Source organism: Sus scrofa, chromosome 13, assembly GCF_054392235.1.
Source record: "Sus scrofa isolate SSC_HxYL_T2T_F1_AM1 chromosome 13, Sscrofa_HxYL_maternal_Yorkshire_Landrace_v2.0, whole genome shotgun sequence".
Classification (NCBI taxonomy): Eukaryota; Metazoa; Chordata; class Mammalia; order Artiodactyla; family Suidae; genus Sus; species Sus scrofa.
In genome coordinates this window covers 189,500,225-189,572,313 of record NC_139395.1, presented here as the reverse complement: position 1 = coordinate 189,572,313, position 72,089 = coordinate 189,500,225, and positions in this window count along the sequence as shown.

The window sequence follows — 72,089 nt, the reverse complement described above, 5'->3', positions numbered from 1 at the left end:
AGGAGGAAGAGGATACATATATTACCAGCTCCTTGTCCTTTGCTTGGGATAACTCTTAAAATGTGCCCTAGGCTGTGTTTAGAGCTACCTAATGGGATTGAGCTACAAGTACTCACCCTAGGCATTTATTCATGTTGCATTCTTGCCTAACACTGTGATGGTAAATTTTACGTGTCAAGTTGGCAGGTCACAGTACACAGACATTTGGTCAAACTCTGTTGGTTGTTGCTCTGGAGGTATTTTTAAGATGAAATTAACATTTACGTCAGTGGTTTCTGAGTAAAGCAGATTATCTTCCATCATGTAGTAGTATCTCCTCCAAAGGCCTTAAAAGAAAGCACCATGAGGTGCCCTGTGAAAGAGGGAATTCTGCCTCCAGACTCTGCTCAGATTCAACTTTAGCACCAACTCTTCCCTGGGTCTCCAGCCTACTAGCCTATCCTACAGTTTGGATTTCAAGCCTCCACAATCATATAAGACCATACTTTAAATCTCTCTTTTTCTTTGGTGCACTACATATGTTGTTTCCCTGTTTACGGGATAATCTGTTTTTTTGGTAGCTGAACATAGTAATAGCAACTACCTAAATTGTTAACTAGTATAATGTAGATCAAAACTGAAGTCACCAGAAAGAGAGTACATTATATTCTCAAGGTTAGAGAGTGCTTCAGTATCTTTTAGAGTTTAACATTCCCAATACATTTGGGACATTAATCTTGGTTCGAGTTTATTAACAAAGTGAATTGCTACTACAATATATACACAATAAAAATATGAGGATGGAGGTGCAATATTTTTCATTGTAAATTAATCTGCTAAAATACTTGGAGAAATTGTATACCTTGGGTTTAAAATAGCTGCAGTTTAATATCATGTTTCAATAGTTTGTTAAAAAATACATATTTTGTCTTAGTATAGTTAAATGTCAACAGACAAACCTCTACTTCATCAACTTCTTATTTATGTGTTAATGTTTTCGAGGTTAAAATATTTTTCCATTGGAAAAAGCATATCAAGAGGAAACTTTTCACAATCAGATATCATAGAATTCTAATGATGCTACATGAAATGGAACACAAATAAATGAAAGGCACTATATATTGTTTAATTTTTATCAAATAAATTGTCCCATGTTATTGGGATATGACAATGCAATCCTAGTCTACTATTTCTATTGCTTCTATACTGATATAATGTAAAACATAAATAACCACAAGAAATATATTATTAATTACAATAATATAAAAATGTAACCAAATAGTACTTTTTTAGAACTCATAAACTTACAATCTAAAATAAATTATTTTCTGAAACATTCATTTAATACAGAATGACTTGAAATATTGAAAAAAAATTCCAACATTTTAAAAGAGAAGATTTGCTATAAAAAACTTTTAAAGCAAAAGAGTCTAACTTAATCACACTTTCAGTCAGAAGGAGGGTTTTTCACTCCTAAACCACTAAAACTTTAATAGTTGCCAGGAATAGTGCATAATATAATAATGCACTATTATATTAAAAATGAAATTGAATACTTAAATATATTATCCATCGTGTTAAGTGTTAAGAATGGTAATCTTTTTAAATAACTGTGTATTTTTTTACATTGAAATGAAGTAAGAGGACACTAATGAAAACGACAAGGCTCATCTAAAGAAACACAGGGGCTTTCAAATCATCAGAACAGTCAGCATAGGGAGCGAAGTCACTGATTTTTGCTCAGTGTAGAAATTCAGTGGGAGAGCAGAGGTTAGGCTGAAGCAGAAAAGAAAGAGAATTATTATTTATGAAGAATTCTCTCTATTGTGCCTCTTCTAATAGACAATATACAAGATCACAGACTATCATCAAAACAACAGTGAGAACTGGTATGATAACACCTGTTCTACATATGAGAAATCAATAGTAAAGATAAACTTAGAAGATGAAACAATACCCAGAATCACATAGCAAGTAAGGATAATAATCAGCAGTCAAACTGAGATCAGTCCCATGCTGAGGCCCTTACTTTTTACTGCCATTCATTCCACCTCTTGTATTGCTCACAAGCTCAGGAGAACACATCCAGAACTTATCTGAATAAGATTGTGTGTGTGCATCCAGGACCATAAGCAGGCATTGAGCCTCATGGGAGTTAAGTTTTCCAACAGTGATTTGGGGTTGCAGTTAAAATACCATCATGATTGATGTGGTTCTGGGCTGTGATCCCGAGTTAGCAAGCAAGCTTCTTACCTATAGCAGAGGTTAAAATTTCTGAATGGAAACTTTAAATTTTTAAAATATTACACTTGAGTAAATAAAAGACATTAAATCAGAAAGGTGTTTATCTAAAACAAAGTACAGGATTTTCATGAGAATCTGATCAAATGCGTTGCAGGACACTTGGTCTTACCCAAAATGTCATAAGATCCACACAAAAAGGTCCTTGGAATTTGGTCCTATTCAACATATCCACATGCATATTTGGTCCTTGCTAAATAGTTTTGGACAGTCCCATATGTCTTATGAATGTTTTGGCTAGGAATGAATACAAGAAGGAGCAAAAATGTTTTTGTCAATATATCAAAATTTTGTTATTAAAACTCTGAACAGGAGTTCCCGTCTTGGCGCAGTGGTTAACAAATCCAACTAGGAACCATGAAGTTGCGGGTTCAATCCCTGGCCTTGCTCAGTGGGTTAAGGATCTGGAGTTGCCATGAGCTGTGGTATAGGTCGCAGATGGGGCTCGGATCCTGCGTTGCTGTAGCTCTGGTGTAGGCCGGCGGCTACAGCTCCAATTTGATCCCTAGCCTGGAAACTTCCATATGTCGCAGGAGCAGCCCTAGAAAAGGCCAAAAGACCAAAAAAACAAACAAAAAAAAAAAAACAAAAAAACAACTCTGAACAGCTTTAAGGTCAACTCAAAACTTCAGTCTTCAATTCTGAAATGCAAAGTTGAGCTTGATAATTTCTTGCTACTTATTTACTATTGCTATGCTTTCTGTTTCTTTTTACTCATTTGGATTTTTCTACCATGTTACATGCTCTGAGATGTTAAAGTAATCTCTCTTTTACCTAATATCACCAAAAATTGAGCAGCAAAATGTCAATTCTTTTAAACAGTGTAAGCTCTTTATTCATTCAGAATATTTGAAACTTTATAGTACAAATTATTAAAAGTTATAATATAAAACATACCAAATTACCCTTTAAAATAATACTTAACAAACTTACAGTGTCATCATCTTTACTTCAAATAATCATTTTAAAGCAGGCAAGATGCTTTAGGAATCCAGCACTAACTCTGCTATTCTGAATTAGCCCATTCTATTAGTGTTTTGAGGACTCCTCCACTGTTTTTCTCTTTCCCTCTTATCTCTCACTTTGTGATTTTCTTTTTGACAGTCATAGCATAATCACATCTCTAATCTCTTATCCACTGGAACCTAACTTAAGGAGAATACAAGTAACTAAGCAACAAGTAATTTTTATACCACTTTCAATGTGACCGAAAAATTTTCCACCTTATTTCATGTTTACATTTTATTCCATTTTTATTTACTATTAATTTTTCTAAGAAGTTCATTATTTTTTCTATTAATTTAATTCTATCTACTAAAGAGAAAATGGACTAGTACTGATTTCTACTTTTTTTGTCTTTTCTGGGGCCGCACCTGCAGCACATGGATGTTCCCAGGCTGCACCACAGCCACAGCAACGCGGGATCCAAGCCACGTCTGCGACATACACCACAGCTCACAGCAGCACCGGATCCTCAACCCACTGAGCAAGGCCAGGGATCAAACCCGAAACCCCATGGTTCCTAGTCGGATTTGTTAACCACTGTGCCACGAGGGGAACTCCCTGACTTCTATTTTAAACACTGACTAGCTGAAATAATACAGCTTAGGCAGTGTCTTGGGGAGACTGAGTAATAATTTAGGATAATGAGGTCCATATCTTTTTACAATAAACAAAATGGTCTTTCATATATGATACCACAAAGGTAAGTTTAATCACTGCATGCATATACTTATACTTACAATTTATTGATACTTACTGTACAAAAATGTTCTTCTTAATGGATCATCTAACTGATCCATTTTCAAATTGTCTTTCAGGTCTTGGCCAAGGTTTTTGAGAATCATGTATTAAAATATGCTGACTTTGATTTAATAATTTAGTTCTTTTAAATTTGAATAGATTTTAGCCATAGCATATTGACCTACCTAATAAGTATATTTCTAAACAATAACATACATTTAAGTAGCATTTTATAATGCCCTAAAATAAGCTTTTGTATAATTATCTTATTTCTTTAAAAGTTAAATATGTGTGGCTGTGTTCTGCTTTTACTGAGGAGAAGAAATCATATTCACATTCAAGGTTTATACATGAATGCCCTTAGCAGCTCTTTTTGTAATAACCACAAATTAAAAACAACCAAAATGTCCATCATCAGGTGTAAGAATAAATAAAATATGGTATAGACAAACAATAAAATGAAGCTTAGCAATAAAGTAAATGAACTACTATACATACTACAACATGTGTGAAATCTCAAACTAGTTATGCTGAGTTTATGGAGAACAGTATGGAGGTACCTTAGACAACTATACATAGTACTACCAGCAGTCCCACTCTTGGGCATACATCCAGACAAAATTTCTTTGAAAAATACACATGCATTCACATGTTCATTGCAGCACTATTCACAATAGCCAAGACACGGAAACAACCCTAATGTCCATCAACAGATGATTGAATTTGGAAGATGTGGTATATTTATGCAATGGAATACTACTCAGCCATAAAAAAGAACAAAATAATGCCATCTGCAGCAACATGGATGGAACTAGAGAGTCTCATCCTGAGTGAAGTAAGTCAGAAAGAGAAAGAAAAATACTATATGATATATCACTTATATCTAGAATCTAATATAGGGCACAAATGAACCTTTCCACAGAAAAGAAAATCATGGACTTAGAGAATAGATTTGTGGTTGCTGGGGGGGGAGCAGAGTGGGATGGAGGAGGTGCTTGGGGTTAACAGATGCAGACTATTGCCTTTGGAATGTATTACTAATGAGATCCTGCTCTGTAGCACTAGGAATTATGACTGGTCACTTATGAGGGAGCATGATAATGTGAGAAAGAAGAATGTACACATGTATGTGTAATTGGGTCACCATGCTGGACAGTAGCAAATTGTCAGAACACTGTAAACCAGCTATAATGGAAAAAATAAAAATCATTATATATATAAAAAAAAGTCAGTCAAAAAATGCCTACCTGCTATGTGATTCTAATTCTGGGAAATGCTACAAAATGCAAACTAACCTAGTGACAAAATAATCTATAGTGATAGAAACCAAATCAGTGGTAGCTTGGGTACAGTTAAGAGGTACAAAATGGAAAAACTACAGAGGGACACAAGGAAAATTTGAGTATTACAGTATATGTTCACTACTGTGATTACAGTGATGATTTTGCAGGTATATAAATACATTAAAATGTCAAACTGTACGCTTTAAGTATGTGCAATTTATGGTATGTCAATTGTATCTCAATAAATGCTGTTAAAATCTTCTTGTTTCATTTCAATCTATCTTCCTGTGAAGTAGGATGAAACTGAAGTTTAGAGAAGTGATATCACTCTTCCATGACTGTGCTTTAAGTATCTATCATTTGGGAATTTAAACATTTTGGTATTTTTATTTAAATATTTGAATATTTCCTCTCAGTTGTATATTTTTCCATGTCAGTATTTTTCCTATAGACAAACACGGTGGATTTAGCACAGCCTTTATCATATTCAAGAATATCCAATACTAAATCTGAACAAGTGTCATGTACCATCTATTTTCTGTTTAAACATTATCTTCAGTATCTCTGATAAGAAAAGAAACAGTTCTCAATCCAATATGCCAAAGATTTATGGATACAATGATATCTAAATACTCCCAGTTTAATTAGTGTCACATAGCTCACCACAAAAATTAAATGAAAGCATTGAGAATACTAGTTATGTATAGCAGCATGGAAACAAACTAACATCAATCAGTCCTCAAGATCTGAAATTCCAATGTAACAAAAATAATAAGACTCGTATTAGTGATTCAGTTAATGTGGCATTTATCTATGAAATACAGAAACAACTCTATCCTCAAAGATAAGGTTAGGAAGAAAAAGAAGTTTACCTTCTTTCTGACAGTTTCAAGATGAAGAATAGTCTTTTCTATACTGATGAGAACCACTTTCACTGTAGGAGTCTGACTCTGTACCCTTTCCCTCTAAATCACTTCACTTCCATTCTACAAAAAGCCAGGGAAATGTGGATTCTGATGAATAGGGCACACAGTGGTACTTTAGAAGAAATTATTTACTTGTACTTAAATAAATTGATGCATATGGGTGTATATCACTGATATAAGTACAAGGACTGTAATTATATATTATGTAATTATTATAAGAACTATAATTTTTTCACATAGTGCCTTAATTTAGAGCTTCAGAAAATAAGAAAATGCTTTAGGAGAAGCTTCCATTTCAGTTAGGCAGAACATTAGTAAGTTCTACTATACAAGGGTAACTACTTTGATACCATGAATGTGCTCTCCAGTTGTGTGTCAGAGAAAAAAAAAAATATAAACACTCAAGTGAAAAATAAAGGCAAATTTACAAATCTAGTTTGCTGTCAAATGTTATTTGAATTTGATAAATTTTTCACCCCTAAAGTATGACTATAAAGGAAAGAAAGGAATGAGTGCTGAACAAAACTACTTCAACATTAGGTGAAGATTATTTTGTACACACAGAAAAGGAAAAAAAATCCAAAAAATAATTTAATTTCTGGAATAAGATAAAAAAAATCTGAAAATAGTTAATATTGGAGCTCAAAACAACAGAGGAAGAGATTGTCCTGAAATATGTACAGATTCCATAGGGAGAAAACAGGATGAAATGAGAGACAGGAGGACGTAAAATTAAATGAAAGAAGATAAATATTCCTTAGTGATATAAGGGAAAACTGCCCCCAAAATAAAATTTAAACAGTAAAATTAAAGTCTACCCTTTTGGACTTGAAACCAAGAAATAAGTATTAAAACAGTCTTACTGAACCAATATATTAAAAATTTTAGAATATGTACTTGAAAGATAAAATAATAAAAATGACAAAAGAAAATATAACATATATGGATTATGAAATGAAGATCAAAACTCAAAATTAAAGATGTTTATAAGGGAAAAATAAAACATTAAAAGAGAAAAAATATTTAGAGACATATCTAAAGAAAACTGCCATGACTGTCCCACATAATACTAGTGAAAGGAGAATGATACATAAATCTGTTATCTCATTTCAATATAAAAATTATAATGATAAAGTTAAAATGATTATTCAAAAAAGGAAACTGCTCTATATAAATAGTAAAATCTGATGTCTCATGTTTCTCCTCTGCAAGATTAAATGGAAAAGATAGAGGAGCAATATTTGGTTTTGAGAGAAATGTTGTGAATCTCAAAATTCTATGTCCAGCCAAAGCATTTTAATTAATGAAGGAAACCAAAAGATAATTTCATATATTAATGATCCATAAAATATATGGAGTTAATTTCATAAAAATGTGCAGCTTACAAGACTAAAACTAAAAAAGACAAAACTATAAAGATAAATAGAAGGGATAAAGCTCAAAAATTTTAATCACCAGCATAACTACAAATATATAAAGCAAATATAGAGTAAACATTAATGATAGAAAATGTGGAAATTACTCATTAATTTATTCAATAAGTATATGAGTAATTAGAGCCATGAACTTTTTTCCAGGTTCTAGTTATACTATACTAGATCAAATACAAGAACTCACGAATTCATAGAATTTAACATTTTAGTATTTTAGTAGAGGAGACAAACAATACATAAGTGTGTGTGTGTGTGTGTGTGTGTGAGAGAGATTCAAAATAGTATTAGGTTTTGCTACATTTGATTCTGAAAAGTATTTCTTCAAGAAATATGCTCCCAAATCAGTAATTTCTGAGTAGTGAATAATATGACAAAGGATAGAAAAGAAAAAAAAATCCTAACCAAAAGCTGCTTCTTTCAAGGGATGGAGTCATCAAGGTTTCCTACAACCAACTGTAGTTTTAAATCTGTAAAGTAAGCAGATGGAGCAATTCAAGATAAGGAGTGTATTCAGTATTTAAGTGAGTCATTGAACTCAGAAACAGTCTTCAGTACTTTATCATTTTTTATTGCAAAAGGCATAAGAGAATATTCTCCTTGTATAATTGCAGCTGCCTAAGACTGACTATCTTCAGATATCCATATAAATTTAAAAGGAGAATAAATAAAAATACCCATAACCCACACCTACAGTGTAACTAGTAGACAGAGAATTTTCTTCTAACTTCTCAATACATGTAACTGGAAAAGTAAATATCCAAACCAACAAAGTCATCTCCAGACCTTCCTGAGCCAAAAGTTAGGAGAAAATATGACGGGGTAGGGGGAGCAGGGGCCTGGCAGAGACAGTAAAAATTACCTACAGAAGATAAATTTTCACTCTAAGTGGGCAAATATTGAAAGTATTTATGAGACTTGTTGAACATAAGCAAATGTTGGTTCACACCCTCAAGACCTTCCCAAATGAAATCTGAAACTGCTCCCCCTCCACAGAGGACAAGAAAAGACCAAAGAAAGAAGCAGGTACTCCAGACTAGAAAGTACCAGTTTTAATCCAAAAGGAACTTATATATGAGGCTTGTCATGTTTCTCCTCTGCAAGATTAAATGGAATAGATAGAGGCAGCAATATGAGTAGATCTCTCCACCTGCCCGTGGATTCTTAAAAGTTTCTAGAGTATTTAACTGGGTTTAGCCACATATTCAGTCCAGATGGTATCAACAACACCCTGACCTCTCAGGACTACATCCTTGAAACACCTCCTAGTGTGGGAATGATGGGTGGAACACACATTCTGAAGACATGGAGGGGGTAATGAGCCCCAGTTGCCCAGGTCCAGCTCAACAGTCAACTGATAGTCACATCCTTTAGGTAAACTCCTCCAACAGTGAAACACACCTAAAAATTAAAAATCAAATGATTGACTGGGAAGCAATTTAGTAGCATATAATAATAATATTTAATGTTACCAATGTTTTTAAATCAAAGAAAAAAAAAGAAAAATTGAGAGCCAATAGTAAACTATATATTCATAGAATGATAATTAGAAATGCATGATCAACATAGAAATAGTCAGTTTCACTAACGGCATAAAAATACATAGGTATATTTCTTATTCACAATGAAAATATCATCCCACTTCTATCAGAATAGCTATCATCAAAAAGACCCAAATAGCAAATATTGGTAAGAATGTGTAAAAAAGGGAACTCTTGTACGTTGGGTTGGTGGGAATATAAATTGGTAGAGCCACTAAAGAAAACAATACAGTGGTTTCTCAAAAAAACAAAAATAGAACTAACACTTATAGTAGCTGTGAGACCTACCATATAGGGGCAAAAGATACATGCCCTCAAAGTTCATAGGAGCATTATCTACAATAGCCAAATATGGTAGCAACTTAAGTGTTCATCAAGAGATGAATGATTAAAGAAATAATACATGTGGGGGGAGGGGGGTACTATACTTGCAGCCATAAAAAAAGAGTGAAATTTTACCATTTGCAACCACATGGAGTATATTATCTTAAAATAAGTTAGAGAAAGACAAACACTATGTTATCAGTTATATATGAAATCTAAAAAAAGAAAAGAATGATTATGATAAAACAGCCTCATAGAGATGGAGAACAAACTAATGATTACCAGTAGGGAGATATATATGTGGAAGGTGCAAGATAGGGTTAGGAGATTAAGAGGTACAAACTACTATGTATAAAATAAAAAAAGCTACAAAGATAAATACAGGAATCTAGTCAATATTTTATAGCAACTTTGAGTATAATTTATATAAATTTTGAATCACTATGTTCTATGCTTGAAACTAACATAATAAATCAACCATATCCCAATTTAAAAAATACATATGTCATAGGAAATTTTAATTTTTAATTTTTATTTATTTATTTTTGTCTTTTTGCCATTTCTTGGGCCGCTCCCGCAGCATGTGGAGGTTCCCAGGCTAGGTGTCGAATCGGAGCTGTAGCTGCCAGCCTACACCAGAGCCACAGCAATGTGGGATCTGAACCGCGTCTGTGACCACACCACAGCTCACAGCAACACCGGATCGTCAACCCACTGAGCAAGGGCAGGGATTGAACCCGCAACCTCATGGTTCCCAGTCGGATTTGGTAACCACTGCGCCACGATGGGAACTCCTAATTTTTAATTTTTAAAATGACAAAGATTAAAGAGATAATATTCAATATTGTATTGACATGTGTATATTGAATATTGAATTTAATAAATGTTAACAGAAGCTATAATGTACCATATGTTAAATGGCTTTGAATAGTCATCATTTTGGGCTAATGGAAATATACTAGGAATAGAAATATATTCTATGGAAAAAAATCATGGATTTGCTTACAGATCTCTGTTGGAAGTTGTTTATTGTAATGTATAATAGGAAAAAATGAAAATGACATAAGGAAATTCTACTGATAAAATTTGGCATAGAGATTTAAATGGTATTTTAAAGAATCTTTTACTTTTATGAGAAAATTCTAATAATGTTCTAAGTGAAAATAGTATTCAAATAACAAGTTGCTAATCCATCCTTGTTGCTTTGTCCCATTTGTAGAAAATAATCTTTTGATTTTTTTAACCCAATTAGAAAACAGTGAAAAACTTTTCTTCATGGAGAGGCAGATGATTATTTGACTGCAAAATTACCTAAGGCACATTTAACATGGAGTTTTTCACTTCAATAACTGAATAATTAAATGTTAATGGGCTAAATTCTCTGATCAAAAGACACAGAGTGGCTGAATGGATACAGAAACAAGATTCATCTAGATGGTGTTCTGAAGAAACTAATTTCAGATCTAAACACAAATACACACTGAAAATAAAAAGATGGAAAAAGGTACCCCAGGTAAATGAAAATCAAAAGAAAATCAGGATATCAAACCTATATAAAATAGACTGTAAAACAAAAACTATAACGAGACAAAGAACATAATGTTATGATCATGGCACTAATACAAGAAGATATAACAACTGTGAATACATATGTACTTAGCATTGAGCACCCAAATCCATAAAGCAAATAGTAACATATATAAATGAAGAAATTGACAATAACAGTAGGGGACTTTAACACCCCACTTACTTACAACAATAGATCATCCAGAAACAAAATCAGTAAGGAAACACTGGCTTTAAATGACATATTAGGGCAAATGGACTAATAGATATACACAGGACATTCCATCCTAAAGCAGAATACAAATTCTTTTCAAGTACACATGGAACATTCTCCAAGATAAATTGCATCCTAAGACAAAAAGCAAGTCTCAGTAAATTTAAGAAAATTGATATGATATAAAGTACCTTTTCTGACCACAACACTAAAAGACTAGAAATCAAATATATGCAATTCCCTTCCGGCACAGTGGGTTACATTTGTTAAAGTGACCATACTACTCAAAGCAATCTACAGATTCAATTCAACTCTTATCAAAATATGAATGGTATTTTTCACATAACTGGAAAAAATAATTTTAAAATCTGTATGAAACACAAAAGACCTCTAATAGCCAAAACCATCTTGAGAAAGAAGAACAAAGCTGAAAGAATCATGCCCTCTGATTTCAAACTACGCTCCAAACTGCAGTTATCAAAACAGCATAGTACTGGTACAAATAATGATATACAGATCAATGGAACAGAATAAAGAGCCCAGAGATGAACCCACATTTATTGGAGCAATTAATCTAGGACAAAGGAGGCAAAAATATACAATGGTGATCCTACAGCCTCTTCAATAAATGGTTCTGGGAAAATAAGATGGCTACATGCAAAAACTGCTTTCTCACAACATGCAGAAAAATAAATTCAAAATGGATTAAATACTTAAATGTAAGACCTGACCACAGAACTTCAGGAAGAAAACATAAGCAGCATTCGCTGACATTCATCTTTGTGTAATTTTTTTTTTTTTTTTTTTTTTTGTCTTTTGTCTTTTTAGGGCTGCACCTGTGGCATACGGAATTCCCAGGCTAGGGGTCGAACTGGAGCCACGGCTGCTGCCCTATGCCACAGGTGTAGCAACGCTGGATCTGAGTTACATCTGTGACCCACACCACAGCTCACAGCAATGCCAGATCCTTAACCTACTGAGCAAAGCCAGGGATCGAACCCGCAACCTCATGATTCCTAGTTGGATTCATTTCCGCTGCACCATGATGGGAACTCCCTCATCTTTGTATAATTTTTTTAATATCTCTCCTCAGGCAAGAGAAATGAAAGCAAAACTAAATAAATGGGCTACATCAAATGAAAAAAAATTTTGCACAGAGAATAGTATCAAAGCTAAAAGGCCACCTCCTGAATGGGAGAAGATATTTGTAAATGATGTATCTAAGGAGTAATATCTAAAATGGACAAAGAATTCATATAACCCAACATCAGAAGAACAAACAACCTGATTAAAAAATGAGCAGAGGATCTAAATAGTCTTATTTTCCAAAGATGACATACAGATGGACAAAAGGTATGTGAAAATATGTTCAACATTACTAAAAACCAGGGAAATATAAATTAAAAACCACAGTGAGATATCACCTCACACCTGTAACAATGGCTATTATCAAAAAGACAATAAATAACAATTCTTGGTGAGAGTGTGAAGAAAAGGAAACCATCATGCAATAATGATGGGAATGTAAATTGGTGCAGCCACTATAGAAAAAAGTATGGAGAATCCTCAAAAATTGAAAATGGAACTATCATATGATCTATCAATCTCTCACTGGGTACTTATCTGAACAAAACAAAAACACTAATTAGAAAAGATATATGTATACCTATGTTCATTGAAGCATTATATAAAATAGCCAAAGATATGGAACAACCTAAGTGTTCCCAAATAGATAAATGGATAAAGAACATGCTATATATATATGCATTAGAGTACTATCCGACTATAAAAAAGAGTGAAATTTTGCCATTTACAACTATATGGATGGACCTGGAGTGTACTAGGCTAGGAGAATAAGTCAGAGAGAGAATACAAATCCTGTATGATTTCACTTATATATGGAATCTAAAAACCACTACAAATAAACAAACATAATAAAGTATAAACAGAATTACAGATCAAGAGAACCAGTGGCCAGAGAAGGATGTGGAGGAAAGAAAAAATAGCTATGGGAAATTAAGAGGTAAAAATTTCTAGTTGCAGGAGTTCCCGTCGTGGCGCAGTGGTTAACGAATCCAACTAGGAACCATGAGGTTGCGGGTTCAGTCCCTGCCCTTGCTCAGTGGGTTAACGATCTGGCGTTGCCATGAGCTGTGCTGTAGGTTGCAGACGCGGCTCGGATCCTGCGTTGCTGTGGCTCTGGCGTAGGCCGGGGGCTACGGCTCCAATTAGACCCCTAGCCTGGGAACCTCCATATGCCGCGGGAGCAGCCTAAGAAATAGCAAAAAGACAAAAAAAAAAAAAAAAAAAATTCTAGTTGCAGAATAAGTGAGTCATGGCTATTAAATGTACAGTGTGAGGAATATAGTCAGTAACTAAGAAATATTTTTGTACGGTAACAGATTTTAACTAGACTTTCCTTGGTGACTATTTTGAAATGTATAGGAAAAAAAATCAATAAGTTATGTAACAGGAACTAACATAGTATTATAGGTCAATCATACTTTAAAAACAAACTAACAAACATACAAAAACACTCATTAAAAAATTAGATATTTGGCTACCAAAGGTAGGGGGTGGGGCAAGGGGAATTGGATGAAGACAGACACAAGGTACTTACAAACTTCAAGTTATAAGATAAATAAAATACTAGGGATGTAATATATAACATGATAAGTATAATTAGCACTGATGTGTATTATACATAAAAGTTGTTAACGGAGTAAATCCTAAGAGTTTGCATTACAAAATTTTTTTCTTCTATTTAATTTTATTTCTAATGAAATGATGGCTTTTCACTGAATTTATTGTGATCATCCTTTCATGATATTTGTAAGTCAAATCATTATTCTGTATACCTTAGACTTATACAGTGTTGTATGTCAATTATGTCTCAAAAAAACCTGAAGAAAAGAATCACAGCTTTAATACTTTTACTCTGAAAATTAACTTTGTTATAGCCAAAAAGTATTCAAACAAAATTTAAATATTCCTTCTCATTCCTACCCAATATTCACTGATAAAACTGAGAATAATAAAAGCTATTTAGAAACTATTTGTATAAAAACAGAGGAAGTACGAGCCTTTTACTGTCTTTACTAAGGTAATAAATAATGTCAATCAGGAATAGATATTGAAATCAATTAGAAAGTATTTACCTCAAGAATGAATGCTTTATTTATTTCTGGGCTGCCCCTGTGGTACACAGAAATTCCTATACCAGGGATTGAACCTATGCCACAGCCATGACCCGAGCCACAGTTGTGACAATGCTGAATCCTTAATCCACTGAACCACAAGGGAACTCCCAGGAACAAGTGCTTTAAATGGTACACTTTTGTGTGTTTCAAAAATAAAAACAATTTTATATTTTGTTACTGCTATAAAATGACAGTATATTAAGCTTTGGTCTTTGATCATTTTTACACTAGTCAGGTTTAAACTTATACTGGATTTGTTGGTACCTTACATAAGGGAATATGGAGTAGCTGTGGTTTTTTTTAATGATTTATTTTTTCCATTATAGTTGGTTTACAGTGTTCTGTCAATTTTCTACTGTACAGTTAAGTGACCCAGTCTTATATATATACATACATATAGACACACACATTCTTTTTTTTTTTAATAAAGGTTGCTACTTCTTTGTTTCCTTTCTGAGTATTTTCTTGAAAATATAATAGGCCTGAAAAGAAGCACAACTTTTTGATTTACACTGTAAAGCCACGAGCCTCCTAGTTCTTGGGCCTATGAACATATGACTCCAAAAATTAACTGAAGAATTTCTCATGACCTTAGAGGAAAGTATCACAAGTTGCATCCATTTGTCTCTCAAGGAAAAGAGAAATTTTAGTTGTTTTTCTATCTGCTTTATTGAATAGATATGCATGAAATTCTGTCCAAACTTTGTAGTCTCTTGAGAATATTTTCATACATGTATTCTGACTACATTACTCAATAATAAATTGTTTTCTCTCTCTTACATATTGGTATATGGTATATAGGGGGTCTTTTTTGGCAAAATTTTATGTTTATTCACAAATTAGTGGCAGATCTAAGTTTTTATTTTGTATTTCTGCTTAAGAAATAGTGTACCTCTGACAAAATACTTCTAAAATAACTCTTATTTGGCTTTACAATTTATTGCTTGAGTACCATTAGTCAGAATTTTAAAAACTTTTATTACTTAACTATCAAAAGAGACTAAGGAAATACTAAGCAGTAACCAAATGTAGGTGTAAGAAAGATTTAAATTATATAGCTAAGGGAGAAGATTTATTTTTAAGGAGTATTTTTTTCATCTTTTAATGAATATGTATGGTATTCACCTATAGCTTAACTCCTATGAGTGTAGATGATTTCTGAGTGAAAAAATGAGAAAGATCATATCATGCACACATTTTGATTACTCATTTTTTAATATAGTTCAGAAATAGGGGAGTACAAGTGGTCAAATTTCTCTATTTGCTATGGAGATTTCCTAAAAAAAATAGCATAAGTCACTAGATACAGATAGATAGGTAGGTAAGTAGATAGGTAGGTAGGTAGGTAGATAGGTAGGAAGAAAGGAAAATAAAGTACTTTAAAAAACTGTACATTGATTATAGCAGACTCTTCTGGGTTGTTGATTCTGATTATATGGGAGCTCTGTGACTTTCATTGCCTTTTAGCTATTTTACAACTTTATAAGTTGTAAAAAACTGATAGCAATGTAAAATAATTCTTGTCTACAGACAGGCAAATAAATTCTGTTAGGCAAAGGTTCAATCGATTTTCCTCTCTCATAGTGGAAAAAGCCAGTTTTGTGTCAGTTGATCATTCATTTCAATATTCCTGATTTATAACTGTGTCTGTTGTTTGGATTTTTCTTTGAACCAACTATAACATCTGCCCAGCCTACTCATTAATTATTAGCTCAGCAAAATTTTAGCATATGTTTATTTTGTAACTGTAAGATAGTCATTTTGCCCTTTTAAAAATAATTAAAATGACGAAAAAAGAAAAAGTAAGGAAGGAGGGAGGGAGAAATTTATATTTACAAAAATAACTTTATTAACCCTCTTAAAAACTGATATCTGAAAAGAAGTCAATAAAAATAAAGAATTTTACTTATTTTTGTTCTTTTTAATTGGCATTTCTACTCCCTTATCTTCCTTCAAATAGTAGACTATACCCACATTTTGGTATTAAACACAACAGAGACTGACAGAAAAAGAGAAAGAGAAGAAATAAAGACATAAGGTAGAATGGTATATTATCCCATCTCCTTTCTTCTTACCTATTTCTGTAAACTTGTTTTCATAATGCCATATTTTTCTGCACCTTTTCATGATTTTCATATGGCAGCAATATTCACCAAAATTCTTGAACCAAAATTATGGAAAGAAAATTTCAGCTAAATGTTTCTTTTCTTTTGTAGGAGACTTACGTCAGTGAAATTCCTCAATTAAACCCTCTCAGAGCTTCAGATCTCAGATGTACACAAGAAGTCAAATTACTAACTGATTTTTAGGTTCACTTCCATTTTAAAATCTCCATGACTTACAGAAAGAAACAAATTCCATATGATATCACTTAAATGTAGAATCTAAAATACGGCACAAATGAGCCTATCTACAAAACAGAAACATATTCACAGATAAAGAGAACCGACTTGTGGTTGCCAAGGTGGAGGGGGTAGGGAGTGGGATGGACTGGGAGTTTAGGGTTAGTAGATGCAAACTATTATACATAGAATCGATACGAGTTCTCAACATGGCACAGCAGAAACGAATCCAACTAGGAACCATGAGGTTGAGGGTTCAATCCCTGGCCTTGCTCGGTGGGCTAAGGATCCGGTGTTGCCATGAGCTGTGGTGCAGGTCGCAGATGGAGCTCACATCTGGCATTGCTGTGGCTGTAGCATAGACCAGCAACTGTAGCTCCAATTAGACCCCTAGCCTGGGAACCTCCATATGCTACAGGTGTGGCCCTAAAAAGCAAAAAGACCAAAAATATATATATAATGGATTAACAACAAGGTCCTACTCTATAACACAGGGAACTATATCCAAACTTCTGGGATAGACCATGACAGAAAAGAATATACAATATATATATAATATAAAGAATAAAAATAAAAAATGCATATATATATATATATATAACTTTGCTGTAGTTATATATTTACAACATTGTAAATCAACCATACTTTAATAAAAAGTAAATACATAAATAAATTAATTAAATAAATAAAATAAAATCTCCATGACTTAGAATCACCAAGTAAAGGACAGGGGATTAAAAACCACATATAATCATTTAATATCATACCTCTTCTATATTTCACTGTTTCATTTTGTATGTTTTATACAGTTTCTTACAAGAAAAGTTACTTAACAGGCCAATTTTAAAATCATAAGACCTTTTAGTTCCGTACTTCCTACAATGTTTATTTCACCCTCATGTCATATTTTTTCCCACCTATACCAATGAGCAGTGAGTGAGGTATCACAAGAATTCAATATGTATTTATTCCAATCTTGCCTCCTAAATTCTAGTCTCAACACATCAGCTAGAGTTATCCTTTAAAAATTTAGATCTGTAAAGTTAAATCATGCCACTTCTGTACTTAAAACTATTCATGGATGTTCCATTCCCCTGAGAATAAAAATGAATGCTTTTATTACATGACTAGAATGTGACCTATAACACCATAGAAAATCTACTACCACTTGTGCTATATTCCCCTTCATTCATTCTCCTTGCACATTGTTGCTTTGTGTCCCTTGTATTGATTGCTCCCCTAGAAATATAAATGGCTAACTTCTTCACTTTCTTAAAAATATTACTCAGTCTTCACCTATCCCTAACAACTTTTTTTAAAGCTTAACTACCCCCTGAACCCCTGCCAAATTCCTTACCCTTCTCTAGCCCTTTTCTTCTCAGCACTTAACACCTTATAGTATACTATACACTACACTTCTTTGGGGGTTGTTTATTATCTGTTACTTCCCATAGAATGTAAGCTACATAAAGAATTAAACTTTTTTTTCTTTTTTTCTTTTTTTTTTTTTTAAGGGCCACACCCAGGGCGTATGGAAGTTCCCAGGCTAGAGGTCTCAGAGCTGTAGACACTGGCCCAAGCCAGAGCCACAGCAACGCACCATCCCAGCTGCATCTGCAGGCTACACTGCAGCTCACAGCAACACCAGATCCTTAACCCACTGAGCAAGGCCATTGATTGAACCGTGTCCTCAATGGATTCTGGTCGGGTTCATAATCCATTGAGCCACAACAGGAACTCCCATAAAGAACTAAATTTTGTCTCTTGAGTTCACTGATATATCTCAGGCACTTAAACAGTGCCTAGCCAAAAATAGATGGTCAACAATATATATTTGTTGAATGACTTTTAAAAATAAATTACTTAATTACTTAATCTTTCTCATTTAATCTTTTTCTAGCCTCAAAATAAATTATTTAATTGTGTCCATTTAATATAGCTATAGATGACAGCAATTAAAAAAAATGTTTACAGGAGATGCTATGGACTAAATAAACCTAACTTCCAATGTGACAGCATTAGGAGATGGAGCCTTTGGGCAGTAATTATGTTATGAGGCTGGATTAGTGTTCTGATAAAGAGAGATCTCTTACTCCTTCCGCCAAATGAGAAGGGAGAAAACGGCTGTCTAAGTGCAGGACATGAACTGTTACCAGATACCAAATTTGTCAGCACCTTGATCTTAAACTTCTCAGTGCCCAAACTGTAAGAAATACATTTCCTTTGTTAATAAGCCATCCAGTTTACGGCATTCTGTTATAGTAGAGTAAATGGACTAAGACAGGAGGTTATTTCAAAATTTTAAAAACATACTCCTAAATCACTGACATAAATGCTAGAATCAACTTATTCAATAAAGATAGTTTAAAAATATAAAAATTTCTTTGTGCCATATGTTATGTTAGACACTAAAGACAACAAAAGAAAGACATGTTCCTGCCCTCCAGGATTTCTAAACTTCTTAATCAAATAGATAAGTCAAAAAATATTAAAGAGAACATAAAGAAGAAACAAATGAAAATGAAGAAAAGGTTGAAGTTGGTTCCACCAAGCCTTTAGATTTTGAGCTGGAATGCTGATGCTGCAAAGTGAGCCCCTTTAAAAATCCACAGGCAGTAAATACTGTAGTCCCAAAAAAGTATGAGAGCAGAAGAACAGGTTATATGGAAGAAATTTCATTAGCCCTAATATCTCAGGGGACTGTTTCACAGTTTTATATTTGTAAGAACAGCCCTTGTTCAGAACTGAAAAGTTCCTTTATTATAAGCTTATCTATCTTGTATAATAGGATACTGATATCATATATTCCCCTTTACCTCTCCTGTGCCCAGTGAATGTGTATGTCTCCAGTTACTTGTCACACTTGCCATTTTCACCTTAAATGGCACTTATGAAGATCTTGCTATTGCTTTATAAAACTTTCTGCATTACTCTTTGTTTCCCCAACAGTTAATGATCTAAACTTTTATCAAAAGAAAACTCTTTCATCAAGCTATTCCAAAAATTTAAAGCAGTCAATCCACTAATATTTTTTTAAGCATTCATGCTGCTTTCACTGTTATAATAGGTACTGTTATGACTTCTAGATTATGTTAATGGAGAAACTCTCCAAAGTCGAACACTCACAAAGCATACCATTGTTCCACCCGCAGCAACCCATGCATTTACTCATGGCAATAAATTCAATCACATTACTTCAGTTATGGCAGATTTACACTCACTTGCTATCAGTCAGTACATTGACTTTAAAATTTGGCTCAGAGTTTTTCATTACCTCTATGGAACTTTCCTTTCTCTCCTATCAGAATTGGCCTCCATTTATACGTGCCCTCAGTCCTTACTCTCTAATAATAAATCTCAAATTCATCAACCCCCTTGTCAGGTCTCTTATCCATGGGCAACAGAGCATTCACCTGCTATGCCCCCAGGCTGTGGAATTCCCTGAAGTGAACACTCTTCTCCAAATCCCCTGAGCCTTAATCCCTTTCTGAGTCTCACTTATTAAAATTTGCTTTAAATATTTGATCTGCCACTGACACATGCTGTAGGCTTTACTGTTATAAGAATATATATACATAAGGAGAAGAAAAGTATTTTTATTGTCCTTACCATTTGTGAAGAGAACAAAATTATCCTCTGCTTCTTGGTTGGTATTTTATATTTTTCATTATTATTTCCCTTTTCTCCTTCATTACTAGAAGAACAATAACCCAGAAGGCTTTGGCCACTAACCAGGGCTTAGAGTTAAAGATTTCATGTTATGGGCTTATAAATAAATTGGTCACAATATCATTAATTACCTCACACCCTAGAGATTGGTATAGATTTTTTAGAAGACAACACTGAGTTAGAAGAAAAACAGCTCATTCCTTAAAGTTACCCTCCTCCATTGCCTGTCCTACACAGCAGCTTTCTCTTCTATTTTTATTTTAATTAATAAACATTCTGACTTTTGTCAAAAGAAAACAGAAAAGTACATTTAGTGGTACTAAAAGATATGATTTTTGTACTGTTATGGTGATATAAACAATAACATCAGACTTTGGAGCATGGATAGTCCCGTTCCAAAGTAGTCTGTTCACAGGATCTGCCAATATTAAAAGAATGCTTATTTTTGCATTTGCTTTGACACATAGCCCAGAACTATGCACACAGTGCCATTTCAAAAATGTTTTTAGAACACTGAATCTAATATTTTATCTCAGTTCTTTAAATTCTATTTCCATTTCCCTTTGAAAAGGATCTGGTTTTCTATCTGTTTCTCTATTCGTTAGAGTACACAGTTTTTCTGTCACCCTTGTCTCTTCTACAGCTGTTGATCAGCCTATTGATTAGAACCCAGAGGCTAGCTGACAGCGAGGAAAGGGCATTATATTCTGGCACAATTTCCCTCTAAGTGCTTAATGTTCTTTAAACCACTCATTCAATTAGATGGCACAAGCTATTACACACAAGTGCCCCACCATGGAAAATTATAAGCTCATATCTGAGAGATACAGAGAAAGAAAGGCAAAGAGTGAGCTAATAGGACATTGTCTGTATGTTTGGTAAATCCTGTGGAGTTTAGGGCTCAAGGTTAATATCAGAGTGCCAGGCTATGGAATTTAAACAGCAGGTAGATTTCAATAGCACAGAATATGAGAGAGAACACAGTACAGCTTGATATATTATTCTGTTATTTGAAATGGGTACTGTGTAAAATTCAGCATTTTCTCTGAAACATTTTGAAGATGACTTACGCCATTGAAAATAATGGCAAAGTTAGAACTTTTTAAAGGTTAAAGTAACATTACTAAAGTGGGTGACCTGATTGAATTTTACTAACTGGTAGAGTTTGGAAGGTTCTGATATGCTTACAGATAGAGAAAAGAAGTCACTTCTTTTTCCATGAGAAAAGGAAGACAAAAATTAACCTCATAAGATATAAAATTTAATATATGAGATTATTAGTTGTTATTAACATAGAAAGACTAGATTTTACATGAGAATAAAAACTATAGTGCTTCTGCTAGCTAGTGGGAGCCTTTTCACTGAAATTACACAATGCTGCTAAAACACAATGAAGGCTTGTTTTAGCCACTATTCACTCCCATCTCTGATGTCTTTGTGCTCTGCATCAATGTACAAGAGTACCTGACCACTTGATAAATGTTCTTACAATGGATATGAAAACACAAGCAGAATAGAGAATCAGTTTCATTATCTATCCTGGAAAACTCTGAAGTTTATAACTATTATTTTAACTTACATAACAACAGCTCATATATAAAGCAAAATCAATAAATGCGCAGCATAGTACTACATCTTTGCCTCATCTCAATTAATTTTCAAACTAACTTTATGATGTAAGTTTATTTTCTCCATTTTACAATGAGAAAACTCAAAATGAGACATTAAGCAATTTTACTGGTTAGGAAGTGGAGACAGATTTGGAATCCAGACAATATGATGATAGTTTAGCCACAATATAAACCACAAGCCTAAAGCATATCACAGTGTTTGTTTTATCCTTAAGTAAGCATATAAGCATACACTGTTTTTAAAAAGTTGGAATCAATAAAATCAAAGAAGAAAATTCAGATCACCCAAAATCTCATTACAAAGAAAACTACTATAAATATTTTGGAGGACATATATTCCAGGCTGTCTTATAATGGATAGTTTAGATGTGTTTGCAACCAACTTTTTTCAATTACCAAGTTTTACACTTAAACGAAACTTTTATGACCATAGTTCATTACATGAATATATATGCATCTTCTATGTACCATATTTTACCCAATAAATCACATAGTTTTAATCATTTACAATTTTATTTCTTTGTTGTCATTAAAACATTTATATGAACATCTTCACTACTAAATCTTTGGAATCATGCTTAGAATCATATTTGATTATTTTCCCAATATTTTGAATAGTTGACAACTGCTAAACTGCCCTTTAGAAAGTTATACCAATTTATACTCATTAACAATATGTAATAATACTCATTTATACCCACATTAAGCAAAGTGTCATTTTTTTCTTCTAGTTTTAATAAGATATAATTAACATATAGTGCTGTACAAGTTAAAGGTGTATAGCATAATACTTGGCTTACATACACCATGAAATGATCACCACAATAAGTTTAGTAAACATCCATAATATCATATAGATACAAAAGAAGAAAAAAATTAATTTTTATTTGTCATGAAAACTCATGATTTACTCTCTTAAAACTTTCATACATAACATATACTAGTACTAGTTATATTAATTATGTTGTACATTACATCATTAGTACCTATGTATCTTATAACTGGAAGTGTGTACTTTTTGATCACCTTCATCCAACTCCCTCTCCCCCGCTACATTCCACCTCTTGTAACCAAAAATATTAACTTTTTTCTGCATTTGTTTAACTGTAATTGATCAACAACATCATGTTAGATCCTAGTGTACAACATAGTGATTTCATATTTCGGCACATTATAAAATGATTACTGTGGTAAATACAGTTATCATCTGTCACCAAAGATATTATATTATTATTAATTATATTCTCCACACTAAAATTCAGCCTACTTCTGATAACCACCTATTTGTTCCTTACAACTAATAACTGTTTCTATATTGTTGCATTTATTCATTTGTTGTTTTTTATGTATATTTTTTCTACATATAAATGATATCATACAGTATTTGTCTTTATTTAATTTATTTCTCCTAGTATAATGCACTTCAAGTCCACCCAGGTTGCTACAAAATTTCACTCTTTTATGGCTGAGTAATATTCCATTTATTATATGTATGTATTAATATAAATTAAATCTTCTTTATCCATTCATCAGTTGATAGACACTTAGATTGCTTTCATATCTTGCAAATGTAAATAATGCTGCAGCGAGCACAGGGGTGCATATATCTTTTGGAATTACTGTTTTGGTTTCCTTTGGAAAACTACAGAAAAATGGAATTTCTCAGTCATAGGACAGTTCCACTTTGAATATTTGAGGACCTCGATACTGTTTTTCATAGTTGCTGCACCAATTTACATTCTCACCACAAGTTCACGTGTTCCATTTTCTCTATATCCTAACACTTGTTATTTCTAGCCTTTTTATAAAAACTATTATAAGTGTGAAGTGATACATCATTGTGGTTTTGAATAGCATTCCCCTGATGTTTAGTGAATATGAGCATCTTTTCATGTGTCTGTTGGCCATTTGTATGTCTTCTTCAGAAAAATGTCTATTGAGATCTTCAATCCATTTTTTAATCAGGTTTTTGTTCTTCTAATGTTGAGTTGTATGGGTTCTTTGTATATTTTGTATAAGAACCCCTCAATAGATTTATCATTTGCAAATATCTCCTCCCATTCAGTAGGCTGTCTTGTTTTTTTGGGGATAATTTTCTTTGCTATGTAAATACTTTTTTTATTTTGATGTAGCCCCATTTTTTTATTTTTGCTTTCATTTCCCTTGGCTGCTGAGACATATACAATAAAATATTGCTAAAACTCATGTCCTAAAGCAAGCTGCCTATGTTTTCTTCTATGAATTTTACAGTTTAAGGTATTACATTTGAGTCTTTAATCCATTTTGAGGTGTTTTTCTTTTTCTTTTGTAAATGGTATGAAAAAACCCAGTTTGATTCTTTTGCATGTAGTTTTTAATTTTCCCAATGTCATTTATTGAAGAGGATATCTTTTCCCCATTCTTGCTTCCTTTGTCTTAAATTAATTGACTGTATAAGTATGGGTTCATTTCCAAGCTTTCTATTATGTTCCATCAATCTATGTGTCTGTTTTTTGCCAGTACCATGCTGCTTTGATTAAGAAGCTTTGCAATATAATTTGAAAACAGAAAGTGCCGGGGCCAGCTCAGCAGGATGGGGAAGAACGGGTGCTGTGGAACTTAAGGAAAGATAGTTAACATAAAACAAGACACAGAGACATTTATCTTAAGTAAAGGTGGGAGCCGGGGGACTCAAGGTCTCAGGGACCAAGAGCGCGGGACTCAAGGTCTCAGGGACCAAGAGCACCGGGGAACTCCAGATCTCAGGGACCAAGAGCACCGGGGAACTCCAGATCTCAGGGACCAAGAGCACTGCCTCAAGAAACCACACTGCTTTTATTGTGAGATTAAGTGAGGAGTGGCTATGGGTGGATCCTACAGGGTTTACTATTATATAAGTTCTTTTACTATTTAAAAAGCCACTTAGGTGGTAAAGGGTTAAGCTCTTACTCTGACCTCTAGGCACATAACAGTTCTTAAGCTTAAGTCATTTATGCCTTTAGGTCTTTGCTCTTAAGCTTAAGTCATTTACCAGCACTGTGACTGTTTTTCCAAGAAGGAAGATGGGATAAAGTAAGACAAGAAGATAGGATAAAGTAAAGAAGGACAAGATGGAGTTTTCAAGGAAACATGTCTTGCAACAAGAAAGTATGATGCCTCCAGTTTTGTTCTTTCTCAAGTCTGCTTTGGCTGTTTGGATCTTTGGTGGTTCCATAAAAATTTTTATAATTAAGTGCACTACTTCTGTGAAAATGCCATTGGAATTTTCATAGGTATTGCATTTAATATGTAGATTGTTTAGGTGTTATGGTCATTTTAACAATATTAATTTTTCTAATTCATGAACACCATATATCTTTCTATTTGATTTTGGTACCTGCAATTCCTTTCATCAGTGTGTTACAGTTTTCCAAATAGAAGACTTTTACTTCCTTAGATAGACTTATCCCTAGGTAAATTATTATTTTTTGATGAAATGGTAAGTGGTATTAGTTTATGAATTTCTCTTTTTGATGTCTGCTTTTAATGTATAGAAATGCAACACATTAATTTTATTTTTTTATTACTCTATGAATTTTATTACATTTATATTTGTACAACAATCATCACAACCTAATTTTATAGCATTTACATTAATTTAATATCCTACAAATTTACCAAATTCATGTATTAGTTCTAACAGTTTTTTAGTTTCTTCAGGATTTTCTGTATATAATATCATATCATCTATTGTAGTTTTATGTCTTCCTTTCCAATTTGGATTCTTTTTTATTACATTTTCTTATCTGCTAGTTATGACTAGGACTTAAAAGACTATGTGAATAAAAGTGGCAAGAGTGGGCATCCTTGTCTTTTTTCTAATCTTAGAGGAAATGCTTTCAGCTTGTCAACTTTGAATATGATGTTAGCTGTGGATTAGTCATATCTGGCCTTTATAATGTTCAGGTATCTTCCCTCTATACTCACATTGTTGAGAATATTTATCATAAATGTATCCTGAATTTTTTCAAAAGCTTTTTCTGTGTCTGTTCAGATAAGTGTGTGATTTTTAATTTTCAATTTGTTGATGTGGTGTATCATGTTGACACTTTTGAAAATACAGATCATCTTTGCATCCCTGGGGTAAATTTCACTTGATTATGTATTGCTCACTTGATTATTGTATTTTTTGGGGGGGCTGTCTTTTGCCTTTTTAGGGCTAAATCCATGGCATATGGAGGTTCCCAGGCTAGGGGTCTAAGCAGAGTTGTAACTGCCAGCCTACACCACAGCCACAGCAACTCCAGATCCAAGCTGCATCTGCGACCTACACCACAGCTCAGGACAGTGACAGATCCTTGACCCACTGAGTGAGGCCAGGGATCAAACCCACAACCTCATGGTTCCTAGTCGGATTCATTTCCACTGCGCCACGATGGGAATTCCCTGATTATTGGATTGTTTTAATGTATTTTTAAATTTTGTTTGCTAATATTTTGTTGAGGGTTTTTCATCTATGGTCCCCAGTGATATCTGTCTGTAATTTTCCCTTTTTGTATTATTATTGTCTGGTTTTGGTATCAGGTTGATTCTGGCCAGGTAGAATTAATTTGGAAGATCTCTTTTCTGTTCAATTTTTTGGAAAAGTTTGAGAAGGCTAGGTATTAACTCCTCTTTTAATATTTGGTAGAATTCATCTATATAGGTGTCTGATCCAGGAATTTGTTTGCTGGAATTTCTTCTTACCAATTCATTAAGCTGTTCTAGGACCCAGCCCTACCTACTAGTGGTATGGGATTAGCCTCTAAGAATACCCCAGCCACAGAACCAGATTATCTAGGATCCAGCCCCACATATCAGTATACCAGCAATATCCCTATAACACTTGAGACCTGTAACAGGCTGCCCCTGAAACTGATATTACTCACCAGTGGGCCAAGACTAGACCCAGGCCCATAATCAACCACACTGAGACACAACCCCAACCATAAGCAGCTGGTAGCTTCCATGCTAAGTAGGGTCTGACAGCCAAGTGGGCTGGGGACATGCCCTACCTTCCAATGTACCCACAGTAAGTGGCCCTACCACAACAGTAGGACTCAATAGCACACATAGAGGCTACGGCATACAGCTCTGGCAACCAGAGAGCAGTGTGCTACTAGGCACCATAAGACATCACTTAAAATAAAGCACTTCTCCAAGATCAGGAAATGTAACCAACCTGCTTAATATATACAAATAAACACAGAGAATCAGGTGAAATGAGGCAATAAAGGAATATGTTTTCCAAATGAAGGAACAAGATAAAAATTCAGAGGAACTAAGCAAAGTGGAGATAAACAGTGTACCTAATAAAGAACTCAAGGTAATGATTATAATGATGCTCAATTAACTCAGGAGAAGAATAGGTAAATATAACAATCACATGTAAAGGTAGAAGGAAGGTTAAAAGACAAGTCATAAAATCATCCATATCCTTAAAAGGTAGTTAAAGGATACACAAAACAAAAAATAAAAATGAAATAAAATATGATGTCAACTACAGTAATCATGAAGGAGGGAAGTTTTCATGCATGGTTGTTAAGATTCATTTGAAATTAAGAGATCAGCAATTTTAAATATTTATAGGCATAGGTATAGATATTTAGATTGCTATATATAATAAACCTCAGGGCAACCACAAACCAAAAATCTATAACAGATATACACAACATGCAGAAGAGAAAGGAATTAAAACAAAACACTAAAGATACTCCTCAAAAAAAAAAAAAAAAGAGCAAAATAAAAAAAGAACCAAAAAAAAACCACAAAGAGAACCAGAAAACAATTAACAAAATGGCAATAAGTACATACATACCAGTAATTTTTTAATTTAAATTTACTAAATTCTCCAATCAAAAGACATAAAGTAGGAGTTCCCATCATGGCTCAGTGGTTAATAAATCCTACTAGGAACCATGAGGTTGAGGGTTCAATCCTCAATCAGTGAGTTAAAGATCTGGTGTTGCCATGAGCTGTGGTGTAGGTAGCAGATGTGGCTTGGATCCTGTGTTGCTGCGGCTCTGGCATCGGCCAGCAGCTACAGCTCCTATTAGACCCCTAGCCTGGGAACCTCCATGTGCCATGGGTGACGCCCTAGAAAAGAAAAAAAAAAAAAGACATAAAGTAGCTAGATGAATTAACACAAAGCTAAATGCTACCTACAAGAAACTTATTTCAAATCTATGTACACATACAGCCTGAAAGTGAGGGGTTAGGAAAAAAGTATTCCATGCAAATGGAAATACAATGAAATCTGGGGTAGCAATACTCATATCAGACAAAATAGATTTTAAAACAAAGACAGTGACAAGAGACAAAGAAGACAATTACATAATAACAAATGACAAATTCAAGAAAAATATATAACAATTGTGTGTGTGTGTGTATATACATACATATATCTCCAAAATAAGAGAACCTAAATACATAAAGCAAATATTTAAAAACATAAAGAAACTGACAGCAACACAATAATAGTAGGAGACTTTAACACTAAACTTATACAAATAATTCAGTAAGAAAATAAGGAAACACTGACATTAAATAACACATTAGACAATATAGACATATATGTGTGTGTGTATATACAAAAGCAGCAGAATATACATTCTTTTCACGTGCACAAGGAACATTCTCCAGGATAGACCATATGCTAGTATACAAAACAAGTGTCAATAAATTTAAGAAGATGAAAATCATATCAAAATTTTTTCTTAGGAAAAACCTAAGGGACTAGAAAGCAATTATAATAAAAAGACTGCAAAAAAACACAAGCACGTAGAAAACAAACAATATGCTACTAAACAAGAAATGGATCACTTAAGAAATAAAAGAGGACATCAAAAAATACCTGGAGACAAATTAAAATGAGAACATAATGCAGGCTGCAGCAAAAGTGGTTCTAAGAAGGAATTTAAAGCAATAAAAGCCTAGATCAAGAAACAAGAAAAATCTCAAATAAATTCCTTAATCCTACACCTAAAGGAAGTAAAAAAGAACAAAGAAAAACCAAAATCAGTATAAGGACAGAAATCAAAAAGATCAGAGCAGAAATAAATGAAATCAAGACTAAAATAAAGAATAGAAAAATCAATAAAATTCAGAATTGTTTCTTTTAAAAGATAAACAAATTTGAAAAGCCTTTAGTCAAACTCCCCAGGAAAAAAAGAGAGGACCCAAATCTATAAGATCAGAAATGAAAAAGAAAAAGTTGGAACTGATGCTACAGAAAAACACCTTTGTTTTTTTAAGAGATTACAATGAATAATTATATGTCAATAAAATAACCTAGAACAACTGGATACATTTCTAGATATGTACAATCTACCAAGACTAAATCATGAAGAAACACAAAATGTGAACAGACCAATTACCAGGAATAAAATCGAATCAATATAATAAAAAAATACTCCCAAGAGTGTAATTTTAAAATAACACAAAAGCTGCCAGTTTAAAACAAAGTGGTATTTCAATAATATTTTAATTTTATTTTTTAATAAGGAATTTAGAACATTTTTTCATATTAGTTGGTCTTCTATATTTCAGTAAGCAGATTGATAACATTTTGCCCATTATTAAGGTATCTTCTATTTTCATTGACTTGCAATATCTCATAGTCAATCATGTCATTATTTTTCTATGTGTATTACACCTTTCATTCCATTTCATCATTTGTACTTAAATCTGGTTTGCATGGTTTTGCCATGTACAAATTTTCACATTTTATGGTTAAATATCTCAATCCCCCTTTCTGTGATTTAGAGCTTTGCTTTTCAAGCTTAGAAGGCATAGTTTAAAAATGATTAGATAAATATTCATCTTTTTTCTGTTTTATGGCTTTATTTTTATATTTTAAAAGCTAATTAATGTGGAAATTATTTTGCATGGGGTGAAGTAGGTATTTAAATTTTGCCACCAAATCATGACTTATTTGAACTAATATTGGTCAGTGAATTGCTTATCCTTTGTCCACTAACTGTAGGTATCAATTCTATCAATTATATAATTGTTATACATTTTGGGGTCTGATTCTGATTTTTCTGGTCTTTCAATTTGATCAGCTAAATAGATAATTTACTGACTATTAGAAAAGCCACCTTATATTGATTCTCTTTAAAACCTTTCTTAGTTACATGGCTTCATATTTTAAATTAATTAAAATTAGAAACTCTTGATTAGAAATTTTTAAAAGATTAAAAAGTTATAGATGTACAATTTATAGGATCTGAAAGGTAACTACAATATTGGAATCTCTGTGTTTGATTAAAATAAAAGAAATCAAAAAGATAATACTTGGGTTTATTATTGGGATAATCATACAATAAGTGCTTTTAAAAAAAAAAAAAGTGCTTAGGAAGATGGGATTAAGATGGAAGAATAGAAGGACTGGAGCTCAACATCTCTCCTAAAACAACAAAATACACAATTAAGGCTGAGCAATCTTCAACCAAATGGACCAGAAACCTTCAAAAAGATATACTACTCCAGAAGACAAAGAGGAGGCCACATCAAGAGGCAGGAGGGGTGATTACACAATATAAGCAACCCAATACCTCCTGGGTGGGAAGCTGCACAGACTGGAAAGTAACTGGTTCACAGAGACTCACCTGTAGGAGTTAGAGTTCTGAGCCCCACATCAAACTCCCACATTTGGGGATGTGGCACTGGGAGAAAGAACTTCTGGGGCATCTGGAATTGAAGGCCAGTGGGGCCTGTGCACAGAAGCTCCAAGGGACTGAGGGATATGGAGACCCCATTCTTAAAAGGAGCACACAGACTTTCACATGCGCTGGGTCCCAGGGCAAAGCAAAGTCTCCATAGGAATCTGGGTCAAACCTGACTGCAGTTCTTGGAGGACCTCCTGGGAAAACAGGGGTGAATGAGGCTTACTGTGAGAGAAGGACACTGGAAGCAAAGCTCTTGGGAATATTCAGCAGCTTGCCTTTCTCTGAAGGTGGCCATTTTGGGAAAATTGGGCCCCACCCATCAGTCAGCCCTGAGAAGCCCCAGGGTAAACAACAATCAAGGTGGGATCACAGCCCTGCCCCTCAGTAAACAGGCTGCCTAAAAATCCCTCAGGCACACAGCCACCTCTAATCCCATCCAGAGACTAGGCCCCACCCAACAGAGGGATTAGAATCGGCTCCACCTACCAGTGGGCAGGCATCAGTCCCTCCCATCAGGAAGCCTACAGCAAGCCCCTGTACCAACTTCAGCTACAAGGGGGGCACACACCAGAAGTAAGAGAGGCTACAACTCTATTATCTATAAAAAGGTCACCACACCAAAAATTTATAAAAATGAAAAGACAGAGAACTATAACTCAGATGAGGGGGAAGGGGAAAAAACCAGAAAATCAGCTAAGTGATGAGGAGATTCTCAGCCTCCAGGAAAAAGACTTTAGACTGTTGATGTGGAAGATGATGCAAGACATTGGAAATAAACTGAGGCAAAGATGGATAACTTAGAGGAAACACTGAGGAAAGAGATACAAGACATAAAACTTAAAAAAGAAGAGATGAAACATACATAACTGGAATAAAAAAATTCACTAAAACCAGCCAACAGCAGAATACAGGAGGCAGAAGAATGAATAAGCAAGGTGGAGGACAGATTAGTGGAAATTATGGATGTGGAACAGAAAAGAGAAAAAAGATTGAAAACAAATGAAGAGAGTCTCAGAGAACTCTGGAACAATGTTAAATGCACCAACATCCACATTATAGTGTGCCAGGAGGAGAAGAGAGAGAGAAGGGGACAGAAAAAATATTCCAAGAGATAAAAGCTGAAAACTTCCCTAACATCAGAAAGAAACAACTCACTCAAATCCAAGAAGCACAACAAGTACCATATAAAATAAACCCAAAGAGGAATACACTGAGACACATTTTAATCAAACTGACCAAAATGAAAGACAAAGAGAAACTCTTGAAAGCAGCTAGGGAAAAGAAACATAAACATACAAGGGAACCCCGATAAGGTCATCGGCAGATTTTTCAGCAGAAACTCTGCAGGCCAGAAGGGAGTGGCATGATATACTTCACGTGATAAAAGGAAAAAATCTCCAACCAAGATTACTTTACCCAGCAAGGCTCTCATTCAGATTTGAAGGAGAAATCAAAAGCTTCACAGATAAGCAAAAGCTAAGAGAATTTAGCAACACTAAACTAGCTTTACAACAAATACTGAAGGAACTTCTCTAGGCAGAAAAGGCAGCAACAGGAAACAAAAACACCACAAATGACAAGGCTCACCATTAAAGCTATATCTATAGTAAAGATACAAAATCATCCATGCACAATTATGGCACCAAAATCAGAAATCATGAGAAGAGGAGGGTACAAATGCAGGACACTGGAGATGAACTTGCAATTAAAAGACCAACAACTGAAAAAAATCTCATATATATATATATATATATAGAGAGAGAGAGAGAGAGAGAGAGAGACTGTTATATTAAAACTTCAGAATAACTGCAAACCAAAAATCTACAATTGATGCACAAATACGAAAAATCAACTCAAATACAACACTAAAGATAGTCATCAAACCACAATAGGAGAAAACAAGTGAAGAAGGGAAGAAAAAAGAGCAACAAAAACAAATCCGAAGCAATTAATAAAATGGCAACAAGAACATATATATCAATAATTACCTTAAATGTTAATGGATGAAATGCCCCAACCAAAAGACACAGTCTGGCTGAATGGATACAAAAACAAGATCCATATATATGCTGCTTCAAGAGACCCACTTCACTTATAGGTACACATAAAATTGAAAGTGAGAGGATGGAAGAAGATATTCCATGCAAACGGGAATCAAAACAAAGCTGGAGTAGCAATACATATCAGACAAAATATATTTTAAAATGAAGAATATTTTAAGGGACAAAGAAGGTAACTACATAATGATCAAAGGATCAATCAACGAAGAATATATAACAATTTTAAATATCTACGCACCCAACATAGGTTCACCACAATATATAAGGCAACTGCTAATGACCTAAAAAGGAAGAATCAACAATAACACAATCATAGTGGGGGACTTCAACACTCCACTTACAGCAATGGACAGGTCATGCAGACAGAAAATCAGTAAGGAAACACAGGCCCTGAATGATGCATTAAACCAGATGGACTTAATACATATTTATAGGACATGCTATCCAAAAGCAACAGAATACACATTCTTCTCAAGTGCACATAGAACATTCTCTAAGATTGATCACATCCTGGGCTATAAATCCAACCTTGGTAACTTTAAGAAAATTGAAATCATATCAAGCATCTTTTCTGACCACAATGCTATATGACTGGAAATCAACAACAAGAAGAAAAAACTGCAAAAAGCATGAACACATGGAGCCTAAACAACAAGCTACTGAACAGCCAATGGATCACTGAAGAAATCAAAGAGGAAATAAAAAAATACCTAGACGCAAATGACAACAAAGATACGACACTCCAAAACCTATGGGATGTAGCAAAAGCCATTCTAAGAGGAAAGTTTATAGCAATACAAGCCCACCTCAGGAAACAAGAAAAAACTCAAATAAACAAGCTAACTTTAAATCTAAAGTGGCTCAAGAGAGAAGAACAGACAACACCTGAAGTTAGTAGGAGGTAAGAAACCATAAAGGTCAGAGCAGAAATCAATGAAATAGAAACGAAGAAAACCATAGAAAAGATCAATGAAATGAAAAGCTGGTTCTTTGAAAAGATCAACAAAATTTATAAACCCTTAGCCAGACTTATCAAGAAAAAAGAGGACTCAAATCAATAAAATTAGAAATGAAAAAGGAGAAGTAACAATGCACATCACAGAAATACAAAGGATCATAAGAGACTACTATGGCCACTATACACCAATAAAATGGAAAACCTAGAAGAAATGAACAAATTCTTAGAAAAGTACAATCTTCCAAGACTAAACCAAGATGAAATAGAAAAGATGAATGGACCAATCACAGAACTGAAATTGAAACTATGATTAAAAAACTTCCAACAAACAAAAGTCCAGGACCAGATGGCTTCACAGACGAATTTTATCAAACATTTAGAGAAGAGATAACACCTCTCCTCTGAAACTATTTCAAAAAATTGCAGAGGAAGGGATACTCCCAAACTCATTCTATGAGGCCACCATCACCCTGATACCAAAGCCAGAAAAAGATACCACAAAAAGAGAAACCTACAGGCCAATTTCAATGATGAATATCAATGCAAAAATCCTCAACAAAATACTATCAAACCTCATCCAACAATACATTAAAAGGTTTGTACATCATGATCGAGTGGGATTTATCCCAGGGATTAAACTTTTCACTGAAAGTTTAATCCTTTTCACTTTTAATCCTTTTCCTTTTCACTGAAATTACACAATGCTGCTAAAACACAATGAAGGCTTGTTTTAGCCACTATTCACTCCCATCTCTGATGTCTTTGTGCTCTGCATCAATGTACAAGAGTACCTGACCACTTGATAAATGTTCTTACAATGGATATGAAAACACAAGCAGAATAGAGAATCAGTTTCATTATCTATCCTGGAAAACTCTGAAGTTTATAACTATTATTTTAACTTACATAACAACAGCTCATATATAAAGCAAAATCAATAAATGCGCAGCATAGTACTACATCTTTGCCTCATCTCAATTAATTTTCAAACTAACTTTATGATGTAAGTTTATTTTCTCCATTTTACAATGAGAAAACTCAAAATGAGACATTAAGCAATTTTACTGGTTAGGAAGTAGAGACAGATTTGGAATCCAGACAATATGATGATAGTTTAGCCACAATATAAACCACAAGCCTAAAGCATATCACAGTGTTTGTTTTATCCTTAAGTAAGCATATAAGCATACACTGTTTTTAAAAAGTTGGAATCAATAAAATCAAAGAAGAAAATTCAGATCACCCAAAATCTCATTACAAAGAAAACTACTATAAATATTTTGGAGGACATATATTCCAGGCTGTCTTATAATGGATAGTTTAGATGTGTTTGCAACCAACTTTTTTCAATTACCAAGTTTTACACTTAAACGAAACTTTTATGACCATAGTTCATTACATGAATATATATGCATCTTCTATGTACCATATTTTACCCAATAAATCACATAGTTTTAATCATTTACAATTTTATTTCTTTGTTGTCATTAAAACATTTATATGAACATCTTCACTACTAAATCTTTGGAATCATGCTTAGAATCATATTTGATTATTTTCCCAATATTTTGAATAGTTGACAACTGCTAAACTGCCCTTTAGAAAGTTATACCAATTTATACTCATTAACAATATGTAATAATACTCATTTATACCCACATTAAGCAAAGTGTCATTTTTTTCTTCTAGTTTTAATAAGATATAATTAACATATAGTGCTGTACAAGTTAAAGGTGTATAGCATAATACTTGGCTTACATACACCATGAAATGATCACCACAATAAGTTTAGTAAACATCCATAATATCATATAGATACAAAAGAAGAAAAAAATTAATTTTTATTTGTCATGAAAACTCATGATTTACTCTCTTAAAACTTTCATACATAACATATACTAGTACTAGTTATATTAATTATGTTGTACATTACATCATTAGTACCTATGTATCTTATAACTGGAAGTGTGTACTTTTTGATCACCTTCATCCAACTCCCTCTCCCCCGCTACATTCCACCTCTTGTAACCAAAAATATTAACTTTTTTCTGCATTTGTTTAACTGTAATTGATCAACAACATCATGTTAGATCCTAGTGTACAACATAGTGATTTCATATTTCGGCACATTATAAAATGATTACTGTGGTAAATACAGTTATCATCTGTCACCAAAGATATTATATTATTATTAATTATATTCTCCACACTAAAATTCAGCCTACTTCTGATAACCACCTATTTGTTCCTTACAACTAATAACTGTTTCTATATTGTTGCATTTATTCATTTGTTGTTTTTTATGTATATTTTTTCTACATATAAATGATATCATACAGTATTTGTCTTTATTTAATTTATTTCTCCTAGTATAATGCACTTCAAGTCCACCCAGGTTGCTACAAAATTTCACTCTTTTATGGCTGAGTAATATTCCATTTATTATATGTATGTATTAATATAAATTAAATCTTCTTTATCCATTCATCAGTTGATAGACACTTAGATTGCTTTCATATCTTGCAAATGTAAATAATGCTGCAGCGAGCACAGGGGTGCATATATCTTTTGGAATTACTGTTTTGGTTTCCTTTGGAAAACTACAGAAAAATGGAATTTCTCAGTCATAGGACAGTTCCACTTTGAATATTTGAGGACCTCGATACTGTTTTTCATAGTTGCTGCACCAATTTACATTCTCACCACAAGTTCACGTGTTCCATTTTCTCTATATCCTAACACTTGTTATTTCTAGCCTTTTTATAAAAACTATTATAAGTGTGAAGTGATACATCATTGTGGTTTTGAATAGCATTCCCCTGATGTTTAGTGAATATGAGCATCTTTTCATGTGTCTGTTGGCCATTTGTATGTCTTCTTCAGAAAAATGTCTATTGAGATCTTCAATCCATTTTTTAATCAGGTTTTTGTTCTTCTAATGTTGAGTTGTATGGGTTCTTTGTATATTTTGTATAAGAACCCCTCAATAGATTTATCATTTGCAAATATCTCCTCCCATTCAGTAGGCTGTCTTGTTTTTTTGGGGATAATTTTCTTTGCTATGTAAATACTTTTTTTATTTTGATGTAGCCCCATTTTTTTATTTTTGCTTTCATTTCCCTTGGCTGCTGAGACATATACAATAAAATATTGCTAAAACTCATGTCCTAAAGCAAGCTGCCTATGTTTTCTTCTATGAATTTTACAGTTTAAGGTATTACATTTGAGTCTTTAATCCATTTTGAGGTGTTTTTCTTTTTCTTTTGTAAATGGTATGAAAAAACCCAGTTTGATTCTTTTGCATGTAGTTTTTAATTTTCCCAATGTCATTTATTGAAGAGGATATCTTTTCCCCATTCTTGCTTCCTTTGTCTTAAATTAATTGACTGTATAAGTATGGGTTCATTTCCAAGCTTTCTATTATGTTCCATCAATCTATGTGTCTGTTTTTTGCCAGTACCATGCTGCTTTGATTAAGAAGCTTTGCAATATAATTTGAAAACAGAAAGTGCCGGGGCCAGCTCAGCAGGATGGGGAAGAACGGGTGCTGTGGAACTTAAGGAAAGATAGTTAACATAAAACAAGACACAGAGACATTTATCTTAAGTAAAGGTGGGAGCCGGGGGACTCAAGGTCTCAGGGACCAAGAGCGCGGGACTCAAGGTCTCAGGGACCAAGAGCACCGGGGAACTCCAGATCTCAGGGACCAAGAGCACCGGGGAACTCCAGATCTCAGGGACCAAGAGCACTGCCTCAAGAAACCACACTGCTTTTATTGTGAGATTAAGTGAGGAGTGGCTATGGGTGGATCCTACAGGGTTTACTATTATATAAGTTCTTTTACTATTTAAAAAGCCACTTAGGTGGTAAAGGGTTAAGCTCTTACTCTGACCTCTAGGCACATAACAGTTCTTAAGCTTAAGTCATTTATGCCTTTAGGTCTTTGCTCTTAAGCTTAAGTCATTTACCAGCACTGTGACTGTTTTTCCAAGAAGGAAGATGGGATAAAGTAAGACAAGAAGATAGGATAAAGTAAAGAAGGACAAGATGGAGTTTTCAAGGAAACATGTCTTGCAACAAGAAAGTATGATGCCTCCAGTTTTGTTCTTTCTCAAGTCTGCTTTGGCTGTTTGGATCTTTGGTGGTTCCATAAAAATTTTTATAATTAAGTGCACTACTTCTGTGAAAATGCCATTGGAATTTTCATAGGTATTGCATTTAATATGTAGATTGTTTAGGTGTTATGGTCATTTTAACAATATTAATTTTTCTAATTCATGAACACCATATATCTTTCTATTTGATTTTGGTACCTGCAATTCCTTTCATCAGTGTGTTACAGTTTTCCAAATAGAAGACTTTTACTTCCTTAGATAGACTTATCCCTAGGTAAATTATTATTTTTTGATGAAATGGTAAGTGGTATTAGTTTATGAATTTCTCTTTTTGATGTCTGCTTTTAATGTATAGAAATGCAACACATTAATTTTATTTTTTTATTACTCTATGAATTTTATTACATTTATATTTGTACAACAATCATCACAACCTAATTTTATAGCATTTACATTAATTTAATATCCTACAAATTTACCAAATTCATGTATTAGTTCTAACAGTTTTTTAGTTTCTTCAGGATTTTCTGTATATAATATCATATCATCTATTGTAGTTTTATGTCTTCCTTTCCAATTTGGATTCTTTTTTATTACATTTTCTTATCTGCTAGTTATGACTAGGACTTAAAAGACTATGTGAATAAAAGTGGCAAGAGTGGGCATCCTTGTCTTTTTTCTAATCTTAGAGGAAATGCTTTCAGCTTGTCAACTTTGAATATGATGTTAGCTGTGGATTAGTCATATCTGGCCTTTATAATGTTCAGGTATCTTCCCTCTATACTCACATTGTTGAGAATATTTATCATAAATGTATCCTGAATTTTTTCAAAAGCTTTTTCTGTGTCTGTTCAGATAAGTGTGTGATTTTTAATTTTCAATTTGTTGATGTGGTGTATCATGTTGACACTTTTGAAAATACAGATCATCTTTGCATCCCTGGGGTAAATTTCACTTGATTATGTATTGCTCACTTGATTATTGTATTTTTTGGGGGGGCTGTCTTTTGCCTTTTTAGGGCTAAATCCATGGCATATGGAGGTTCCCAGGCTAGGGGTCTAAGCAGAGTTGTAACTGCCAGCCTACACCACAGCCACAGCAACTCCAGATCCAAGCTGCATCTGCGACCTACACCACAGCTCAGGACAGTGACAGATCCTTGACCCACTGAGTGAGGCCAGGGATCAAACCCACAACCTCATGGTTCCTAGTCGGATTCATTTCCACTGCGCCACGATGGGAATTCCCTGATTATTGGATTGTTTTAATGTATTTTTAAATTTTGTTTGCTAATATTTTGTTGAGGGTTTTTCATCTATGGTCCCCAGTGATATCTGTCTGTAATTTTCCCTTTTTGTATTATTATTGTCTGGTTTTGGTATCAGGTTGATTCTGGCCAGGTAGAATTAATTTGGAAGATCTCTTTTCTGTTCAATTTTTTGGAAAAGTTTGAGAAGGCTAGGTATTAACTCCTCTTTTAATATTTGGTAGAATTCATCTATATAGGTGTCTGATCCAGGAATTTGTTTGCTGGAATTTCTTCTTACCAATTCATTAAGCTGTTCTAGGACCCAGCCCTACCTACTAGTGGTATGGGATTAGCCTCTAAGAATACCCCAGCCACAGAACCAGATTATCTAGGATCCAGCCCCACATATCAGTATACCAGCAATATCCCTATAACACTTGAGACCTGTAACAGGCTGCCCCTGAAACTGATATTACTCACCAGTGGGCCAAGACTAGACCCAGGCCCATAATCAACCACACTGAGACACAACCCCAACCATAAGCAGCTGGTAGCTTCCATGCTAAGTAGGGTCTGACAGCCAAGTGGGCTGGGGACATGCCCTACCTTCCAATGTACCCACAGTAAGTGGCCCTACCACAACAGTAGGACTCAATAGCACACATAGAGGCTACGGCATACAGCTCTGGCAACCAGAGAGCAGTGTGCTACTAGGCACCATAAGACATCACTTAAAATAAAGCACTTCTCCAAGATCAGGAAATGTAACCAACCTGCTTAATATATACAAATAAACACAGAGAATCAGGTGAAATGAGGCAATAAAGGAATATGTTTTCCAAATGAAGGAACAAGATAAAAATTCAGAGGAACTAAGCAAAGTGGAGATAAACAGTGTACCTAATAAAGAACTCAAGGTAATGATTATAATGATGCTCAATTAACTCAGGAGAAGAATAGGTAAATATAACAATCACATGTAAAGGTAGAAGGAAGGTTAAAAGACAAGTCATAAAATCATCCATATCCTTAAAAGGTAGTTAAAGGATACACAAAACAAAAAATAAAAATGAAATAAAATATGATGTCAACTACAGTAATCATGAAGGAGGGAAGTTTTCATGCATGGTTGTTAAGATTCATTTGAAATTAAGAGATCAGCAATTTTAAATATTTATAGGCATAGGTATAGATATTTAGATTGCTATATATAATAAACCTCAGGGCAACCACAAACCAAAAATCTATAACAGATATACACAACATGCAGAAGAGAAAGGAATTAAAACAAAACACTAAAGATACTCCTCAAAAAAAAAAAAAAAAGAGCAAAATAAAAAAAGAACCAAAAAAAAACCACAAAGAGAACCAGAAAACAATTAACAAAATGGCAATAAGTACATACATACCAGTAATTTTTTAATTTAAATTTACTAAATTCTCCAATCAAAAGACATAAAGTAGGAGTTCCCATCATGGCTCAGTGGTTAATAAATCCTACTAGGAACCATGAGGTTGAGGGTTCAATCCTCAATCAGTGAGTTAAAGATCTGGTGTTGCCATGAGCTGTGGTGTAGGTAGCAGATGTGGCTTGGATCCTGTGTTGCTGCGGCTCTGGCATCGGCCAGCAGCTACAGCTCCTATTAGACCCCTAGCCTGGGAACCTCCATGTGCCATGGGTGACGCCCTAGAAAAGAAAAAAAAAAAAAGACATAAAGTAGCTAGATGAATTAACACAAAGCTAAATGCTACCTACAAGAAACTTATTTCAAATCTATGTACACATACAGCCTGAAAGTGAGGGGTTAGGAAAAAAGTATTCCATGCAAATGGAAATACAATGAAATCTGGGGTAGCAATACTCATATCAGACAAAATAGATTTTAAAACAAAGACAGTGACAAGAGACAAAGAAGACAATTACATAATAACAAATGACAAATTCAAGAAAAATATATAACAATTGTGTGTGTGTGTGTATATACATACATATATCTCCAAAATAAGAGAACCTAAATACATAAAGCAAATATTTAAAAACATAAAGAAACTGACAGCAACACAATAATAGTAGGAGACTTTAACACTAAACTTATACAAATAATTCAGTAAGAAAATAAGGAAACACTGACATTAAATAACACATTAGACAATATAGACATATATGTGTGTGTGTATATACAAAAGCAGCAGAATATACATTCTTTTCACGTGCACAAGGAACATTCTCCAGGATAGACCATATGCTAGTATACAAAACAAGTGTCAATAAATTTAAGAAGATGAAAATCATATCAAAATTTTTTCTTAGGAAAAACCTAAGGGACTAGAAAGCAATTATAATAAAAAGACTGCAAAAAAACACAAGCACGTAGAAAACAAACAATATGCTACTAAACAAGAAATGGATCACTTAAGAAATAAAAGAGGACATCAAAAAATACCTGGAGACAAATTAAAATGAGAACATAATGCAGGCTGCAGCAAAAGTGGTTCTAAGAAGGAATTTAAAGCAATAAAAGCCTAGATCAAGAAACAAGAAAAATCTCAAATAAATTCCTTAATCCTACACCTAAAGGAAGTAAAAAAGAACAAAGAAAAACCAAAATCAGTATAAGGACAGAAATCAAAAAGATCAGAGCAGAAATAAATGAAATCAAGACTAAAATAAAGAATAGAAAAATCAATAAAATTCAGAATTGTTTCTTTTAAAAGATAAACAAATTTGAAAAGCCTTTAGTCAAACTCCCCAGGAAAAAAAGAGAGGACCCAAATCTATAAGATCAGAAATGAAAAAGAAAAAGTTGGAACTGATGCTACAGAAAAACACCTTTGTTTTTTTAAGAGATTACAATGAATAATTATATGTCAATAAAATAACCTAGAACAACTGGATACATTTCTAGATATGTACAATCTACCAAGACTAAATCATGAAGAAACACAAAATGTGAACAGACCAATTACCAGGAATAAAATCGAATCAATATAATAAAAAAATACTCCCAAGAGTGTAATTTTAAAATAACACAAAAGCTGCCAGTTTAAAACAAAGTGGTATTTCAATAATATTTTAATTTTATTTTTTAATAAGGAATTTAGAACATTTTTTCATATTAGTTGGTCTTCTATATTTCAGTAAGCAGATTGATAACATTTTGCCCATTATTAAGGTATCTTCTATTTTCATTGACTTGCAATATCTCATAGTCAATCATGTCATTATTTTTCTATGTGTATTACACCTTTCATTCCATTTCATCATTTGTACTTAAATCTGGTTTGCATGGTTTTGCCATGTACAAATTTTCACATTTTATGGTTAAATATCTCAATCCCCCTTTCTGTGATTTAGAGCTTTGCTTTTCAAGCTTAGAAGGCATAGTTTAAAAATGATTAGATAAATATTCATCTTTTTTCTGTTTTATGGCTTTATTTTTATATTTTAAAAGCTAATTAATGTGGAAATTATTTTGCATGGGGTGAAGTAGGTATTTAAATTTTGCCACCAAATCATGACTTATTTGAACTAATATTGGTCAGTGAATTGCTTATCCTTTGTCCACTAACTGTAGGTATCAATTCTATCAATTATATAATTGTTATACATTTTGGGGTCTGATTCTGATTTTTCTGGTCTTTCAATTTGATCAGCTAAATAGATAATTTACTGACTATTAGAAAAGCCACCTTATATTGATTCTCTTTAAAACCTTTCTTAGTTACATGGCTTCATATTTTAAATTAATTAAAATTAGAAACTCTTGATTAGAAATTTTTAAAAGATTAAAAAGTTATAGATGTACAATTTATAGGATCTGAAAGGTAACTACAATATTGGAATCTCTGTGTTTGATTAAAATAAAAGAAATCAAAAAGATAATACTTGGGTTTATTATTGGGATAATCATACAATAAGTGCTTTTAAAAAAAAAAAAAGTGCTTAGGAAGATGGGATTAAGATGGAAGAATAGAAGGACTGGAGCTCAACATCTCTCCTAAAACAACAAAATACACAATTAAGGCTGAGCAATCTTCAACCAAATGGACCAGAAACCTTCAAAAAGATATACTACTCCAGAAGACAAAGAGGAGGCCACATCAAGAGGCAGGAGGGGTGATTACACAATATAAGCAACCCAATACCTCCTGGGTGGGAAGCTGCACAGACTGGAAAGTAACTGGTTCACAGAGACTCACCTGTAGGAGTTAGAGTTCTGAGCCCCACATCAAACTCCCACATTTGGGGATGTGGCACTGGGAGAAAGAACTTCTGGGGCATCTGGAATTGAAGGCCAGTGGGGCCTGTGCACAGAAGCTCCAAGGGACTGAGGGATATGGAGACCCCATTCTTAAAAGGAGCACACAGACTTTCACATGCGCTGGGTCCCAGGGCAAAGCAAAGTCTCCATAGGAATCTGGGTCAAACCTGACTGCAGTTCTTGGAGGACCTCCTGGGAAAACAGGGGTGAATGAGGCTTACTGTGAGAGAAGGACACTGGAAGCAAAGCTCTTGGGAATATTCAGCAGCTTGCCTTTCTCTGAAGGTGGCCATTTTGGGAAAATTGGGCCCCACCCATCAGTCAGCCCTGAGAAGCCCCAGGGTAAACAACAATCAAGGTGGGATCACAGCCCTGCCCCTCAGTAAACAGGCTGCCTAAAAATCCCTCAGGCACACAGCCACCTCTAATCCCATCCAGAGACTAGGCCCCACCCAACAGAGGGATTAGAATCGGCTCCACCTACCAGTGGGCAGGCATCAGTCCCTCCCATCAGGAAGCCTACAGCAAGCCCCTGTACCAACTTCAGCTACAAGGGGGGCACACACCAGAAGTAAGAGAGGCTACAACTCTATTATCTATAAAAAGGTCACCACACCAAAAATTTATAAAAATGAAAAGACAGAGAACTATAACTCAGATGAGGGGGAAGGGGAAAAAACCAGAAAATCAGCTAAGTGATGAGGAGATTCTCAGCCTCCAGGAAAAAGACTTTAGACTGTTGATGTGGAAGATGATGCAAGACATTGGAAATAAACTGAGGCAAAGATGGATAACTTAGAGGAAACACTGAGGAAAGAGATACAAGACATAAAACTTAAAAAAGAAGAGATGAAACATACATAACTGGAATAAAAAAATTCACTAAAACCAGCCAACAGCAGAATACAGGAGGCAGAAGAATGAATAAGCAAGGTGGAGGACAGATTAGTGGAAATTATGGATGTGGAACAGAAAAGAGAAAAAAGATTGAAAACAAATGAAGAGAGTCTCAGAGAACTCTGGAACAATGTTAAATGCACCAACATCCACATTATAGTGTGCCAGGAGGAGAAGAGAGAGAGAAGGGGACAGAAAAAATATTCCAAGAGATAAAAGCTGAAAACTTCCCTAACATCAGAAAGAAACAACTCACTCAAATCCAAGAAGCACAACAAGTACCATATAAAATAAACCCAAAGAGGAATACACTGAGACACATTTTAATCAAACTGACCAAAATGAAAGACAAAGAGAAACTCTTGAAAGCAGCTAGGGAAAAGAAACATAAACATACAAGGGAACCCCGATAAGGTCATCGGCAGATTTTTCAGCAGAAACTCTGCAGGCCAGAAGGGAGTGGCATGATATACTTCACGTGATAAAAGGAAAAAATCTCCAACCAAGATTACTTTACCCAGCAAGGCTCTCATTCAGATTTGAAGGAGAAATCAAAAGCTTCACAGATAAGCAAAAGCTAAGAGAATTTAGCAACACTAAACTAGCTTTACAACAAATACTGAAGGAACTTCTCTAGGCAGAAAAGGCAGCAACAGGAAACAAAAACACCACAAATGACAAGGCTCACCATTAAAGCTATATCTATAGTAAAGATACAAAATCATCCATGCACAATTATGGCACCAAAATCAGAAATCATGAGAAGAGGAGGGTACAAATGCAGGACACTGGAGATGAACTTGCAATTAAAAGACCAACAACTGAAAAAAATCTCATATATATATATATATATATATAGAGAGAGAGAGAGAGAGAGAGAGACTGTTATATTAAAACTTCAGAATAACTGCAAACCAAAAATCTACAATTGATGCACAAATACGAAAAATCAACTCAAATACAACACTAAAGATAGTCATCAAACCACAATAGGAGAAAACAAGTGAAGAAGGGAAGAAAAAAGAGCAACAAAAACAAATCCGAAGCAATTAATAAAATGGCAACAAGAACATATATATCAATAATTACCTTAAATGTTAATGGATGAAATGCCCCAACCAAAAGACACAGTCTGGCTGAATGGATACAAAAACAAGATCCATATATATGCTGCTTCAAGAGACCCACTTCACTTATAGGTACACATAAAATTGAAAGTGAGAGGATGGAAGAAGATATTCCATGCAAACGGGAATCAAAACAAAGCTGGAGTAGCAATACATATCAGACAAAATATATTTTAAAATGAAGAATATTTTAAGGGACAAAGAAGGTAACTACATAATGATCAAAGGATCAATCAACGAAGAATATATAACAATTTTAAATATCTACGCACCCAACATAGGTTCACCACAATATATAAGGCAACTGCTAATGACCTAAAAAGGAAGAATCAACAATAACACAATCATAGTGGGGGACTTCAACACTCCACTTACAGCAATGGACAGGTCATGCAGACAGAAAATCAGTAAGGAAACACAGGCCCTGAATGATGCATTAAACCAGATGGACTTAATACATATTTATAGGACATGCTATCCAAAAGCAACAGAATACACATTCTTCTCAAGTGCACATAGAACATTCTCTAAGATTGATCACATCCTGGGCTATAAATCCAACCTTGGTAACTTTAAGAAAATTGAAATCATATCAAGCATCTTTTCTGACCACAATGCTATATGACTGGAAATCAACAACAAGAAGAAAAAACTGCAAAAAGCATGAACACATGGAGCCTAAACAACAAGCTACTGAACAGCCAATGGATCACTGAAGAAATCAAAGAGGAAATAAAAAAATACCTAGACGCAAATGACAACAAAGATACGACACTCCAAAACCTATGGGATGTAGCAAAAGCCATTCTAAGAGGAAAGTTTATAGCAATACAAGCCCACCTCAGGAAACAAGAAAAAACTCAAATAAACAAGCTAACTTTAAATCTAAAGTGGCTCAAGAGAGAAGAACAGACAACACCTGAAGTTAGTAGGAGGTAAGAAACCATAAAGGTCAGAGCAGAAATCAATGAAATAGAAACGAAGAAAACCATAGAAAAGATCAATGAAATGAAAAGCTGGTTCTTTGAAAAGATCAACAAAATTTATAAACCCTTAGCCAGACTTATCAAGAAAAAAGAGGACTCAAATCAATAAAATTAGAAATGAAAAAGGAGAAGTAACAATGCACATCACAGAAATACAAAGGATCATAAGAGACTACTATGGCCACTATACACCAATAAAATGGAAAACCTAGAAGAAATGAACAAATTCTTAGAAAAGTACAATCTTCCAAGACTAAACCAAGATGAAATAGAAAAGATGAATGGACCAATCACAGAACTGAAATTGAAACTATGATTAAAAAACTTCCAACAAACAAAAGTCCAGGACCAGATGGCTTCACAGACGAATTTTATCAAACATTTAGAGAAGAGATAACACCTCTCCTCTGAAACTATTTCAAAAAATTGCAGAGGAAGGGATACTCCCAAACTCATTCTATGAGGCCACCATCACCCTGATACCAAAGCCAGAAAAAGATACCACAAAAAGAGAAACCTACAGGCCAATTTCAATGATGAATATCAATGCAAAAATCCTCAACAAAATACTATCAAACCTCATCCAACAATACATTAAAAGGTTTGTACATCATGATCGAGTGGGATTTATCCCAGGGATGCAAGGATTCTTCGATATCCACAAACCAATTAGGGTAATACACCACATTAACAAACCGAAGAATAAAAACCATATGATCCTCTCAACAGACGCAGAAAAAGCCTTTGACAAAAATCCAACACCCATTTCTGATAAAAAACCTTCAGAAAGTGGGCACAGAGGGAACCTACCTCAACATTATAAAGGCCATATATGACAAAGCCACAGCGAACATCATTCTCAATGGTGAAAAGCTGAAAGAATTCCTGCTGAGATTAGGAACAAGAAAAGGATTTCCACTCTCGCCACTACTATTCAACGTAGATCTGCAAGTCCTAGCCACAGAAATCAGAGAAGCAAAAGAGATAAAAGGAATCCAAATTGGAAAGGAAGAAATAAAACTATCACTATTTGCAGAAGACATGATACTATATCTAGAGAATCCTAAAGATTTTACCAGAAAAATGTTAGAGCTAATCCATGAATTTGGCAAAGTCACAGGACACAAAATTAATACACAGAAATCAATAGTATTTCTATATACTGACAATGAAATATCAGAAAGAGAAATTAGGGAAGCAATCCCGTTTACCGTCGCATAAAAAAGAATAAACTACCTAGGAGTTAACCTACCTAAAGAGACAAAAGAACTGTACCCTGAAAACTATAAGACACTGATGAAAGAAATCAAAGATAACACAAATAGATGGAAAGATATACCATGCTCGTGGATTGGAAGAGTTAACATTATCGAAATGACTATACCACCTAAGGCAATCTAAAGATTCAGTGCAATCCCTATCAAATTACCAAGGACATTTTTCACAGAACTCAAACAAAATATTTTAAAGTTTGTTTGGAAGCACAAAAGACCCAGAAGAGCCAAAGACATCCTGAAAAAGAAAAATGGAACTGGAGGAATCAGGCTCCCTGTCTTCAGACTATACTACAACACGACAATCATGAAAACCGTATGGGACTGGCACAAAGACAGAAATATAGATCAGTGGAATAGAACAGAAAGCCCAGAATTAAACCCACACACCTACAGTCAACTTATCTATGACAAAGGAGGCAAGAATATACAATGGATAAAAGACAGCCTGTTCAATAAGTGGTGCTGGGAAAACTGGACAGCCACATGGAAAACAATGAAATTAGAACACTCCCTAACACCATACACAAAAATAAACTCAAAATGGATTAAAGACCTAGATATAAGACCAGACACTATAAAACTCCTAGAGGAAAACATAGGCAAAACACTCTCTGACATAAACCACAGCAACATCTTCTCAGATCCACCTCTTAGAGTAATGACAAAAATAAACAAATGGGACCTAATCAAACCTAAAAGTTTCTGCACAGCAAAGGAAACCCTAAACAAAACAAAAAGACAACCCACAGAATGGGAGAAAATCTTTGCAAATGAAGCAACTGACAAGGGATTAATCTCCAAAATTTATAAACACTTCTGTAGCTCCATACCAAAAAAACAAACACCCCATCAAAAAATGGGCAGAAGATCTACAGAGACAGTTCTCCAAAGAAGATATGCAGATGGCCAAAAAACACAGGAAAAGATGTTCAACATCACTCATTATTAGAGAAATGCAAATCAAAACCACTATGAGGTACACCTTATGCCAGCCAGAACGGCCATCAGCAAAAACTCTACAAACAATAAGTGCTGGAGAGAGTGTGGAGAAAAAGCAAACCCATTACACTCTTGGAGGGAGTGTAAATTGGTGCATCCACTGTGGAAAACAGTATGGAGATTCCTCAGAAAACTAAACATAGAACTACCATTTGATCCAGCAATCCCACTCCTGGCCATCCAGCCAGAGAAAACCACGACTTGCAAAGACACATGTACTCCAATGTTCATTGCAGCACTATTTTCAATAGCCAAGACATGGAAACAACCTAAATGTCCATCGACAGAGGAGTGGATCAAGAAGATGTGGTGCATATACACAATGGAATATTACTCAGCCATTAGAAGGAATGAAATACTGGCATTTTTAGCAACATGGATGGACCTAGAAATTATCATGCTGTGAAGTCAGCCATACAATTACACACCAATATCACATGCTTTCACTGACATGTGGAATCTAAAAAAAAGACACACTGACGTTCTTCGCCAAACAGACACTGACTCGCAGACTTTGAAAAACTTATGGTCTCCGGAGGAGACAGTTTGGGGGGTGGGGGGATGCGCTGGGGTTTTAAGATGGAAATCCTATAAAATTGCATTGTGATGATCATTGTAAAACTATAAATGTAATAAATTCATTGAATAATTTAAAATAAAAAATAAAAATAAAAACAAAAAAATTTTTTTTCGTCTTTTGTTGTTGTTGTTGCTATTTCTTGGGCCGCTCCCGTGGCATATGGAGGTTCCCAGGCTAGGGGTCGAATCAAAGCTGTAGCCACCAGCCTATGCCAGAGACACAGCAACGCGGGATCCAAGCCGCGTCTGCAACCTACACCACAGCTCACGGCAATGCCGGATCGTTAACCCACTGAGCAAGGGCAGGGACCGAACCCGCAACCTCATGGTTCCTAGTCGGATTCGTTAACCACTGCGTCACGACGGGAACTCCCTTTTGTTTTTTTTGTTTTTTTTTGAAAACAAATTTTTTTAAAGTGCTTAGAGTGATTATAAGAGATGGTTTGAAATTACCTATGAAGGGATATATAAAATTTAGGGAACATTTTACTAAGCCACTGTGCTAACTCTACCACCTTTAAAACTAGAGAGGATACTGGTAGTATTGAATAAAAGTAACTTGACAAATGTAATCAGATTGGCCTTGAAAAAAATCAATTGACTATGGAATTCAAAGTTTTGTTTTTTGGTTTTTTTTTTTTTTGAAGTTTTAAAATCTTAGTTGAAATCCAGGTACAATATAAATATTCACTTAAAATATATCTTGTAGCAAATCTTGTTTGTATGCTTTTTTAATATAAACTTTTGTAACAGATGTAGCTATTCAAGTGACTGACTTGACAATACAAGGCTACAAACAGGTCCCCAGGAGGTTCACACTGTCTACTAGAGAATATACTTACACTTTGGATCTCCCAGAAAATACAGCTCCACAGCAAATGGCATTTGTTCATTAGAAATGACGTATTTCTCTTATGATCCATTTCCAAAGTGGGAAAGATATTATAAAGCTTTGCCAAGGTTAGACACCATACTGTCAGATTTGTTCCAGGAAAAGCAAAGAGACAAGCAAAGAGAATGCTCATTTTCAAGGGTACCTTATTTTGTAGCCACTTGAGAAATACAGTACCTTCTGCCCCCTAAATTTTTCCTACCTGCAAAGTTGTAAGGCAGACAGATTGGTGAGCAGCTTAGATTTCACAGGACAATTCTGGAGTAAATAAGCCATTCTATTTAGCTTTGAAAAAAAAAATCTATTGGAAGTGACAGAGTGGTTGATGAATAGAGATTATTTTGAAGTGTACTGCAGAAATTGGCCTTGGTACAGGGATTTTTTTTAAAGGCTGTTCTTCTGTTTTGTTGTTAGAATGAAGAAAATTGAGCAATTTTCCCATAAACACTTGATTCCTTTCCTATGTTATAGAGATGGAATTTCCCAGGAAGAAACTACACTTGTGTGACTTACAAGCAAGGAAAGAAAAGTCAGTTGGTCCCCAGGAAAAATGGTGCATTTCTCATTCTTTTAGTGATGAAAGGAATCTATAGTTCCATTCCTGATTTTAAAAGTTTCCATTTATACATGTGGAAAATGTATGCCTGAAGATTTAGCTCCTAGATTCCTGTGCTATAGAGTGATTTACATCTCACTGATCACTTTAAGGACAAAAGTACTAATTCACCAAGATGCACAAACCTGCCAAACTGTATTCCTTTTCTTCAAGGGTAGAATGATGATGATAAAACTAGCAGTAATATTTAAAAACTTTGTGTAGTATTAGTATATATCAGGCCCAATTCTAAAAACTTAATATTTATTAACATGTAATTTGCATAAAACTCTGTAAGACAATGCAGGTGTTAGAGGCACTGAGCCTCCATACAGTTGAAAATCTCTATATTACATTTGAGTCCCCCTCAAACTCAACTACTTACAGCCTACCGTTGACGAGAAGCCTTACCAATAACATAAACAATTATGCTATATGTTATACGTTTTATATGCTATATGCTATCTATACGTTTTGTTTTATATGCTATATGCTTAATATACTACATTCTTACAATAAAAAAGCTGGAGTAAATAAAATATTATTAAAATCATAAGGAAGAGAACATCTATGGTATTGTACTATATTTATCAACACCATAAAATTACATTACCTGTTTACAAGATGAAATGTCTATTAGTACCTACCTACATCAGTATTATCTTATGATTAAAAAAAAAAACACTGTAAATAGATTTTATGTGTATTACTTAACTAGACATCAGAAAATTTTTTTAACATGAAAAAGAAATTCATGTTTATTTTCAGGTACAACAACTTATGCATTGATAATGAAGCAGCAGCAATATGATTGCTTTATGGTAGTCTACTATAATTTATATGACTACTTCATGGTAGCCTAGCCTATACACTAATGAGTGGAATGTTATAAATTTTTTATGGAATACAGAAGCACAGTAATAGAGTATTGGAAACACTGTTACTTTAAAAAATACTTACCTATGATGATAGGCTTATACTACACAAGTTTCTCTAATTATGGAAGTGAGAGAGATACTTTATGGTAATGTAATTCTGTGAAACTAAAATTATAATTTTTAAACACATTCTTAATTTTATATTAAATATTGTTCACTTTATCTAAGAATAGCATAGTACCTGCATATTTTTATGCATTTGTCACATGTGTTTTTCTTAAATTTTTTTATAATTCTAGGCTATGTAGTTCATCTGTGAATTTTCTTCTAATGATTATGAATTCCAAAAACTTTTCCAAAATATTTTTTAAACAACAATCTGTGTATAAGTGAACTCACCCAGTTCAAATTATGTTTTTTGAGGATCACCTGCATTATACCTGTTTTAAAAAACAATGAAATTCAAAAATGTTTATACAACCTGAACAAGCTCACAACAATAAGAAGTGCAAATGGTACAGAATATATTCTTAGGGAAGAGAGATGGCTTCTAAGATTTCTCTCTCAACTCACTCAATTATGTCCTCTGGAGAGCACATATTATGATTTCACTTACACGAAATGTCCAAAAAAAAGCAAATATAAAGACAGCAATATACTGAGACAGAAAGTAGATGAGCTGTAAGTAGGAATGGGGAATGATTATAAATGGGCAATAGTTTTCTTTCTAAGGTGACAGAAATGCTTTAAAATTAGATTGCGATGATGGTTGTACAACTCTGTGGACACACTAAAACTCACTGAAGCGTACACTTAAATGTACATCAACTGTACACTGTGGCAAATTTTGTGGCATGTAAGTTATGTGTCAATAAAGCTTTTTCGGAAAAAAAAATTAAAAATCAGCACATTCAAATCAACTACTCTACATGAGAAGGTAATACAGTGGCTCTTCCCCAATCATGAAGGTGATATTCTTAAAAAAACTCATCATAGATGAAGTCAAAGGGGAATAATTTTATATTTAATTGGAATAATGATAGCTACAGGGAAGAAATTATTACTGTGATCCAAGAATATAATTATTACTATTTTACATTCTCTGAATTTAAAAACTGGGAAACATGCAAAAAAGGCAAAGTATGATGCATTCATGCATGAAAGAACCTGAATGTCATTTCATATGGCTTGTTTTAAGAAGCATTAATAACAGGCACTTTACCATTAATTTATATTTACCAATTCCTTTTACCTAGAAATATCCTTCATTCAATTTCTATACAGATTTCTAAATGTGTTTTGTGTTGCTTTAGATAACATGAAAATCAAGAGCATCTTTCCTGTGTGTTGTCCCCTTCTAAATATTCCAGCTCAAGTAGCCAGTTAGTGATCTGTAATTCTAGATGCTTAGGAACAGAGATGCTTGAATAAAACCACCATTACACTAAAAGGACAGAATTATGACCAATAAAATGATTAAAAAGTAATATCCCAATCCCTTCTTAACAAATTCCTTTATGTCATATCATAGCATTGAAAGTTTCCTGCTTAACATTTCTACCATCCACAGAATCATAGTTTAAAGGATGTAGAGAGTCCAGAGTTTTTCCTCATCTTACTTTTTCAAATGATCAACTACCCTCCTCTGATTTATAGCCTGCAATCAGTATTTCCTATATTAGTTGTCTACCTTTTTAGAGAACTTAAGTCAAGGAGTTAATTCGTCTAGGAAGATTTTTTATTTGAATCTTTGTCTAATTCAATCATCTTTTACTGGAGAGAGAATTCTGAAAGAATCTGCCCCCCATAAAATTTAACATTACACAATTTTTTTTTGTATATTTGACCAAATCATGTATCCCACTGGCATGTTTCTTTTTTGTTTGTTTCTTTCTTTCTTCCTATTTTTTTTTAGGGCTACATCTGTGGCATATGAAGGGTCCCAGGCTATGGGTGGAATCAGAGCTGCAGGTGCTGGCCTATACCACAGCCATAGCAATGCAGGATCCAAGCCACATCTGCAACCTATACCACAGCTTACAGCAACTCTGGATCCTTAACCCACTAAGTGAGGCCAGGGATTGCACTGTTGTCCTCATGAATACTAGTCAGGTTCGTTAACCACTAAGCCACGACGGGAACTCCTCATTGGCATGTTTCTTAATGATTCCCTCACCTTCACATAGGTTCACATCTAATCCAGACAGAGGACAAATTATTGCATTTTAATGCTATTTTCCTAAGATGCTTACTACCTACTTCAGTAAATCATTCTAAAATTAAAAATCCTCATGATTATTTCACAACCATATTAGTTCTAACTAAAGGAATTCCAAAGAAGACACTAAGGGGGTTTAAAAGATTGGGGCTAGGGGTTCCGATGATGACTCAGTGGTTATGAACCCGACTAGTATACATGAGGATGCGGGTTCAATCCCTGGCCTCGCTCAGTGGATTAAGGATCCAGTGTTGCCATGAGTTGTGGCATAGGCTGCATACATGTCTCAGATGCAGCGCTGCTGTGACTATGGTGTAGGCCAGCAGCTGCAGCTCTGATTCTACGCTTAGGCTGGGAACTTCCATATATTGTGGGTGCGACCCTAAAAAAGAAAAAGAAAAAAAAGACTGGAGTTGGAGGTGAGAATATAACAGATATTCCACACAAATCAATATCCATGTCTAATATCTACAGAGACAGAAGAAACTTGAACTCCATCTTGAGGGAGCAAGAATAGCACACAGCTTAGGAGCACAGACTTAGAGTGAATATCTTCCTATTTGATTCATACATCTGTTGCTAATAAATGTTTTCATCTTGAAGAAATTACTTATTCTTGTTGTGCCTCATTTTAAAATGGACCTAAAAAGAGTGCCTATACTATAAGATATTTGTGAACATTAAATAGGTAAATGCATAGAGTATATTTAAAACACTATCTGATATTGGATATTATTATATTGTAGGTCACTTATTCTCAATCAAGGAAGGAAAGGATATGTCTACACCACCTGGCAAGGTTTGTTCACATCCACCTACTTTTTCCCAATCCCAAGGATTGTACTTGTGATGGGGAGTCTCGAAGATTTTTAATCAGTGAGGAGTCATGATATTTGCTCTTTACAAAAATCTTTTTAAGGGCACTACAGGTGGATTGAGGAAAAAAAATCAGGAAGTCCATTGCAGATATTTATATAATGCTCTGAAAGAAAATTATAGCCAAAATGACAAGATGGCTACAAAATGCTTATCAAAGCGAAAAAAGGACAGATTTTATTCACCCGGTGAGTGCAAGATGCCACTCGTGTTTCTTTCTTAGGATTCAGGATGGATAGAGCTACCACGTCTAAGAGGGAATTAAAAATAAAGAACATGAAGTATTTTTCTTCATAATTAAACTCGTAAATGTGTACTCCGAAGTACACTTATTAGGAATAGCTACAAATCAGACTCAACAAAAGAAAATAATGTCTCTGTCTCTCTAGAGAAATTGTGCATTTCTTCTTTAATCACCCAACATCTACTGATTGCTCCTCTTCTCCAAGATCAAAAGTCTCTCTCCTGTGCTTCTTATTAATATCAAAACCTTAACATCAGGAATTCTGCTAGCAACAGACTCCTAAGTACGTTGCCATAAAGTGTTTATGTCACACAGCTACTAATTAATGGCTCTAAATGAATATTCTCAGCTGTTGTTTAAAACTGTAATTTAAGAAACACAACATGATGGAGGATGATGCTGGAAGTAATGTACTCAGCCTGCAGTTCCAGGCCCACTTTTCCCACAATGGCAGGCTTTGATGGAGAAGCTGGCTTGCACAAACCAAATGATCAGAGTCTTTTCCCAGTGTAAGCATAGTCTTTAAGGGAGAGAGAGGAATCACAAGTAAGTCAGCAAAGATGTGGCAAAATAGGTCATTCCAGGGCTTGAGTTGGGGAAAAGAGTCAAGAAACAATGTATTTCCACAGTTCACATCTCATCCCACAATCATAAGGTGCAAAATCAATTCATACAGCAGGGTAACAAGATCTGAAATTCCAAGCAAGTCCAGGGGGCACTGGCAACTAGAAATTGTACATGACTCTTGGAGAAAATTGATGTAATGTGCCACATCGATGGAAGAGCCAACAAGGTTTTTATTTTAATGATAGAACTGAATTCTGAAATTAAGCACAGCAGGTAGGAAATGGATCTAGCACAGATGTCAAAAGCTATCATTGGCTTTTGTGATAACACACTTTTTTTTCTTCCTTAAGCCCAGGCCAGTGGCCTATGTAGGTCATTGATGTTGAGCACGGAAAAAAAAAAAAAACCACAAGTGCAAGTGTCTTCTTGGGAAAATTTGAAATATGTTACTGATATTCAAAGATTCTTTGATTGTAGCAAATCTTTCATTATCAAATAGTAATAGTAGAGGTACCCTATTTTCCAATGAGCACATTTTACTGCATAACAGGCAGCATAAAAAAATAAGTAGCTGAAATAAGCACTAGCTAAAACAAAACAAATAAATGACACCAGAATTCTAGCCAGCATCTGATACCAGGCAAAATTTGGATAACCAAGAGTACAGTTCTGGTTTTGTGTTAATTCTTATTTTCACACAATTTGAATACTCTTTCTCCTGATATGTAAATTTTTCCTCCAGAAATGGCTTCCCCCCCCCTCCCATTTTCTAGCTTTCTACAGAAGAAAGGTTAAAACAATTTTGTAACTAATTTTTTTTCTTTTTAGGGCTGCACCCACAGCATATACAAGTTCCTAGGTTAGGGTGTCAAATCAGAGCTGCAGCTGCTCGCCTACACCACAGCCACAGCAACAGCAGATCTGAGCAGCATCCACAACTTACACCACATCTTGGGGCAATGCTGGATCTTTAACCCACTGAGTGATGCCAGGGACTGAACCCTTACCCTCATGGATACTAGACAGGTTCTTAATCTGCTGAGCCACAACGGGAACTCTGTAACTCATTTTTTTAAACTGATTTCTTATGAAATTCTTGGCTCATCTTAGTCACTGCAGTCCATACTGAACATAGAATGGCAAATTTTTCTGTCATTTATCATTATTTCAAAGTAGAAAATCAGCAAAGTAGAAGTTTTATCTTTTTATAAAAATGATATTCAGTCCCAGAAAATCCATGCATCATTTCCCTTTTTAGCAAACGCACTTGAGTTTTTATTTTAAGTGAAAGCATTTACCTATGTGGTTTAATTCAGAAGACACCAGTAAGCCCTTCTACCTCCAAGTCTTCCAAATCATGAGTGAAACACTAAGCCATCTCATAATTAAATGTGTACTTTAAGATCTTAAGTGGGTTTCTTTAAACGTAATCTGTTAAATACAAACATCTCTGGAAAAGGTAGTATATCAAGGCTGTTATTTTTCATATTTTTGAATATGTTATTGAAACTACTCTTTGGAATAAATCTTATATAGAAACAATATCTAAATAAGTTTAAGACAACAGGATTAGAACCTTGTCCATATTTCTTTCCTTAAATCCACATGTCCCCTGAGGGACCTCTCTGAAGTCTCAGTGATTCTTGACATAAATGTGAAACCTACTAAATCAGAGAGATAGACAAGAAAAAAGATCCCATTGTGAGTAGGTTGGTTTCTTTTTGTAGTTATGTAAGTATGTAATCCCAACATTAGTGACTTCACTCAACAATGAATAAAGCTTCTTTATATTCCAGAAATTATGCCAAGTCATGGGGATAAAAAGATAAGACACATTTTGTCTTCTCTGGAGCTTACAGACCAAAACAGGAAATTGAGAAATAGTCCTGTATATGTTCAAATGATTTTTGACAAAAGTAAGAAAATACAATGGAGAAAAGACTGTTCCTCTAATAAGTGTTGTTAGAGTAATTGAATATCTATATAAAAAAAAAGAACTTTGATGGATACCAAAAACAAACTCAAAATGGATCACAGATATAAATATAAAACCTAAGTATAAAACTTCTAAAAGAAAATAGAAAATTTTTCTATCTTCAGTTAGGCAGAGTTTAAAACACAACATTAAAATCACCATTCATTAAAAAAGATTAATTAGATTGACAAAATTTAGAACTTCCGCTCTTTGAAAAACACCGTTGGAGTTCCCGTCTTGGCTCAGTGGTTAACAAACCTGACTAGCATCCATGAGGACATGGATTCGATCCCTGGCCTCATTCAGTGGGTTAAGGATTCAGCACTGCTGTGAGTTGTGGTGTAGGTCGCAGACGTGGCTGGGATCCAGTGTTGCTGTGGCTGTGGCATACGTCGGCAGCTACAGCTCTGATTCAACCCCTAGCCTGGGAACGTCCATGTGATGAGGATGCAGCCTTAAAAAAGACAAAAAAAAAAAAAAAAAGAAAAGAAAAGTACTATTAAGAAAATAAAACACAAGTTTCAGCCTGGTTGAAATATTTGCAAATCACATATCCAATAAAGGATCTGTATCCAGAACAAAAAACAGAACTTTCAAAAGTCAGTAATAACAAAACAAGTTAAAGAAAACAAAAAATGGGCAAAATATTTTAATAGATACTTCATTAAAGATGTAGGAATAGTAAAATTAAGTAGGTTTGAAAACAATTCAGTATGTTTAGCCATTAGGTATTTAATACAAACCAAAATTTCAGTAAGATAACTGTACAAACCCACTCAAATGTTGAAGATTAAAAAGACCAACAATAATAAGAGTAGTTGAAAATGTGGAGGAATGGAAAATCTCATACATTGGTGATGGGAATGAAAAATGGCAAAAACCACTTTCAAAAACTATTTCGCAATTTTATATTTTAAAAAAGTTAAATATATACTATTTTATTATCTAGTCATTCAAATCTTAGGTATTCACCAAAAGAAATGAAAACATGGCATAAAGCCTCAATTTTGCAAGACAAAAAAGTTCTAGAGATCTAGAGGTCAGATGTACAGTATTGTCTCTATAGATAACAATACTTTATTGTACACAAAAATTTACATATCATGTTAAGCATTCATACCCCAACTATATAGAGATATCTGAAGTTGTACATGAAATTTTATTAGTTGCTTTAATAGCTAATTTGTAAATAGCTATCAGATAAATGGCTAAATAAACAATAAACTCTGAAATAGAAAGAAATAAATTATCAATTCGTATAATATTATTGATGAATCTGAAGATAATTAGTCTGAATGAGAGAAGCCAAAAAAATGAATACAGACTGTATGATTCAATTACTGTAAAATCCCATAAAGTAAAAACTGAAGTGAAAGAAAGCAGATCAAGGCCTTCCTGAGGGGGAGGAAAAAGTGCAGAATAAAGGGTACAAAAAGGGACATAGGGACCTTTTGGGAAGATGGATATGTTCATAACCTTGATTGAGGTGATGGGTTCATGAGTGTACACATATATCAAACTTAGCAACTTAGGGTTTTCAAATGTGTACATTTTGTTGTATATCTATTATACCTTAATAAAGCTGTTAGCAAAAACTCCAAATGTATCAAGAAAAGACAGTCTCTTCAGTAAGTGATGCTGGAAAGACTGGACAGCTACATGTAAAAGAATGTAATTAGAACACTAACACCATGCACAAAAGTAGACTCAAAAATGGATTAAAACTCTAAATAGGACTGGATAATACAAAACTCTTAGAAGAAAACATAGGCCAAACACTCTCGGACATAAATCACAGCAATAACTTTTCAGTCCACCTCCTACAGTGATGAAACTAAAAACAAAAAGTAAAAATAGGACCTAACTAAACTTAAAAGTTTTGCACAGCAAAGGAAACCATAAACAAAATGAGAAGACAATACACAGAATGGAAGAAAATATTTGCAAATGAAGCAACTGACAAGGGATTTTACAAACACCTCCTATAGCTAAATATCAAAAAAAAAAAAAAAAAAAAAAAAAAACCCAAAAAACCCAGTCAACAAATGGACAGAAGATCTAAACAGACATTTCACAAAAGAAGACATACAGATTACCAAAAAACACAGGAAAGGAGCCTCAACATTGCTAATTATTAGAAAAATGCAAGTCTAAGTTGCTGTGGCATACCACTTACACCAGCCAGAATGGCCATCATCATAAAAGATTACAAATATAAATGCCAGAAAGGGTGGAGAGGAAAAGGAACCCTCTTATATTGTTGGTGGGAATGTAAATTGGTGCAACCACTATGAAAAACAGTTTGGAGGTTCCTGAAAAAAACTAACAGAACTACTATGTGATCCAGTAATTCCATTCCTGGGCATCTATATGGAGAAAACCATAATTCAAAAGGATGCATGCACTCCAGTGTTCACTGCAGCACCATTTACAATAGCCAGTAAATGGAAGCAACCTAGATGGCCTTTGGCAGAGGAACAGATAAAGAAGATGTGGTACATATATGCAATGGAAAATTACTCAGCTATACAAAAGAATGGAAAAGTGCTGTTTGCAGCAATATGAATGGGCCTAGAAACTATCATACTAAGTAAAGTTGTCAGACAGTGAAAGACAAACATATTAAATCACATATGTAATCTAAAAAGAGGATGCAGATTTACTTATTTGCAGAACAGAAACAGACTCACAGACTTTGAAAAACCTATGGCTTCCAAAGGGGAAAGGTGAGGGGGTGATGGACTGGGGGTTTGGGACTGGCATATGCACACTAAGGTATATGGAATGACTGGCCAATGGGGGCCTGCTATAAAAGCACAGAGAAATCTACCCAATGTTCTGTGATAATCTATGTGGGAAAAGAATCTGAAAGATAATCTATATGGGATATGCGTGCATGCATAGCTGAACTGCTTTGTTGTACAGCAGAAATTATTATAACACTGTGAATCAACTATATTTTAATAAAACTTTAAAAATGAAAAGAGATGTGAATCAAAAAATATAAAATATGAAGAAGAACAATTTAAACAATTAAAAGGAAGAATTACATATTATGGGGGTAAAGCTTCATGTGTGTATATGAATACGTAGAGGTGACATGTACCCCCATTCTTGTTGGGGCATGGAAGCCTATTTTAGCCGGGCCAAGTAAGGGCATTCCAGGCTAAGTAAGTAACATGTGTTCATAGAATACAGGCTCCAATTGAATAGAGTAAAGCCAGCCTAAATATGACAAGGAAACATCTGTGATAAAAAAAATTACGTGCCATCTTACCCATCATGCTTCTCTGGCATTGTGAAACTCAATTTCTAGGACACCCAGTTGCTAATGAAGCAAATATATAATTTCTGATGATGTGATAAAATATAATGAAGCTCTGTAGAAAAGAGCAGATGTTCATGGGATGTTAGATACAAATTCCACTGACAATAACTATTCCACCCAACCATTACCTTCGCTTTTGCACTATTTTTATACTAGACCTCTTTGGAAGAGGGAAAGGGGGGGGTAGAAAATATCTGAACCAGGTTGAGCTTTCTAGTGGAAGCTATTAAGATGCTGGGATACCAGAAATTGCCCCCAACATCAGGTGCAAAGGAATTCAGCCTAGAGGCTCCCAAGTGATGTTTTGTCAGTATTCTCTGGATAAAAAAATCTGGTAAATAACATAGTAAGCAAAGATGACTGTCGAGATCACAGATGGCCAAATCTTTTTATTTTTCTGATTTTAATGTGTCTATCACTTAAAAAAATTATCATACCTCCAAATACCCATTTAGTTATCCATTTAGTATTTTCTAAATTACATACAGGCAACACCATCAAAACAAATATAAAGATCTCAATGAATAATGATAAAATGTATAAAAATATGTAGATAGATATAAACTATATGAAAACTATATAGCAACACAAGTTCTTTACTTCTGGTGTCGGACTCTTCGCGGCAAACATGCCTCACTTCAGACAACCCGGCTCTGCATTAGTCTGTGTCAAAGTGAGATCACCGGAGTTAGCCAGAAACGTCAGACGTGCTTATTTTTAAATGTTGATTGACACCTGACCCTGGACCTTAGGAGGAATGGCTTATTCTGCATTTAAAACTGAAACCATTTCTAAATAATGTTTTTATTAATAAATAGGAGTAGATGTGAATGGAGTGGAGAATCTTTACTCAAGATTTCAAATGCTGCTTGTACTCTTTTTAAAAAGCTATGATGGCAACAACAAAAAAAAAAAGAGCCTCCTGGGAATATAGATGACCAGGTAAGAATATATGTTCTTAGAGAAAGCTAACCGGTTCCCCAAAATGTCAAATCTGGATTACTAGGAGATGAGTAGAAGCAGGTGGGTCTTATCAAATGTGAAGCCCATGTAAAATACATGACAGCAGTTACCAAAGTCATAATGAGTTTCACTGTTACTGCCCACAAATCCTTGTACATATGCAAACACCCTTGCTAACTCTTTAGAAGAGCAAATATTTGCAAAGCAAGGCTTATGCAAACTAGAAACTAATTACCAATGTTTGTTTCCAGCCAATTTTTGCAAATTAAAATTCTAGCTCAGCCAAGAGAGTGTCTTTTAAAATAAGCTGGATTATCAATATTTATAAGTGATTAATCATTAGAAATGATATTACATACTTAAACTGTGGCCCAACTGTTCTCTCATTGTACAAAATGTATATTCTTTATGAAATACTCTAACAAAATAGCTACAAATGCCCTTAACTTTAAAATTATCACTAACTCTAATAAATCAACATATATTTAAGTATTTTATATGTACCAAAACCATAAAATATGGATTCTATTTAGTATATATCACCAGAACAGTTTTCAACAATTGTACCCATAGTAATTTTCTCTAATTACTATGAGAATAATGTATAATCCCTAACTTTCTGTTTTCAATCCATATGCTTGGTGGTAGAGTTGAAGATAAATTCCACAGCAATAGAGGTGGAGATAATTCCATGTTCTCTTATGAAACAGAGTTTACAGAGGTGAGAAAAGGTAAATGAAAGGGGAAAATGTAACATGTGCTAAACATATAATAAATTATCCATTTAATTTTTTAGGTGTCCTGGTTTGCATTTAAGGAAGAAAAAAAGAATTTATTGATTGCTATCATAACGCCTAGCACTATCAAACTAGTTCACATTCTCTAATTTAATCTTTAAAACAATACATGACAGAAAACAAAAAAGGATGGTGAGGTAGTGGTGGGGGGAGGTCTGAAGCTTGTCCAAGGTCACAAAGAAGATGCCCTCCCTGTCAGTATTCAAATTTCCCATCTTTTGATTTAAAACTAGTGATTTTCCCCTCTCTCCTTTTTACTGTTATATAAATTTTAGGCTTTAACTCATTTCCTAGTACCACATTTCATCCTATCAATGCCCAACCCTAAAATTCCAAAAACATTTCTTCTAGTTTAAAGAAATTAGAACTGGTTAGAGAGTCTAAGGAAATATAAGAATGCTGTATTCCAGTAATGAAATGTGAAGTATTTCAACCTCTAGGGAAAACCAGCTATGCAGTAAAGTTTGCTCAACATTAAGTAGAAGCTATTTAAAAAGTTTAATGAAGACCATGCTAGAAAAGATGCCCATTGCCAAGTCCTTCACGGCTCACCATAAATGTGAACAGCAAAGTGCTATCCATTTTAAAATCAATCAAGGTGATGCAACGCTTAAAATGCAATTGATTTTGGCTAATTTGCAAGTAGAAAGGTTTAGAACTTGAATAATTTCTTTTCCACTTTAGCTGGTTCAACAGCCTAGTCAATGAGTTGCCTAATTATTAGTCTTGTTTATTTATTTATTTACTTTAGATAATTCCAGAATGAGACAACTTTTGATTTATTTTCAACTGCCCTTGTGTAGCTGAAAGAGACCACAAATCAAAATTAAAAAAAAAAAAAAAAAAAAAAAACTCGTCAGTGAGAGCAAGACGAAGAAAAACCTCAAGTGCAAGAACTACGATTTCTGAGCTGTGTGTTTGGAATTTCTAAAAAATGAAAACAATTAAGAGACTCCATTTCAGCCTCCTCTTGGTGATTAGGCTGAAAAAACAATGAGAAGAAATAGGAAGAAAATCACTGCAAATTCCATTAGGGACAGATTAGAAAGATGTTAAATTACTCTTTCTGCCTGCCTTCTCTGGTCAGGCAGCTTAAAGAGCTTAGCATCTCTCCAAGCAATCAGCTTGTAACCTCAGTACCTTTTTAAACAGCATTCATAACATTTTAAAATACCTTTTATAAAAACACCACTCTAATTGAATGATATGATAAGGAGGCTGCATTCCCCAAGAATTTAGGGTCCCTTTTGTACATTTCTTCAAAATGATTCCTGCAAGAGGGAAAGCAGGAACACTTTAAAATCTGATAAAAATAACTAACCAGGATAAATATTTACATATAAATTATGTTGCATCCTATATATGCATACTTGTGTGTGCAGATGAGAGAAATACACAAACATATCAATAAATCTATATACATACATGCATGCACACTAAACGAACATTTGCAAATTTGAATATTTGTATCAGTTAAGAAAGTGAGAACTCAGTAAAATATTTTCGGCAAAATAAGCAGTTCAAAATTTCTGCTGTTTTCCCAAATATCTAGTTAATGGGGTATCTTTTATTCCTAAATTGCACATTATGCAAAGTAAATGCCCTATATTCCTTTGATAAAATTATTAGCTTACCTGAATACAGTTAATTTAAAATCTGCTTGTGGTAGGGAGTTTGCATCTTACTTTTCAGTGTAATGAGGTTTTACTGAATATTCACACAATTACTAAAATATTTTTGTAGAGTTATACTTAGTGCTATTATAGCTAAAGTTCTAGCAGCATTTAAATGTTTTTCTTATAGAAATTTAAAAACCTGGTGAATTGTTCACATTTTTCATGCTGAAAGATGGTCTGTCAAACAGAAATAGCAACACAATGCAAGCCATTTTGTGACTCAGTTCTTGATTGCACACAGCTGAGATTCAATAGCTACCGGGGGAATTAAGGACACCATCCAGACATCTGTAATAATTCCTCTACTTTTTTTCCCCCTAGTCTGAATGCTGCATCAGTGTGTCTGCCTATTTCTTGTCTCTATAATTATAAACAGGACAGCAGCATTGATGGATATCTTGAGCATAAAAAATCTACCCATTCACTAAAAGACTAATGAACATACCAGCAAAGTTATCTGGTCTGGAAACTTTGCTTATTATAATTCCTAGAACTCTGGTTCTGACATTTACAAATGACCCACTAAAGCTACTGTAGCTGATCATGATAACCTCAAAGTTACCTTAGCAACACAGCTCACCCTCAGTATGAATATCAGAATCCATGGAACCTCCTCCATATCCTGTATTTCTCTGAGATTATCACTGCTTATAAATAAATGCACACACATATGCACATGCATATATTCATACATTTATGCAGATGAAATTCTTTGAGATGAATCAAGTAATTGTACCTTAATATAGTGGCCCATTTCTGCAGCACTAAGCTATGTTTTCTGAAAGGTAAACAGCTGGCTAAATTGCATAGTCTGCAACAGAGCTGCATTCATAGCAGACTAAGGGGCTGCGGGATTGTCCTGGGTCTTAAAATAATAAACTTTCACCCAAATACATATAAGCCCCCCAAAGTTCCACACACCTGCCAGCACATGAAGGCATGATGCCAATAATCCAGTTTTGTTCACAGCAATCACCCTGGCATCCTAAATCATAGTCAATCAATTTTCATTCTAATCAAGACTGTCCAAAATTGATTTGTGACTCAATTCAGGACACTGAAGTTGGCATTTAATTAGATCTTTTTAGCATACCAACCGATATTTTTTTCTTTGTCCATCTGGCTTTCAATGCCCAGGGCAATCTCCTGCTCAGAAGATACCAATCCCATCCCAAGCCCCTAACTCTGGGAGGGAACACAGATAGTAGGTATTTCACATTATTTTCAGGTTCAATCACAAACATGAATTCTAAGGCTTCTACAAGATTCTCCTAGGTCCTCTTACAGCATGTATTCTTCTACTTTGTCTCATTTCCTTGTCCTGTTCACTAACTAGTCCCAAGCTATCATTCAGTACCTTAGCAAAATTTCTGAATTCCTTACCCTCAAGCCAAATCCTATTGCCTAACAATGTAGGCTATACAGAAGCATGCCACAATGACCTCATACCTGCAGAAATTATGCTGACTTACTGAATAACCCTAGCTTTTCATGCATTAATCTCATGCCATTTTGTTATTCCCCAACTACTGCAACTGTGTCCAAAGCAGGAAGATTTTCCATCAACACCATCAGCTACAGTTAACTAAATACCTGGCAAGGAATTAGAATTACATCCCCAAGAGCAGGCAGAGCTTGAACTTACTTCAGCACTTCAACAATTTGGGACATAGACTAGGTGAATGTCTAGACTCTCTAAGCATTCAGAATAGACCTTAGCTAGCCTCTGTCCTTCTCACACTTAGGCATTAAATGAAGGCATCTATTGACAGAGACAGAAACACCCACTATGACTATCACAAGGTCTCAGAATGCCAACAAAGCTGACCTATAGTATACCAGTATCAGAAAATGATCTCACTGGAAAGGGTATAACTCCACCTCCACTGACATGTCAGTGCCTCTAATCACAACACTTCCTGACTTTGTTATAATATTTATAATAAAATCTCTTACTGAGATTCCAGCACTATTCATGACCAAAGCCACATGGGTCATTCATTCTTTGAGGGTCAGAGATACAGCAACAAAGTAGAACATACCTCTGCCCTCATGATGTTTCACACATATTGAGAAGGAAGGCATTAAAATAAAATTTTAGAAAATAAAATATATATACAAGGTCATATGGTGATCAATACTATGAAGAACTATGATGTTGGATAAGGAAAGAGGACACTATTTAATTTTCTCCCTGAAATACAATATTTGATCTCAGGCTCGAGTGAAATGAGAGATGCAAATATCTGGAAAAGTTTTTCCAGAATGAGAAGTCTGAAAGAACAAGGCCCAGGGATTCTTGGTCCACATGGGAGCAGCACTGTCAGCAATCACTCTCATTTCTGTGTTATGAAGGACAATAATCCATTTAGACAAATTTCAAACAACTGGTTTGAACAAGATTTCCTAGAAAACCTTTTTTAAAAATTGTATTTCCTTCTTTACCAGAGTCATGCTTTCAGATTAGTTTTTCATAACATCTTGACCAGCTCCATTTCAGGGGTTTGAAAATGGACTCCAAAACCTCCAGTGTCTCTTCAATCCAGTCCATCCTAATGCTGCTAAAATTATCTTAGAAAAACAAAGATGGTGGCATGGCACTCTCCTTCCAGAACACAATGTTACTTAGGAGTCTGGCCTTGAAATTCTCCACCATCTGGCACTTGCCTCCAATTTCCAGGTTAACTTAGGAAAGTGTATTTTACTACATCAACATGCCTTAGCTGTGGCTGTATTTCCAAGAATCCCCATCTTCGTATGCTTCCAAGTTAAAGTTTGCCATAAGAGAAATCTGCGCATGGTTCTAATGGCAGTCATTCCCTTCTAAAGGTTATTGCAGTAGGATATGGGAAGAGACAGACACAGAGGTTCTGGCAACGGGCTTGTTCTTGACCACCCTGTCCCACATACAGTTCTTCTCAACAGCCAGTTCTGCTGATGAAACCTCAGACCCCTTGTCTTATGCGGAGGTAACAAACTGCAGCAGCTCTCCTCCCCACTCCCCTTCCATCGACTGGAAGAGTCCAGCCTTCCCAGATCTCTCTGCAGCTTCCAATTTGTTCACTCACGTTAATCCCTCAGAAGTTCTGGGTCTGACTTTTCTCTGATTCATGACAACTCTTTTTGTCAGACCCTCACTTCCCCAGTGTCTCAGATTATCTAAGGCCTTATTCCTATTAAAAAATTTTTTTTGGTTTTTATCGGCTTTTTTTTTTTTTGCTTTTTAGGACCACACCCATGACATATGGAAGTTCCCAGGCTAAGGGTGCAATTGGAGCTACAGCTGCTGGCCCATACCACAGCTATAGCAACTCAGGATCCAAGACACATCTGTGACCTACACCACAGCTCACAGCAATGCCAGATCCTTAACCCACTGAGCGAGGCCAGGGATCAAACCCACAACCTCATAGTTGCTAGTTGGATTCATTTCCGCTGTGCCACGATGGGAACTCCTAAAAAATTTTTCTTATTCCGCAAAACTGACTGTGATTTTGCCTCCTTTATTGGACTGGGACTCACTTTCTCTCTCTCTCTGTCTCACAAGTATACACACACACACACACACACATATTTACTTACCACTTTTATGTATACCCCTTCTGAATAAATAAAAATAATAAATTTAATAAATAATAAAAATAAACAATAAATAACATATTCCACTATTAATGAGGAAGGCTTATCTTTATTAACTTTTGACTCCTTTTTTTTCTTCTTAAAGTACGGAAATCAGTGGGCATGAAAAGAATGTTATTCCAACACCACTTGCCTACTGTGCAAATATACTGTTCTGCTTCCACAAATATGTTTCTCTAACACCAGTTACCTTATACATAGTCAGAACTTGGGAAAAAAATGAAAGTTTATATGCCGAATTTTCTAGCAAAATGGAGCCAGAAAAGCCAGAGTAGAATTAGAACTTTCATCAGGAAAGGAAAAAGCCCCCCGGTTCAGCTGCTACATTGGTGGAAGCCCTTTTAGCTCTACTTTAAGAAAAGTGCAGGGCCCCTTCCCCAGAGAGGCATGCTGCAGCTTTCCATAGCTCTCAGCTCATGGCATATTTCTCTTCTTCCCATGACCCCTAAATGGCAGCCCCACTGGCTCAGAGTTTAAGCTGGTCTGCATCATCTCAGTGCCCATAAGCCGGCATTTCCAATCTATTCTTCTGGTGCTTTTTTAAAAAAATTATCCCCTGAGGCCAACTCTGAGCTGCCTGCCTCTGCTGTTTGTGTTATATTCCCAGAGACCAATTAATATTTTAGCTAATGCTCTAGTTAAAAAGTTTTGCATCTTTGCCCAACTCTATTTTTTCCAGTAAGTTTTTCTTTTCAGTGTGCAATTTTGCAGAACAAAAATTAACCAAAAACATGTAAGTTGTACATGGCAGAAATGGTTGTACATGTTGTATAAATTATACATGCAATTATCTCTGAATGAGTCTCTAGCACATACTGATATGTGCTAAACTCATTCATTAATATATGTATATTTTATGTGTTTTTGTGTGGTATGCACATAAATATCAATATCTTGTGTACTGATTTCAATACTTTCTACGTTGAAAATCTTTGCTTCAATTTATGGAAACTATTAAGTTAGAGTGACAAAGTTCATGATTTCTTAGAGCTTATAGTTTGTGGAAAAAAGAGTAATTAAAAATAAACTACAATATTGTTTGTTCTAGATTTTTTGGAAAGCTGCTATTAAGAGAGCCTAACCTGATCTAATGGTCAGGAAGACTGTCCTGAAGAAAAAGGTGCTTCCCATAGATGTGAATGGTGAAGAGGTATTCAGAAGAATGGGGTGGTGGTAAATGTGAAAGTGGTAAGATAAGAGAAAATGTGAAAAAAAATTTGATAACTGAAAGAAATCAAAATCTGAAGCACTGAGTCTGAGGGGAAAAATTCCCAGCAACGGGGTAAAAAGAAATGAGCAGGACAAAGATCCTAAACAATCCTACCAGCCACCCATAAGGAGCTGGAACTTTGTCCTGGTGGCAATAAGGATTTCTTAAGGGATATTAGGGATGAGATGATCTGATCCAGATTTATGTTTCAAAAAGATCATCTGGCTTCACAGAAGGTGAATCACACATATTGATACAAACTATAGTAAATGAGACAGGAAGCTATTGCAAGAATTAAAAAATATATAATAGCCTGATCAAGAGCAGTAGAAATGGGGGTTCAAAAAAATGGTGACCTTTTAGACCACTCCTTTTAGGAGTCAATAGGCCTTGGCAATTAATTGATTGTCTATCATTTCATTAGTGGGTAAGGAGTTAAAGCTAACAATGGGATCATCAAGTCCTTTTAGTATTTTTGTGAGAGTAACTGGAAAGACGAAGCAATTTAACAAAATGGGAAGTAACAGGAATGGAATGAATAGACACTGAAAAGGAAAAGATGAAGTCAAGTCCTAGGTATGCTCTGTAAGAAGATCAAAAGAAAATTTTGCCTGAAAGTATATATTTGGTTATCTCTAGAACAGTAATGGTAGTTGAATCTTGAGAATGTGTGGAATGAGAAAAGAAGAAACCCTTAACTGAGATTCAACAATTAAGATGTAACTGTAGGGAAAAGAGACTGCAAAGAAGATGGAGAGGTAGGAAAACCAGAAGAGTATGGGCCCATAAAAGCTGAGAAAAGAGTTTCAAAAGGGAAAGTTGGGAAGTTCCCATCATGGCGCAGTGGTTAACAAATCCGACTAGGAACCATGAGGTTGTAGGTTCGGTCCCTGCCCTTGCTCAGTGGGTTAAGGATCCAGCATTGCCGTGAGCTGTGGTGTAGGTTGCAGAGGCAGCTCGGATCGCGCGTTGCTGTGGCTCTGGCGTAGGCTGGCAGCTGCAGCTCCGATTCGACCCCTAGCCTGGGAACCTCCATATGCCGCGGAAGCGGCCCAAAGAAATAGCAAAAAGACAAAAACAAAAACAAAAACAAAAAAAAAAAAAAAGGAAAGTTGGTCGTGCAGTCAAGAAAGTTATGAATATGCACAATCATTGTTTGCAGTTACATTGTCTACATAGCACACTGGTGACTTTAATGAGATCACTTTCATGGGAGGGGTGCAGTAGAAGTCACAATGTGGTGGTTAAGGACAGAGCAGGAAGCCAACAATCGCCACAGAAGAGGACGGTGACTTGTAAGTTTGACAGTGAAAAGGTTGAGATAGACATGGCAACAGTGCAAGGTGGTGGGGGGGTGATATAGGGCAGGTTTTACAGACACAATTGTGTTTGCACGTTCCTGTGCTCACTCTGCTGCCTCACAATATTTCTTCTTAAAGGAGCAATATTAAACTACTGGCACTTGATCCCTTCCCTCCCAAGTTTTTTTTTTCTTCTGTGGTCCCAGATCTCAACAGCCTCTGACACCATTTTCCCTGCCCCAGTTTTGCCCAATAGCTACTTGGATTTGCCCAATGGCTACTTCTTCCTTCTCTCTCTCCCAGGTTGCCTCTTGTCCCATTGGTGTTGCCACTCCTATGATACCTCCCAAAATTCTTAACAGTTTTGGTATCTCCTTTCTGCCTTCTCTACCACTAGCAGGGCTATCATAAGGAAAAATCTCTTAGTGCCTCCCCTCAAATAAAGATATGTCCCCAGTTTGTTATAGGATCTTGTATTTTGGAACCTGGAACATTTGCTTTTTATTAACAAGTGTCACCATTAAAATCACTGGTGCATAGAAAACATGAACCTGAATTCCAACACATGATTTCAGCATCTCAAAATTCTTCCATCTTTAGCTGATTTTTGTGGCTCTATAGAGAAACCTACCCTAACTTAGGGAAATCACCTTATCCTTACCATTAGGTCTCTAAATTCTTTGAACTCTTCCCCCTGTAATGCCTAGTGGATCTGGTAGCACCTGTGTCCTCAAGGAAGGTATGGAAATTAGGTATCATTATTTCTGACTAATCACTGCTCATTTCTGCCCTAGCAGATGAAAGACATATTATTGATATTCTCCCCCAAGCTTAACTGCCCTTGCACCTTGAAATGTGCTTTAAAGAAAACCAATAGTAAACATTACTTGAAAAGAGCAGCAGAAAATGTATACTGTATGTCTAAACATTTTTTCATAGTTTCATAACAAAAAAAACTAATCATCAAAGGGAAACCAGTCAAGGTTAAAAGCAGCACTGAAAAGTGATTCACTTGGTAAACAAGAGTAGGTGTAATTATCACAAAAGCAAACTTTGCTAAGGGGATAACTGTCAGAGCTCTTGCAGTAAAAGGTCTCTTTACCATTTTAATCCGACAGGCTGAGAGTTCCCTAGTGAAAACAATTTTCAATAAAATCACAAATGTAACTACGGTATTCTTTTAAACTTTCATTTCAGCCATGGCTACCAAAACAAGCTTAATATTTACAATTCAAATGACATTGGTAGATTGGCTGATAATATGGATTATAAAAAATCTTTTAGCACCATATTTCTATGTATTGAACAATACTCTATCAGCAGTGACACTGCAAAGAGTTTTGTTTATTTACTTGTTAGAAGCCAAACAGGCCTGTCCCCTGAAAGAAGCCAAAGTCAAATTTCAGTCTGGGAGGCAATTACGCACTCAGAAACTTTTAACATAAAATAGATAAGCTACAAGGATTTACTGTATAGCACAGGGAATTATAACCAATATCTGGTAATAATGTATAAAGGTTTACAAGATAATCTGCAAAAAAACCCTGAATCACTATGCTGTACACCTGAAACTAACACATACTCTGTATCAACTATAATTCAATAA